Below are 72,089 nucleotides of genomic sequence, written 5' to 3' on the forward strand. Positions count from 1 at the left end.
AATCTCTGTCACTGTTTTATTACTTATTATACCAGTGAAAGTCACATAGATCTTGGGGAGCTACCCTCCTTTACTATAAACTTGATATTGATAATGATTATAACTTTACTCTTGTTGAAATTCTGATACCTACCTAGTTTTCTTTATTGTTTTATATTAAATGCATGTACTTGTAACTAATGCGATAGAGTGGAAATATTGCCTTATTCAAATGAAAAGTGTTTTCTATAAACTACCATGGAAGAAGCCAGCCAGATTGAAGCAGTGAGCATTGAAAAAAAAAAAAAAAGAAAATCAAAAGTAAAAGGTCCTTTGGCCCATTTTGGACAAAGAACACACACACATTCATTGATTCATTTATTTAAAAAGTGTTGAGTACCTATTATATACAAGGCAAAAGTCGGCAGGTTAACAATGTCTATTAAATATGATAATAAATTATTACTCTAAACATGACCAGTCCATTCATTCGTTTACGTCCCAATGGCTGGTGAAGTTAAGTGATGGGTGTGGTCCATTTAAGGCTCTGAAGCCACCCGAAATCCTGGTAAATAATATGCACTGCAGTTGGAGTTATACTTCTGTTTCCAAGGCTAGTAGATAATAAACCCCCACTGAGGTGATAAGAACCCCAACTAGTCATAACTATGGGTGGAGAAGGAAGCTGGAGAATAAGCCAGATGTAATTTTAACCTGTAAGGGTGAACATTTGACATGGTAATATAACTACATTAAGTACCTAGCAGATATGCATATCCAAATGCCATAGTAAGTACATATGCATTATTAATAATAAAAAGGAATAAAAGTCAGTGTGGAAATTTCATTAAGGAAATATTAGTAGCCAACATTATCTGTATATAGCTTTCTTACTACTTATTAAACTGAAATATTCATCACTTTTGCTTCACGTATATATTTTACAATATGGAAATTTTCATGTAAAATGGAGTACAATTTATTTGGCGATGAAATTTGGAACTGCAGCAGAATCTCGGCTTTGTTCTATTTTATTTCCAAAAAAATTTAAAGCCATGAATAATGGTAAAATTTTAAAAATAGAACTAGATAAACACATGAAATCACAATTATTAATATTATTATCACAATTATTTTAAACTCTTCTACTGTGTAACTAGAAAACCCCTTTCTTATAGGATTCCTTACTAGTGTCTTTTGTTAATTGAATTCAGTCTAGAAAATTTAGATATTCACTAGGTATGCTCAAATCTTTTCTGTACAAGATTGAAGATAAAAGTCAAATGGTTTTAAGAATTATGGTTAGGTAAAAATATTTTTTGTGTGTGATCTCCACATGAAAACTCTGGAGCGATTTCCTCTCAATTAAAAAAATAATAATATCTTCCGTGGGGTTATTATGTAGCAGAGATTTTTTTGAAAGGAGTTGATGTATGTTAATGAGAAGAGAATATTTTCACGCTAATCAGTGTCAGGAGTCCACATATTAAAATGATTTTTTTTCATGGACGATGACCTTTATTTACCTAGATGTTTGTGTTAACAGTAGAAAGATTAGTACTATGTGGTACCAATCAAGGGTCTTGATACATTCAGGTTTTAATGGACAGAACTGTCATTCAATTAGCCCCTGGCCTCTGCAGCCGGGAACCTCTTGTTTTCAGTGTCTTAACTGAAGGACAGTAAAGCTCTAAGAACAAGCTATGAAAAAAGAAGCATCTTAAAAGCCAGAGTCTTCTCTGATCATTCTGGTTTTGTTTCCTTTATTGAACACAGACCTGAATGCTTCTGTGCCTCTGAAGGTTTAGAACACAGCCATCGGGCAGGTACAAGAGTCACAAAGGTAGGTGAAGAACGGCTGTTGCTTTAACCACACAATCGTTGGCCACCAACACCTCGAGAGACCTCCACGAGTTCCCTGGGCTCCTCCTGTGTCTCTGAGGGGCAGAGCTTCCTGGGGCGACGGCTGTTCCTATCCCCACACGTTTCCAGGCAAGACAATATCACTGCTTTCCATCGGGAGCCCAAGAGTGACAAAGGTATCCTGTCCCATATCCCGCCTGCCCTGACCCACTACGTAAGTCTGCTTCCTTGAACTGTTGGGTTGGGGACTGGAGGAGACTGGTGAGAAGAGGTCATCTCTCATCTCTTCAATATTCTGCTGAGTCTCTTCTTATACAAAAAAAAAGTGGACTCAGGGTGGGGTGGGAAGAGTTGTACATAAAGGGGACAGAGGCGTTTGGAATTTTTAAAGACCACCAAGGCACTGGTAGTTAAGTGGGCTAGCAGTGGCCAAAATTTTAAAACTGTTGTCAACTCACAAGACAAAGATTCATGACTGCCCTTTTCAGTTCCCAGAGCGTTTATTGACGGGTTGATTGCCAGTTTGGTCTATTTAATGGAAAGAGGCACTCTTGTGTTCTCAGGAATTAAGTCGAGAAGGACTGGGGCTATGAGCACTGGTGGTGGGTTCCTGTTTGGTCATGCTTTCTGATCCCTACCTACAGAGCTGGATAAGAAAGTGCATCAGTTAGATGTGAAAAAAGCATGTGCTGCCTCTTCAGAGTCCGGAAGTGCTTAAAAACGGTGATGTATATAATTCGGAACAATAAATTACGTGCACAAAAGGAGTTTTATCATAACATAAAATTAAAAAGTGACAATTTCATCACACGGTTACACTGCTGTTTTCCTGGGGGCGGGGGTTTGTCTTTTTTTTTTTTTTTTTGATTTTGTCCTTTTTTGTTTTCATTTTTCATTTCCATTTTTGTTTTTTTATGGAGGGTTAGTTGGGGAGGGTAGAGATTTGGTCCACTGAAGATTAATCACCCTCAATGACATATATATTAGCAAAAATATCAGCAGCAAGACTCTCTGGAAATAGATTCTGTTTGATGTAGCTAGTCTGTCTTTTCCGTTTTGCCCTCTTTCACGGCAGCCTCTGAAGTTTTCCGCAGGGGGGCTTTCTCCGAGGTGCCATGTCCTTGGCCAGAATCCGCCGCTCCGCCGTTTTTGTGAGTCGTGTGTTTTTCCAAGTAGTTCAGCATTTCACTGAGGACTGTTTGGAAAGTGCTTAGAGCTGCACATATTGCCGGGGTCCCAAAGCCATGAGTGATCAAACTGGAAATGAGAAACGGTAGGAAAAAGCGATGAGCAGTTTGCAGTATGATACGGGACAACACCACCCCCAACCCCCATTTCATTCAGAACTTTCCATGAAACAGGCATCTGTTGTGTCCCTCGACAGTGCCATGCATTGCGGAAGGCAGCTGCAAGTCAATGGACTGCTCTGAACCGTAAGAAATCCAGGGCGCCTCTGGAAGAAGACTTGGTAGGTAGACTTGGAAGAAGACGTCACTGGTAGACTTGACAGGCACTAATGATTAGTGAGCCTGAGTGTTTTACACGTGACTTAACTCTGAGTTGCTGCCCCTCAAGAAAGCCAGAAAATACAACTTTCTATGGGTGAGAATCATCTCGTTTTTAAGAACAGCACATACACTTGTACAGGCGTAGCTCACCCAGGAAGAGATCAAAACTGGCCGAGTGTGCCTCATGGTTACCTGCTCCTCTAACTTCAATCTTCTCTTCTTCAGAGTCTGGAGACCGACCTGGGCACAGGGCCATCCCACTGGAGACTACAGTCCCAAGCTTCCCTTGCAGCTAAGTTGGGACGTGGGACTAACCCTTCCACAACAGACCGCAAGAGGAATGATGCGTGCTGCTCCCCCCTGCTTAAAAGTAAAGGGACCCCTTCTCTTTCCCCTCAAAATAGCTCTGCAGTTGTGCAGATGAGGGCAGGGGCCTTGGTGGTGGGGACAGAACAGGACGGCAGGAATCTACTCACCTCCGGCCTCCCAAGTGAGAGAAAAATCAAATTCTACCCAATGGAAGCCACTCTCTTCTGGGTTTCAGCAGCTAACTAATTCACTAATAATCATAACTCCTGAGCCGGCGTAGGGAGTGTTGTGGCCATCTCAGCATAGGCGAGCCTCCCAAACTTAACACACAGCATCTCTAGTTGAACAAATGACTAAGCGTAGATCCAACTCTTCCTGTGAACCGAACCCACCCCGGTTGTTCATTTGTGCCAATTGTTTCGGAAGTGACACTCCCAGGTTGCTCCCCATCGCTCCTACTTTGCAAAATATGGAAAAATATACTTGACATATATCCTGCATACACTACTATCTCTATCTATCTATCTATCTATCTATCTATCTATCTATCTATCTATCTATCTATCTATCTACCTATCTATCCATCCATCCATCCATCCATCCTGTCTATCTATCTGTCTATCTATCTACCTATCTATCCATCCATCCATCCATCCATCCTGTCTGTCTATCTATCTATCCATCTATCTACCTATCTATCCATCCATCCATCCATCCTGTCTGTCTGTCTATCCATCTATCTACCTATCTATCCATCCATCCATCCATCCTGTCTGTCTATCTATCCATCCATCCATCCATCCTGTCTTTCTTTCTATCTATCTATCTATCTATCTATCTATCTATCTATCTATCTATAAAGAACATGGCATATAAATTGTATATTCAATAAATGATGCAATCAACTGCTTAGAAGCCCTAGGTTGTCACAGTTGTTGGGACACTAGCAGTTTTAAAATCAGACAGTACCATTCACAGTATGTTAACTCACTAGTTATCCCTCTTAGGGCGTGTTTTTATCATCAGGGGCAAAAATTACGAGATTTTTTAAAAATGCAAATGAGGGATTTAGGCTCTAAGGTAGCCTACTGATATGCCTCTGTGGTGATAATGATAAAATCCAGCACATGGAATTGTTGTTTCTCTTAATACACGCACAGAACTCAGGTTGATCAGACTTTTAGGAAGTGCTCCAGTAAGTGGCAGACACCGTTGGCTGCGGGCTGCTCACGGTGAGGGTAAAATCTTGCATGTGTCCATTATACTCTGTGGGTTGCCACCACCTTTCACCCAAACATTTTACAAACCCTGCCCTATGCTTAAGTCATAAGCAACATACATTAAAAAGAGAGAGAGAGAGAAAAAAAGACTTCAGTCTACAGTTATTGAGAAAACAAGAATGGTCAATGCCTGGGCAGCTAAGCACATCGAAACTCGTAATATAAGGCATCTTTGTAGTTCAAGCTTATGCACGTCTTGCATTGCTGAGCAGGAAAACTGACTTCGATTGCGTTTCTCTGATGATATAACTAGCAGGGAATCAAAGTGTTTTAGGATCTATCAGGGAGACAGGACACCAGTGGAACTGACTGCAGTGGGTGATGAAAGCCTCGTGGCGGCACCCATGAAAAGAACTAAATGAAGCCATCGATTAATGTCCAAATGCTTGGCTCTGGGCACAAACTGCCTCTTTTCTCATGCTTGCTTCCTGTTCAGGGCTCCTTGTACCATTAGATGAATTTTATTTTCCTCTATAATGCCACGTCCTCTTGGTTAGGATTCCCCTTTTTGCCTGGGCTGAATACACAGAATTTAGTTTTACTAGGGTAGATTTTAAAGTTAAGAGTCAATATTTGAGTTCTGACCCTACGCCAGTCCCAGCTCTAAGTGCTTTATTCTGTATCCCCTTGTATAATCCTGGCAACAACACAATGAAAGAAGTATTACTTCTCCCATTTTGCAGATGAAGAACTGATACCCAGAGAAGGTAAGTCATTTGTCTGAGATATCTGATATTCTGAACTACCTCCGTGGCTCATGTTCCTCTCAGCCTGTGGGAGTGTTTTATGCCTTCACCTTGAGAAATCACATTCTGTGGGCAGTTATAACTCAGCTTCTCCAACTTAACTTTGCTCTGGGGACAGACTTGTAGGCCTGGGAGATGATTTCCCTATTTAAGACAAGAGCTCTAAAAGGTTGAGACCAAAGTAGATGGGTCTATGTAAATGCTTTACTTCTCCAGGTTGACAGGAGTAGTTCCCTAAGGAAAGTCTCAGCTGGCATCCCCTCTCGGCTGGCGGCCTCCCTTGCTTCTAACATAGGTATCTGGTCTTTAGTAGGTGGATTGTGAACCAGGTGTACAGAGCCTCACACCGGCTTTGACCTTAGGCATTTCTGTGATTCGCAGGAAGTTATTCAGCCTTGTAAACAGTCTGACTAGAACAGCTGCAAGGCTCTTTCCAGCTCTAAGCTTCAATTCACTGGTTTAACACTTATGGTGCACTTCTTAAAACCAAGGACGTGGATGGAAGGTTATGAAAGTTGAAAAACCACTTAACGCAACAGAGAAGTCAAAAAATGTGACATACTCAACCTAAGAAAACTAACGACTTGGAGTGTTATCTTTCTTTCTCCCCCCCCCCCCATTAAGTGCAGGCACTGGGGATTGAACCCAGGACCTCATGCACGCTGGGCACACACTCTGCCTCTGAGCTGTACACCCCACCCCCACCCCCACCTCCACCTTGAAGTGTTATCTTTCAACATAAAAAACATTATGCAAATGTTGTTAATTTCCTTGATTTAACATTATCTGCATATCAAAAAATATGCACAGTACACCACGAAAGATGATGCTAAATGCAAGGTATAGAGTCTGTTCTAGCAGTTTTCAGTGAGGTTTATGAACCCAAATAATTAAAGTAATCTAATATTGTATGAGCCTAACACAGAAGAAAGTGTGAAATCACAGGAGGATTAAAAGAATTTCTGGGAACATGTTTTCCTGTTAGTGCCATCCATTCCAGAAAAATAGGTGTATATCTCATTCACAGCAATATACAAAAGGAGAAAAGGGACAATGTAGAGTTTACAAAAACATCAGAGAAAACCAGAAAAAATGAAGCTGGCTTTCAGTCCTAGACAGAAAATAAATTAAAGCAATCTGTCAGGTAACACACTAGAGTCAAATCTCCAAAATCTTTGATAAGGGTGATCTTTTTTTTTTGCCCTCAGAAAATATTTTTTAGCCACAGGTTTCACTTTAAGTTCTCTTTGCATACATTTCCATCAGGTTAATATCAGAGAGCATTTCACAAGCAAATATTACCTGGGCTAAGTAGCAGTCATGATGGTTTGAAGTAGGCTGTCAAAATAGAGAAGTAAGTCCTTCTAAGTTCAATTTATCTAAAAGTTTGTCCTCAAGCAGACAAGTGAGAGGGGGCAACGAGCATCGTGCTAGGTGTATCCTTCCTGCCACGTGTACAACATTTTGCTGAACAGTGGCAGACAATACGAACGTTGAATCGTATTTCTTAATGTATTGGCACGTTCCAGCTCACCTTCCTTCACCTTTTATAACCAAGTGTTCCATCACTTTGTTTTTGAAAGGCTTACCTTTTCAACCCTCCAACCAATGATGGTCATTCCTACTTGTATACTTTTGTGTGTCCTCCCTCTTCTTTTTTTTTCAGCCAATCTAAAGTCCAATCGCCCTTCAGAGCTCCTTGGATGATACTGAGAAAAAGGTGTTAGCTTCCTGGTCCCTTGATTACAATATTGAAAAGTATGTGCTCCTGCCAAAGGGTAGAAACTTGCCCCAGTGACGATGGAGCTTAAATAGAATTCTGAGGAGAAAGGAGCAACATCCCCACCCCCAACAAAAAATGTAAACCTCGAGCCCAGACAAGACAAGGGGCGGGATCTCAGGCATCGAAGTGGGAGCCAAACGAAGCCATGTGACCATCAGAGTGCACTAGATTTTACGGTAAGTGGCAAAGAAGATGTTCTAGGTCTCCCCGACAGTTTGTGGCTTGAGCTCTTAGCATAAATTGGTCATCAAAAGTTAGGGTCTAATCTTAAAAAAGAAATACAAAGGGTTGTTAAAACCAAACCAAACCACAAGCCAACAGAATCAGCAACTAAAATAAGCAGGACTGAGATGGGGCACGAATATTGTCAACCTACAGCCTACCTGACCTTGTCTGCTGCCAGCACCTAGGCGCCGGGCGCCTCCGGGAGGCAGCAGCCCCGGTGGAGAAGATTCCCATGTATGCAATAATTGAGCGAACAAAGGCTAAAGGGTCTGAGTTTCACCTGGGAGCCTCCGATGCCAGGCCTGTAGGATGTAAAGTTACGTTCCAAGAATAAAGAAGAGGAATAATACAGAGGTAGGCTTGGGGGAGACAGTGCTACGTTAGCAAAGTGAAAGATTAAATGGTAATTAAGATACTTTGCTTTCTTTTCACAGAGTTTAATCTTTAAAACTGACAATGGTATTAATGGAATTGCACCTTTTTTTTTAAGCTGTTACTTCAACGACTTGTTCAGTTTTTCTGTTTGTTCCTACGGTAGTTTCAGTAGTTTTTTGTCTTCTTTTTTTTTTTTTTTTGGCAGGAGGAGGTAATTAGGTTTACCTATTTATTTTTAGAGTAAGTGCCAGGGATCGAACCCAGGACCTCAGGCATGCTAGGCAAGCGCTCTACCACTGAGCTATACCCTCCCCCCACAACATTTTTTTAAGTATAGGAAACTCCTATTTCAGGAGAAAGAAAACACAAGAAAGTGCTTCCGAGACTCTGGAGTTGTTAGGTAATCGTTGAAAAATCATGGGAAGTGGTAGAGGAAGTAATGAAATGGAACAGAGTAAATAACTTAATCATCAAAGCAGGGGGAAAAGGGACATTTAGGTTGTTGAGTTACATTTAACTAATCCCTTAACAAATTTCTTGTAATGGCTTATTTAAAAAAATCAGGTATATCGAGTCTGAATTTCCAGATGGTAATACTAATCCTTTTTAAGCATACGGCTTGTTGAATTTTGACAAACCCATGCAGTTGCATAATGACCACCGTCACCCAAAAAACATTTCCCCCGAACCCTTTCCCAGCCCCAGGTATTGGGAATCAGTGCTCTAACTTCTATCTCTATAGTTCTTACTTTTTCCCCAAATGTCCTATAAACTGAGTTGTAAACTCTATAAACTTTTATGACTGGCTCTTTTCACCTTGCATAATTTTGAGATGCATCCATGGTGTTTATAGGTAGATTATTTCTCTTTATAGTTAGTAAAGGATTCTGCTGAATGGATTAATTGCAACTTGTTCGTGTCGTGGGTTATTACAAATCTAAACTGCTAATATTCAAAAAACCAGAAGTGATCACGGAAGTGGTGTGTGGGTTCAGTAATCATAACTGAGTGAACAAAGGCTGAAGCTTCCTGAATTTGCAGGGGAGTGTTGCGGGACCTTCCCATTAATCCTATTCTGGCCCCACCTCTTAACTGACAAGGTGATTGACAGTGTCGTGGATTTGTAACTTAATGGCTGGCATTAAAACAGAAAAATTCCTGCATTGGAGAGCAGAACCAAATTTATGAAATACCTTAACATGGTCAAAAGCTTAGTTGGTGGGCTAAACCAACGATGTGAAATTTAAGGGAGATTAAGTAACACATATCCACTTGCAGTATCTTGAGAGAGGAAGAGAGAGCTGACTCAAGAGCAGTTCTTAGGGAGAAAGCTCACCAAATCAGTAAATCTAAGCTAAAAAGCGAGGGTCAAGATGTGACGTTTGTATCTGCTGATGCACCAGAAACTAACACAACATGATCAATCAACTGCACCTCAATTGAAAAAAAAAAAAGTGAGGCTTGAATCATAGCTACTCAGGCTTAGAAGCCATATTTCCTTGAACTATTTTCTGTCTAACTGGATTCCAGCTCATTGATTTCATTTTCCTATCACTAATTTCACACTGAGGAGTAGGAAGATTTTGACAGTCACCTGCTGAGAAAATCCAGACTGTTGCAGTTGACGGCACCTGGTGTTCGAGAAAATGTAACTTATATTTAACAGTCATCTTAGTTTTATTCATGGCTTTAAAAACTCCTGTTTTGCTAGACCTCCTAATTAACGTGTTTTTAGCGCATCTTTCTGCAACATAAACCATCTCTTCAAACTGGCTCAGTTCGGGAAGGTAGTAACTGTTTGCTGGATTCAGGGGTGCAGCTCAACTTTTGACTTCCCCCTTAGTGTTAAAGTGTGTTCACATTTCAGCAATTGGAGGGACACCACAGGGCAGAACCATCCTTTCTAGGGAGATTGTGTGTGTGTGCGCGTCTGTGCACAGCTATGGACTTACGACCATTTTTCTCTTTTTATAAGGTAGCATCTCTTCTTGGCCAGTGGACTTGGCCTGAATAAATTCTATGAATACAGACTTTAATTTTTTAAAGGAAAATATGTTGCAACAGTGCAAACTGTATTCTCTCTCAGTGGGATTAAAAGTGAAAAACTCAGAAATGAAAGCGGTAACAGAAGATAATAGAGATTGTTATTTGAAAAAGAATAAATTATAATTTCTTCTTTTTCCCTGTGATATTTCGCTAAAGATGTTATTAACAACCCATCTTTAATTCAAACAGTGTTTATACTTATAAACTACTTGACATGAATGATGAGGACCTAGCAGGAGGCTGCCATGTGATAGAAATTTCACCAACTTCTCTTCTTAACTTTGTGATCTCTGGTTAAATAATTTTTTTTTTCGCTTATGGCCAAGGCCTTACATGTTTAAAATCTTGAAAGCATCAGTGCTTACTTGGAATATAAGTTAATAAAGGATTCTGGATGAACACCTGCCAGAGGAACAAGAGCTATTTAACTTTCCTTAATCTGAGTTAATATGGTTTACCTTTCACTGGCTTTGCTGCATGTAGGAGAAACGTCACAAAGCTTTTCCCATATTTCTCTCATTGTCCTTCAATATGAAATGCTTTATCATTCCTTTCATTGATTTGCCTAAACTAATTTAAATTAAGACACTAAGGCCATTTTCTAAAACATAGCCTACAGCAAACTCCTATGGAATCTTCCCCTGAATCCTTCCTTTCTTGGCAAGAGCTGGGCCTGGCACAAGAAAAGATGCTCAACATTGCTGATTATTAGAGAAATGCACATCAAAACAACGAGACATCACCTCGCACCTGTCAGGATGGCGGCCATCAAAAAGTCTACAAATAACAAATGTTGGTGAGGATGTGGAGACAAGGAAACCCTTGTACACTGTCGGTGTGAGTATAAACTGATGGAAAAGAACAGGGAGGTTTCTCCAGAAACTAAAAACAGAGCAACCAATTGATACAGCAATTCCCCTCCTGGATAGATATCCAGAAAAAAACAAAAATAATGCAAAGAGATACATGAACCCCAATGTTCGTAGCAGCACTAGTTACAATAGCCAACATATGGGAGCAACCCAAGTGTCTATCAACAGACAAATGGATAAAGAAGACACAGTATGTATTATTCAGCCACATACACAAAACGAAATTCTGCCTTTTGCAGCAATGTGGATGGGCCTAGAGAATACTATGCTTAGTGAAACAAGTCAGACAGACAAATACCTTATGATACCACTTCTATGTGGCGTCTAAACAAATAATACAAATGAATTCATGTAACAAAATAGAAACAGACTTACGCATAGAAAACAAACTAGTAGTTACTAGAGAGCAGAGGGAAGAGGTGGGGGCAGGTTGGGAGTCTGGGATTAACATATGTATGACACAGAGAAGCAACAAGGATATACCGTCTACCACAGGGAGTTACAGCCATTATCTTGTAATAAGATTTAATAAAGTGTAATCCATAAAAAATACTGAGTCACTGTGCTGTACACCTGAAACTAATATAATATTGTAAGTCAATTATACTTCAATTAAAAAGAAAAAGTTGGGCCTGGGAATCCAACCCATCCTTTCCACTACTAAGCAAACACTGATTTAACGGTACAGAAAATCGCATTAGTATTTGCCACTGAAGACTGCCTCACTCAGCTGCATCTGACGACCACAGGAGGATTTTTCCAGCTTTCTTTCAAGATGCAAAAAGCTGGAAGTAGTAGATGCTACCCTGCTACGAACTAGAAGACTGAAAGTCGAGAGAAAAATACCCCGCTGTTGTCGTTTAGATCATCAAAGGAAACGCTAATTTTATTTTGTCAAATTTCAACTTTCTGCCTGGAAAATGTTTGACAAGCAAACTTCTCTTCCCCCACTTCCCTTGGTGTCCGTGAAGGCTGAGATCATCTGGGCTATTTTTCCTGTTATTTTGTTAGGCTGCATCACTCCCATGGATGTTTGCGCTCACGTATCTTTGATTTCCCGAACAGCACATAGATGCCACTGTCACCAACCTCAGTTCTGCTTGTTGGCCCCCAGGAGGCATGCAGGCGGCAAGATTTAAAGGGAAGACAAGCCCCCTTTTCCTTCTCTCCTGGATTATTTAGCAGCTGCAGGTTTAGGTCCAACTCTAGCCTGAGGCTTAGCCGGTACTCCCCGCGACAGTTGTAGGTGGCAGCCAGAGAAACGCCTTCTTGCACTCGGGAGGCTGGGAAACAGACCCTGGAGAACGCCCGCAAAGGATCGTGGGGCTTCTCTGCAGAACTTTAGTTCTTTTCCGAGCTATGCATCTCTCTGAAACAGCACAACCCCTGAATCTAGACCATGGAGAGGGACCTCAGCTGGGGCTTCTGCTCCCAGAACTTGGTGGCATCTGTCCTTTGTAGCCTAATTAGTTGAGGAAGTAGAGACAAGGGACACTGGCTGATTTTCTACCTAGGTTAGATTATCCCATTGCCCCCGGGGCTTTTAAAATGGAGTTTCATCAAGGTGCTTCATTAAGGTGTAGAGTTCTCTGGTGGTGGGGACTCCTTGCGATCCACTCATTAGCAAGTCCCTGTCAGCACTCACCAATGTTCTGTGGTTCCTTCAGCGGGTGGTTCTCAACCCTAGCTGCAGGCAAGAATCACCCAGGGAGCTTATTTAAGAACACAAGCCAACGTGTGGGTCCCACCCCAGAGATCCTGATTTGATGGGCTTGGCGTAGGTCCAAAACATCAGGATTTTTAATACTGTTTAAAGGTAGCTAGGGAGTTGGGCGTGTTCCCTTAGAACCAAGAAATGACACCTAAAATACCAGGTCGGCGACCCTCCCTGGGGGAGAGAAAGTGACGCACTTCTGCATTTCCCCCAAGAACTTCTGCAGGACCTTAGTTCCATGGACTGTCAGTAGGTACCCTGAGACAAAAAACAGTTTCTGGGATCAAGTTTTGGAGACAGGAGGCTAAGCATCCTTCCATTCAGAAACAGTTTTGGGAGTTTGTTGTTTGTTTGTTCGGTTGGTGGTTGCTGTTTTTTTTAAGTTCTTGGTTTTTGTTTGTTTTTTTAATGGAAGTACTGGGGATTGAACTCAGGACCTCATGCATGCTAAGCATGCACTCTACCACTGAGCTATTACTCTGCCCGCTGGGAGCTTTTAACATGCTAATCGCATTGGCATACTTGAAGAGGAGTGTAGTAGTCAGGGTTTCTTGAGCCAAAAAACACTTAATCCGTGACCCACGTTTGAGGAGCAGCTCGTGGGGACTAGCTCATGGGACCCTGAAACTCACTTTGGAGAAGTGTATTTGTGACTGTCCTGAACCTCCCTCTGCCGGACTGGGAGGACTGTTGCCCATCCACCACCTGAGGGTCACATTTCTCCTGTTCTTTGCAGCCACATTTAGGTCCCAAAGAAGACTGGGTCCTTGGGATTCCACTTTACCTCACTCCAGCTCATCAGTAAAGGAAGCTAAGGATATAATTACTGCACACACATTGGGAGAGACCAAAATCAATCACATCCAACTTAACTTTTCAAAGATTGAGACTTTTTTTTGACATCTACACCCTATTTTTTTACACATGGGGATAGAGCTTTTAGAGATATATTAACCATCTCTTTATATTTCTCCCTGTCAGACAATTCGTATTTTTCGTTTAGAACAGAGGAATGAAAATGGTCAGCCGAGGATGCTTGTGGTTTCTTAGATGAATTTTATTCAACTGTTAACTTTGGGGGGAATTTTTTTTAATTGATGTAACATTGGCTTATAACCTTATGGAAGTTTCAGATGTACATTATATTTCTACTTCTGTGTACACAGCTGTGTCCTCACCACCACAAGTTGAGTTTCCATCAACTGCTGACTTTTTTAAATGAACTGTTGCTAAACCATAAAGAGAAGGAATGAGATCACATGGAAACACAGCATAAATGATGATTTAGCAATAAATGGAGAATGGAGCAAATTATCATTGCTTTAGAAGGAGCCTCAGAGATCATCCAGATTAACGGTCAATTTATAGATAAGCCTGCAGAGGCCAGACTGGTAAATGTCTACTCTGAACCTCCACTCCCAGCTGGTAACCAAGAGATTGCGTGAGACCCCCTGACATCCATCCTGAGGACTCCCCACAACCCTACAGACTCTCCCTCAATCCACAGGTCAACAAAGATAGAGATCATCTAAAAATAAAATTTACCAAATTATTCACACCTATAGTTGCTGTGGGACAATGTTTGCAAATTGTTAATTGGAAACAGTTGCCTCTGGTTTCCCTTGTTTGAACTACCAGCCTCCCATGTGCTGAATCTAAAATTCCATTTAAAATGTCATCAAGTGACCTGCAATAGATGCTTTTTTTGTACGTGTCTCCTGCAGTATTTGGTTTGGGGCCACACACCTTGTGAAGTACAGTAAACACTGGCCACTGATTTAACTCTTTAATTTCCTGCTTCATGTTAAACAAACACAAGTAACAATGTAGATTCAGACAAGAAGGGCATCGTGGTTCCACTTGTCTGCTAAGGAACTGAAAACTGTTGCCTGCTTTATTTTCTGGTCTACACTTTTGCTATTGAAAATTTTACTTCAAGGGAAACTGATTATTAACTCTTTTGTAAATATAGACGTCATTCTAACTGAAGTAAGCCAGAAAGAGAAAGAAAAATACCATAGCATATCACTCATATGTGGAATCTCAGAAAAGGAAAAAAAGAAGACACTAATGAACTCATCTACACAACAGAAACAGACTTGCAGACATAGTAAACAATCTTACGGTTACTGGGGGGAAAAGGGGTGGGAAGGGATAAATTTGGAAGTTCGAGATTTGCAAACGTTAACCACTATATATAAAAATAGGCAAAAAAATAAATTTCTTCTGTAGAGCACAGGGAACCATATTCAGTATCTTGTAATAACCTTTAATGAAAAAGAATATGAAAACAAATATATGTATGCATATACATAACTGGGACGCTGTGCTGTACACCAGAAACTGACACATTGTAACTGACCATATAGACTTCCATTGGAAAAAAAACCAGACATACACTGTCATTTTTTATTTAACTATGAGTAAGACCTGACCACTTACACATATGTTTTTCTTTGCAGTTGGGAATGCCAAGTGCACTTTTGGAGTTTAGGTTAAAGTTTAATTTCAACCTAACATAGGAGCTTAAGTCTGGGAAACACAGGATTTTCTTGTTCCTTCACAATTCAGGCCTATTATTTCCAATATTCTTAAATAAAATGGTCATAGAAGTCCCCTTGAGCTGGTGGAACAGTTGTGGAACGCTTAATGATTCCATTTTTTAACTGCTAAGCCTCGTTATGTCATTTATTTTATGATGTTTTCCTTTGGGATTAGAGATTTAATTGAAATTTCTTCATTTCTCTTCTGTCACATTCTGAAGTGTTCAAAAACGCCTTCACAGAATTAATAAAATCATCCGTTCTTGATTACCTGTCCCACCATGCTCCTATGCCAAGAAAAGGAAAAAAAAAAAGAAAAAGAAAAAACGATACAGATCTTCGGCGCCCTGGAAAGAAGCCCAAAGGTGTTCCCATTTAACTGGAGACACACATCCTGTGTTCAGCGTGTTGCCGAGCACAGGGCACTCGGAAGACCCTTGATGAGATGACTGGGGTGCCTGCCATATGTGGAACACAAAGAAAAGGGGGACGGACAGCCCAGGAAGAGAAAACTCAGAGACCCGAGAGCTGCCTTTAGACACTCGGAAGGAAACAGGATTCAGTTGACTCAGTAAGGCCCCCAAGAAGACAGACGTTGCCTCAGTGGAAGGAAGGCATTTCTAGTAGAGTTGTCAGAGGGAGAAGGGATGCCGAGGCCAGAAGAGAGTCGTCTATCGTGGGAAGTTTCCAAGCCTTGAGTGGGTGACACCTTGACAGGGATACTGAAGGGACAATCCCAATGCTGAAGGAGAGGGGGAAATGCAAGGGGCCTTCCAACACGGAGAACCAGTGCTGGGAGTTAATCACCAGCAAACACAGGTATCTGGGACAGCCTGTGTGCTTCTTATTTCCAAAGTGTTATGGGAGTCTTAGGAGGGTCTATTTCTAGGAAGATGTGATGTCGGTAGACTTTTGGGCTCAAATAGAAGAATGCAAGCACATTGATCCATTCACCTCTGCAGCCTGTGGTCCAATTAAAACTCCATGGCCCTGGGAATGAGCCAGAAGAAAATACAGCCAAGGTCTAATAGAGTTAGTATCACAAGCCACGTTTAGTAACAGGTACTAAGTACTGTGGGTAGAAAGATGAAAGCATTTCCTAATTTCCCCAGATGATCACCTGTACTCAGCTCAATCCTTTACTATAAAATCTCTCTCTTATATTTTAAATCTGTGTATGTAACTGTCCTCACACTAGACATTCTTAAAGAGAGGGACAATCCTTTAGTCACCCTTGCACTACCTGCCACTGGCTCAGTAAAAGAGAAGAAAAAATAAAATTTCACTCTCCCAAGGTGGGTATCAAGAAAGAAAACTTCCTCATTTTTCTCATAGGCTGTTTTCTCTGAACTGAGCAATAAAAACAGTCTAACTTCCTCCCCTCATTTATGTTGTTAGATGTGCTTTGGCGTGATTTCAGATTCAAGGATATTATGAGAACCAAAGAGGCGAAAAAGGGAAAAGTTGTTAAGATTTCTCAAGATCTCAACAGAAAGAATCCCTACCATTTCAGAAATCTAGGGCTCTGGTTTCTATCTGAGCTGAGTCTGTTCTGCCCACGGAGCCCCGGGCTACCTCGGTCGAAATGCCATCACCATTCCTGGGAACCGTGTCCGTGGGATCTTCTGCAGATTCCGATCAACTGTCTCCCCCTTTCCAGGAGATGCTGTGGTGTCTGCTGCGTTCTCTAAAGCAATACACACTTTGGATAGTACTCGGTAAATTATAAATAATGAAGAAACCTGCCTCCTGTCATTCTGATGGAAACGAGCAGCTTTCCAGGCTGTGAATCAGTCGTGAGAATGGTCCCTGCTATGCACACAGGTTCCCAGAGCACGCTGATATGTCAGCTAGCACGGAAAACTGCAGGGAGTCATCCGGGCTTTGCGAGGGCCAGATCATTCCCTAGCTCTACCTGGACATATGCAATCTGCTGAAAGTTAGCCGCAGTTCTCCAGGTACCAAACCAGCCACCCTTGAAGGTGCCATTCGAATGGTTTGAATTGGGAAGGAGATTTTGACCAAATAAAAGAGCAGTGCAAGCTGACGTTACTAATGAGAGTTCTCTCCATGTCTAGCAATCATCCTCTCTCCCAGCCAGCACTCAGCAAAAACAGGGGGAAATCAGACTCTGTCAGTGGACTGTTTTCAATGTCAGATGTGATTTGCTTCCTTTGTAGCTGATTTTTCTCCTGAGCTTATGCTTCTGTCAAAATTAAAGTTACCACTGTCAGTGGGAAATTATGAAAGATACACCCTCTATGCTAACACACTGTTACCCAGATTATTAACAGAATAATAGATGTAGAATCTTTTTAATTCGTTAGTGTCCGAGACAGAACATTACATAATTCTCAGTGTCACTTTAAAAACAAATCAGAATTGTTTTTCTTCAAAAGGGGAAAATAGCAAATAATCTAGAAACATGCTAGTTCTTAAAGTGGTCTAACTAGCAGAATCAACTTCAGATTTTGCAGATAATACAGACGCCTGAGACCAACCCCAGACCTGACCCATCAAATCAGATCTTTAAAAGTGTACTCTAGTCCTCAAGATTTTTAAAAAGCTCCAAGGGAGATTCCACTGTGAAGCCAGGTTTAAAGGTTATACTTGTAAAGAGAAAAGTGAGTTTTTCAAGGTCAGGTAACAAGCTGACTTTTATAGTCCTATTAAGATATTTTATTGAGGCCATTTTTTAATAAATGCACAGTAAAACCCAAAATACACACATTTAAATTCGGTCTACATTAGGAGACTTTAATTTGAGTTTTAATGGGAAGTGTCAGGCATGTTTAAACCTTTTGTTTAAAAGAATATAGTTTAAGACGTGCAAAAAAAACGAAGTTGGACATTTATGTTATACCATACACAAAAATTAACTCTAGATGGATCAAAGACCTAAACACAAGACCTGAAACTATAAAACTATTAGAAGAAAACACAGTAGGGGGAAAAATTCATGACACTGGATATGATAAGGATTTCCTGGATATGACACAAAAAACAGGGAACAAAAGTCAAAATGGGCAAAGTGAACTATGTCAAAAACTTCTGCGCATCAAAGAACACAATCAACAAAATAAAAAGGCAACCTACAGATGGGAGAAAATATTTACAAACCACATGTCTCATACAGGGAGTATAATATCCAGAATATATAAAGAACTCCTACAACTCAACAGCAAAAAGCAAATAACCAGATTTTTTAAATGGCAAAGGATGTGAATAGACAGCCCTCCAAAGATGACATAGAAATGGCCATCAAGCATATTAAAAGGTGCTTAATATGATCATTAAGGAAATGCAAATCAAAACTACAATAAGATATCACCTCACACTCACAGGATAAAAAAAAATCACAACAGTTTATAACAAGCGGTGACGAGGAGGTGGGGGTGTTAGAACCCTTGTGCACTGTTGGTGGGAATGTGAAAGGGTGCAGCCACACGGGAAAACAATATGACAGTTTCTCAAAAATTAAAAACAGAACTACATACAAAATATGACATTGTGATTCTACTTCTGAGTAGACATTGAAAAAAATTGAGAGTAGGATCTCCAAAAGATAGTTGCACACCCATGTTCAGAGTTGCACTATTCACAATGGCCAGAGGTGGAAGCGATCCAAGCGCACACTACTGGATGAATGGATAAGCAAAATGTGGGATATGCATACAATAGAATATCACTCAGTCCTGAAGGAAAGGAAATTTAATATGTGCTACCACATAGATGAACTTTGAGGAAATTATGCTAAGCGAATTAAACCAGTTACAAAAAAAAATACTGTATGAGCCTTCTTCTGTGAAGTATCTAAAGTCGTCACATTCATAGGGACAGAAAGTAGAATGGTGGTTGCCAAGGGCTGGGGGGAAGTGGAAATTTATTGTCGAATGACTACAGAGTTTCAGATTTGCAAAGCGAAAAAAATCCTGGAGATTGATTGCCCAACAATGTGAATATACTTGACGCTACTGAACTGTACATTTAGAAATGGTTAAGATGATAAATTTTATGTTATGTGTTTCTTTTTAATCACAATTTTAGAAAGATAAAATTTAGGAAGTTTGCTATAAAGTGAATTTTGGTTAAATGATTTCTATCATCATAATACCTTCCATTATGAAATCCAGATTTCATCTACATAAACAATCTCTACTGTAGCTAGAGCAAAATTAAAGGGAAAAAAGTGGCAAATATTAAAAAGCACAATAAACTACTCAACATCTAAACTACTCAACATATAAATAATATTACCAAAATTTTATACATGATACTTTTATAAGTAGATACACCATGTAGTGTTCAATGTCTTAAGGTATAGCTGTATTTTCCAAATTGTTGTGACTGAGAATCTGAAGCCATATATGATCTTGAGAGTTTTATACTCAAAGTATAATCTCTCTTGATTTGCCAACAAGGGACAGGGACAATTTACCATATATTTAGCTCTTCTCTGGGAAACAGTAGACTAGCCTCTCTGGGTGATTCCAGACTAGCTTGGTAACATAGTCTACATGAGGAGGTACCTAAGAACATATGAAGCAAACGTAGGGAACATTCAGCTCAAGTTTAGAAATGGAAGTTTTCTCTAAAGAGTTCTATGGCATTCAGTTGGCCAGTGACTAAAGTATCAGCCAATCAGCAGATGGCTCCTACACCGAGCAAACAATGGTTTGCCTATGTATTTGACACTGCAGTTAATAACCAATTTACATCCTGATGCTGTAGTCTGCTTTGAGCCTGGCAAAGGAGAGCTCGCTGTCCAATAAAGGTTGGTTCATCTGTGATTACAACGACCCAGTAGACATGACACAGTCCCAGTTCTCTGTCTTCGAACAGTGATTTCCTTCTTAGAGTAAATTTGTAACTCAACAAACTTCCTTAAATCCAGAATGAGCCTGTATAAAAATTACTAAGTTCTGAATTGAACTTCTCTAAAAATTATAAATCTCTTTAGTGTGTAGAGAAATGAAAATATGGAAAATACTTGTACAGATGTGATCGTGGAACCACCCACACTTTTAAAACTTGGATCAGTGATGCAGTAAACAATACATCACTTATTGACTGTTGAGTCATTGTTCTCATTTTAGCTCACTACCACTGAATAATAAATGGGTTCCTATTCCATTTAAAGCTGGGAAATAGAAGCTTAACCAGAATGCACACATTACCAGCAAACAACCCAGCTCAGTTGTTTAAAGGGTCTGGATTTGAAGACGGTTCTCCAAAGCCCTTTGCTCTTAACTTCTGGGCTCTAAGTTTTCTCCCAGTCTTAATACACTCACCTTCCCTAACCCAGTTGAATGGTAGGAGGAAAGTCCTGGAAACACCTCCTACCTTTGGTACATTTCGAGAAAACAAATCCTAAGTTTAATATTCAGAGCTGTGTCTCTCACACCCTGAGGAGAACTGTGACATTATGAAAAATTAAATATTCTATTTAAAAGTCTCTGATGTTGCAGATAAAGCTCCAAGTTCCTCAAATACCCATTATTTTATATAAGGGAATGCCCTCCACAAAAGCACTATAAACATTGAGAGGTACTGAAAACAACTTAAAATTTAATGCATATTAGTCTTTCCTTAGCATTGTTTTTTAAACTAAATGATAATAGTAAAAAGAGAATAAATATTTTTATTGATGAGAAACGTCATGTAGGTGTTAGAATTCTAGAGTTTTAAAACTGAAAGTCACCTGAAAATTATTGTGTTCTTTTCCACATTGTATCCAGGGCATAAATTAACCAGGGAAGCTAGTCTATCCTTTCCTAAAGCATCTCAGAAAAAGAAATTTAAGATATGTTTTCAATAATACCCCCTGAGTTCTTTAAAATATACTTCTGTGATCCAACTTAAGAACCATGTGCAGTTTCTAACTGCACAGAAATTAACATACTTCTGGAAAATCAGTCTATGATAGCCCATTAATTTCTATCCTATTATCTGTCCATTCAACAATTTACCCAACCAAGATAAAGAACTGCTGAAAGGATTTCAGAATCCCGGTCTGAAAGTGCTATTACTTGAAAGAAGAGCACTCACTTTAAGTCACAAATTCTCGATCATTACACAAAGATAGTAAATTTTCTGGTCCAAAGTGCTTCATGCATTAGTAATTTTTTTCACAATTGATCTTAAATGCCTGGCAGTCACCATACAGACATAAATGTGTTATCTCTAAATGGAACTGTGATGAGAATATAAAAATGTCCAAATTAACAAAGGCAGTTTCCACAATTTTAAAGAGAGTCCGAACAAATTGGAAAAGCGGTCTTACCTGAAATGTGTTAAGTGTCTCTGGATGTCAAGGTCCAGGATCGGAGTGGGTCTGGAGGAGCCCAGCGGCGATCTATCTTGGCTCAAGAGGTCTTGGAATTCTTTACAAATTTGTCTAAAATAAAAGATTCAAGATTAAAGCTGAGCTCTTGAAACAGGGCTTTAGTTTTATCCAAGGATATTTTACCACAGGTTTGTTTCCTCTTTTAAAAGAGGACTAGATAAAATTTCATAAAGCAACCTCCAAAGTTCCATCTGCAACGTACAGGTGACATTCACGGTGGCAACTTTGCTCTCGAGTACCACAGGATGACTGTGAAATGTTTCAAGGGGATAACAGTCCGTCAGCATTGACAAAGCCAGTGTGCATTTTTAAGGTGAATATTCACAGATTAACCTGAGTATAAGGGAAAATCTGTATGAGAGGATTGCAACTAAGAATTCCTTTTTAAAAAAATTAAAATGTGATTTTTTTGGGGGGGATAGATCATATCTGTATACAAGTTTTAGTCAAGTTACAGGCTTATTTCAGAACCATGATTCAAGTAGCCTTTGGGAAATCCCTTTTCCCAATATTTCATTATAATCAGACTAAATTTGACCTTTAGTATTTGAGGTAGATAACCACTTACCCACAATTTAATCACCACAAAAACAACTCTGCTCCATGTAAAAGAGTTTCTTGCAAAAAAAAAAAAAAAGTACCACTGAGTTAGACTCAGTTGGCTGACTTTCAGGCATGTTCCTATGTTTGATTAAAGAGCAGCAACTTAAACTAAACGTTGATGCCATTTGGTGACATCAAATGGTATTTGGTGGGGCATCGTAATCTATTGCACTTGACACTATTCAATAGAGTTAGACATACTGCTATCTTTGTTTTTAGAAAATGTCTCATTAGATTGTAAAATGCAGGCTCTTGCTTTCAGTTTTCAGATTAGCAAGATGAATTACTATGTGGTGGTCGTGAATGTGATTACAATTCAGTCATCAGTATGAATACAATATTATTACAAAGAAATACTGGAGGTGTTTAAAGACTAGTCTTTTGATTTTCTATCAGATTAAAATGTATTAGTATCTGCAAATCTCAAACTCCCAATTTATCCCTTCCTACCCTCTTCGCCACCTGGGTAACCATAAGTTTGTTTTCTATGTCTGTGAGTCTGTTTCTGTTCTGTAAATAAGTTTGTTTGTTTGTTTTTTTAAGATTCCACATGTAAGTGATATCATATGGTATTTTTCTTTCTCTTTCTGGCTTACTTCACTTAGAATGACAATCTCCAGGTTCACAGATACTGACTAATATATATAAAATAGATAAACAACAAGTTTTTACTGTATAGCCTAGGGAACTATATTCAATATCTTGTAGTAACCTATGGTGAAGAAAAATATGAGAACAAATGTAGGTATGTTCCTGTGTGACTGAAGTATTGTGCTGTACACCAGAAATTGATACAGCATTGTAAACTGACTGTACTTCAGTAAAAATATATTAAAGTGATAAAGAAAATAAAGTAACAAAAATAAATTAATAGACTACATTAAAATTAAAATGAAGGTTGAAGCATTGCTTTAGTTCTTGCACTGTGATACAGGAATGATTCAGATAATTGAACAAACGAATCTGTACATTGGCAAATCAACTTGCTTCCTGTACAAACAAAAGAGCAAGTTACAAGAGACTTAAAGTTGAGGAAGAAATGAGGACAAGGCAAAGTGTGGAAAAATTTCATTTAAACGAAGCAATTCAACACACCACACAGGGCTGGGAGAAGTTGCAGAATTTTCAACCTTTGATATTTGATTCTTCTGCGTAACTCACTGACTTAGGACAGGCTCCAGACTTAAAAACAGATGACAATTCTGTCGATTTCCCTTAGGCAGTCATCAGCATCATCTCATTATGACAGATACGGAGTTGTTATCTTCATGCTCACTTTCCTTCTTATTTAAATTTTTATTTTCGAAGCTACCATGAGAAACACTCTTTATTTCTCCACACAAAATGTCACATTATGAATTATGTAACACAAGATGATCTTTGATGAATCATAGATTCTAACTTTATCACTTACGTCATTGTCCTTGGGGACAATTTTTTAGCTGATGTCTGAATTTAAAGTTCTATTTCTCCCTCTGACAATGAATGTTACGGTAATAATTAAAACTCGTTGACTATTCTGTTTTACCCTCATGGAGATCAAACGTTAATTACATTTAGTTCCAACTTCAAGGAAGAAGTTTAAATGTGTTTTTCATAAATCAAATAAATGTTTTGTCTGGTACCTTTTTAGATTTCAAAAACTGACTCAGTTTGTATCCCTCTTCAAAGTAACTGTCTAATTACACCAAAATATTTGGTTAATCAACAAAGAACTCAAGTTAAAGAGCAATTAGGAGGCTACCAGCCCTTAGTCAATGAGCCCTTCATATAACTGTATACTTGATAATATAATTCAACTGAATCTATTGTCCATAGAGATAAAAAAGAAATATGTTAAGGCAATCTGCTGATGCAGATCAGCATCTGGGTCTCTCATGCAAAGAATTTTGGGTTTCCTATATATTTTTGATAACAACTGTCACAGTCTTAAGAACAAAGGTGAGCTGATTAGAATGTAATGAATATCCACATAGGCTACTTGGTTTCAACTCTGAGCATTTTAATTGAAAATTGCCAGTGTTTTACCATTGGAAAAATTAGAAATATTCAGAATATGTGTTGGATCCGTTAATATGTTGCAGAAAGTCATGTTATTCCCACACACCCCTTAATTTATCTACCTATATTGATGACCGTGTGTACGGAGTGGGTTTGCCATGACTGCACAGCATCTGGTTCCTCAATTCTGCTTGTCTACTGTAAAGATGGGGTGGACATATATAACCACAAAGACAAAACATTTCGCCTTTCCCAATTTCTGTATGTTTATGGCCTATTTACTCATACATAAAATAAGGTAATTGGAGTTAGTGATTTCTTGTTTGCCATTTAATGATCTGCAAATATCCGGCTGGGGACAGCAGGATCAAAGATAATCACATGTTCTGGAACTATTTTATGAAATGAAAGCTCAGAATATCACCTAAAATAATCTGCATTCGTGAGGTCCCAGGTAAAAGGGAAATACCACTCCCTAGTTGAATCCACTGCTACAAAAGAGACGTCTCAGGATGACTCTGACCAATGCGGAAGTACTTCTCTTACTTCCCCCGAGGTCTTCAATGAAAACAAAATCTCTCCATCAGCGTGAATGCACGGACTCCCAGACAGGGATGGAAGCTCCCCCCACCCCCAAAATGGGAACTTGTGTTTGGAACATGAATGGTGGCACTGCGGTGGGTGGTGGGGGTGAAGAGTCACACAGTCATCCCTGGAGGAGGGAGGACAAGGAGGAGGTCCGTTCTCTGGAGCAGGAGGTGAAAGTCTTAGAGCATTCATAATGAGACCACAGCCAAGTAATCTGGAGGCAGAAGACACGAAGGGGTTTTCTCCTGGATCATTTGTATTTGGGGGTAACAGTGTCATTCAGAGGCACTGCATGGGTGTGCCTATTGGGCAATCGTATGATCCTGCGGGCTTGAATGATACTTTGGGAACACCTGGGAGATTCTACCTAACCCCAGCCCTGTGCTTGTCTCTCAATCTATAACAAGTCCTTCTAGTCTCCTGAGATTATGTTAAGGATACAAACTAACAAACTGTGTGAACTCTAAGTTCCTTCTGGAAAAACTGAAATATGGTGGGTGAAGACTGTTCTGGGTCAAAAGCTATTTGGAAGAGGGAAAAAGTAGAAGCAACGTAGAAGTGGAGATTCCCCCCCCCCACCCTGATCCCAGGGGAGAGACTGCGCAAAAAACTCAGGTTTAAATCTTTCCACTAGCAAATCCCCAGCAGCTTTCCCAGCATAAAGTTCATCTCAGTATTTTAAATCCAAGTGTTATCTCTGTCTTGTCGTGCTCTTTCTCTAACTCTTGGTCTTAATTCTCTCTGCTATTCCTTTCCCTTCATCTCCTTATTTTGTCTTTCTCTTCTCCTTTTGCCACCACCTTTTGCTTTTCTTGTGTTTAGGGGCACGATGAAAGAATTATCTATTACTCTCAGAAGGGCAACATATAAATATATCCAAAACCCAAACAGTGACAGCCGCAGGCAGCACAAACCCCAAGTAAGGGACTCACGTGCCTGCTGGGTGGCAGATGTCCCATATGAAACCTTAAACTTGTAAAAAAAAACAAAACAATAACAGAAACAAAAAAACCTCTGTTACATTAGATGTGGTAGAAAAGAGGAATATTTACTTTTGGTTTTATGCATTTTGAGATGATTTACACTTTAGCCAACACACGGTAAGGTCATTTTTTTTCATCAGTTTCTAAGAAGCAATGTTTCTAACACTCTCTACCTTGTACTTTCTCTTTTAAAAGTTTATCTCAAATAAGAAATTAACGTATAAATGACAATTTAATCACCTGGGACTATGAGCTCCAAAAATCTGAATACAGAGTTAGGAAATTCAACAGGGTTATTAATGGTCTATGTGTAGCAATAACTAATTTTGGTAAAGAGAGCAAGAATTAGCTACCCCCTGAAAGATTTTCATCTAAAGCTTTGAGCGTGACTTGCAGCAGTACTTCTGGTCCCGCTGGGTTTTCATACAGTATATGGTAGCTCTTCCAGAATTATCAAAGGACTTCCAAGTCGGAGGGGCTCTGAAGGCCTCTGATGCAAGCTTCCCCTTTCCAGCATCATTTTCCTCATTATTTTAATTCACATTTTCATGGAACTTCTTACAATTTTCAAAAGCTTTCTCATACATTCTACCTTTTTCTTTTTGACAATATCACCACAGGGTGTGGGGCAGCCCAGGGCTTCTTTGCTTACTTCTATACAAGAAAAAATGGTGGCACCGATGACAATCCTTGATCCCAGAGGTCTCCCTCTTACCTCTCATGCATCTGGGGCCGTCAGTTTTTGCCACATTCCCCCAAACACTCACAGTATTTTAAGATCTTAGACCAAATTACACAGCAGCCAACCAGCCTGTTTGCCTAGAATCTACATCTCCCAGAAGTTCCTGCTATTCTGAACAGGTTTTCTAAGAACTTTCCTCAGTGTCCATGGCAGCTCCACCACTAACACAGTCTGCAGATCTTGCTGCGGCCCAGTGTTGAGGGTGGTCCTTGTTTAACACAGCTAGCTGCCGGGGTGTGAGTCCCCTTGCTTTAAAGAAAGGATGCTTTCTAGACTGTTTCCCTCATTCAAAGAAAATGGAAGACCTGAAGGACGAAGGCACAGAGAGGCCTCCCCGTTTGGCTTACTTGGTTGCGAGGATCATCTTTTTTCTCGCTGTCTGTTCTTTCTGTTCCATGTGTTGTCTGGCAAGATGTTCTCCTACCGCTTTGGCTGGAAACTCTGTTTCACAAGTGTAGCCAAAATCCCGAGCCAGATGTAGCGCCTCCCCTGTCGACAGACAATGAAAGTCAGTCTCTCACGAACGTCCAGACTCAACAAGAGGAACGTCTTCTACTTCCTCCAGCCTTATTCCTGGTTGTGGTTGGATGGGTCATTTTTCCTATTCATTCTAAACAATTCAAGCAAAGGAAAGGAGCTTTGGGGGTAGGGTAGGGTGGGGTGGGGTGGGATGAGGAAATACGCAGAAACAGAAGCTACTTACCAGGCAGGGAGGGTGTGGAAAATTGAGAGGGAAAAACCAGAACCACAGGCTACTTGTTTTGACTCCCTCCATGGCTCTGACCATGAGACTAGACTGACACCTGAGATCCTACACATAGATGCCCTGGGGAGGCAGCTCCGTGGGCAGGTCATTGGGTTTGTCAACCTACAACCTATTCTCCGTGTATCTCAAATAGTCAGATAACTTTTCCATGAGACCTATCAAAACAGTGGCAAAAGGTATGTATACCAAATACTTTTTCAAAGCCTTTCAAATCCTTTGGAATGGGAGATAGTTGAATGGTATCAATTTCACAACGTTATGTAGCCAAAGAGACTACAGTACAGAATCATAGTGCCAGCATTATCTGCCTTTATGGTGGGTGTCCACCTTCAGCACCACGTACAATGCTTCTCGGGTTCATTATTAAAAAACACAATGCTTCTTACATTCTCTGAGATGATAGATAACTTTTGCTCTTTCACAAAATCTGAAACCTGAGTAAACTTTTAAGAAAGGGGGTAAAAATGACCTGTTGGCAAAGTAAGATTTGGCCACGGACTTCAGTTTGGAAAACAACAGTGTTTTTAAAGCTCAATCAAGCCAAATCTTACTTGACCATTAAAACTTTGAGAAAGTAAGTTCTCACTAGATATATATTGAGCACAGGCTGTGTTCGAGGTGCAGAGCTGGGTAGGAGTAAAGGGGGCTGTGAAAGGACACCAAGGATCGTCCTTGTTTCTAGGAAGACGACAACCATCTCAGTAATGGTAGCAACAAGAGCAACGAACCCAGAAACACCTTAGGAGCACTTTATAGTTTATACCGCATCCATGTAAGTATTATCTACAATCTGTACATGTTCATTGACATTATATTAATATTACATAATGCAAGCCTTGTATTACAAGTATCAAATGAATGTTAGAGATAAAATGTTTCCAAGGAGGAAAAGGTGGTACTCATGGAGAAGGGATCCAACAGTGCCATGGTCAGTCAGATTTTGCCATGAAGGAGTTTAAAAACTAGGAGTGATGACCAGACCATAGGACACTTGTTTGGTGATGGCCAAAGTAATGGATTTAATCTGGCTTTATACTCACAGAAAAACAGAGTAGCTGATGAATTAATACCAGGAAGATATAAAAATGGTTACTGTTACTCTGGAGAAGGAGGAAAAGTTTATGGATAAATATATAAAATAGGCTCGTTATTATCAGTGAAATGTTCCTTGGTTCCTTAGTTTCCTTTTTTTGCTAGAAACAAAAATTAATCATTCAGATCAGGAAAGTCATATTTATTTTTTAAAAAAATGTCCCCAAATTACCAACCATAGAAAACAGGATAACATTTTAAGATGGTACAGAGTTGAAAAAACAAAAATTCTGAGAGTAATTTTGCTTTAAATTTTTCTTGAATACCTTGTCTTTCTTACAACTAAAAATTCTAAGGAAAACATGTAAATAATGGGGGTTCAATATTTGTTTATACTTTCCTTTTCCTAAAAGCTTTTATTTTCAAAGTTCTCCTTAATATGTATTAAGGATCAAAACTAAGACTTTTAAATTATGATTTATTTATGGGACTTATGCTCGCTGAGCTATAGGAACTGGTGGGGTTTTCGCCCTTGTTCAGAAAGGCACACTGAGGCTAGGAAATCTCCTCTGTGACTATGCCGATATTAGTTAATAACCTGATTTGAAGTTTCAATATGTACAAATACTAACCAAGCATCAAAATTAGACTCTGGTATCTACACCAGTCAGTGTGTTTCATTTTTATTTATGTTACTAGGAGACACTAACATTGTAACTCATCTTTTTTTTTTTTATCCATTTCCTGAGTCTTTTTTTTTTCTTTTAAGTCTTTAACAACTTTTTTCATTTCCAAAATGTGAGAAGCCCTGTTCTAGGCCTTGGAAGGGTCTAGTTTAATACAAAAATATTGCAATGACAAAACTGGGTGAAAAGGGTCTCTATTCATTAGTCTGGGTAGTGCTAGCTGTTGGAGGGTCATAGTTTTGAATAAAGCTGCAACGTACAAGCGATATTTTTTAAGTGCTTATTACCAGCAGTTTATTGACCTAAACAATTAGGAAAGAAAATGTATGCTTATCTGGCAGAAGAAATGGCACCAAGATTTTTTTTTTTTAAGGGACATTGTAACATACAGGATGGTCACTTCTGCTACAAAAGTGACAGAAAGGAGAGAATTCAAGAAATTTCAAATTCGAGGTAAAAAGTCTTAAAGCTTAACCCATCAAAGAGCGGCTACAGTCCCTGACCAGAGGATAAACACGTGTGATCTTAGGGTTCAGAAATATCTTGCGACTAACACAATAACACTGTTCATAATGCCATCTTTGTACAGCAAGTCGAGTTATGTATACTGGTATATCTTTCTATTGCAATATTATTCATGCAGAAATAGATATTTAAGTAAAATTTTAAGAGACTATTAATAGGATATACACACACATATGTATGTACATATATATGGCTTTTCCTCACTGTTTGCACTAGAGTAGGATGGCAGCATGCCTCTTAAATTTTGTGCTAAAACCTGATCCTTGAGGATCTGGCCCATTTTATGCAAAGCTCTCACCGTGGGGTAGTTTTAAAAACACTTTGAATGGAACAGCTGCTATTTACACTTACACTGACAGCCAGATCCTTCCTTCCCTTCGCTCTGTTTACTGCTTTCTCCTGCTTGCGATGTAACATTGTTACTGGATGTATAGCGATGCTACATCAAAAGAAGTGGCAAGTGAAGACACTCTGATATGTAGTTAAAATGTGTATACCGGGCCACAAAAGCATCCTGTATGAGGACCCAAGAATGAATGAACAAATGGAGTCATGAATTCAAAGAACACACGGTATTCAGGAACAATGACAAATCTACAGTTAAATCTGGGACAGCAAATATCTTAGCGTCAACAGGTTTAAGAAAAATAGGAATTTTTGGATCAGAACACGTATGAATCAGACTCTGGGATTTGACTGATTTGTGAAAATAAATCTCTGTCTCTGTTGGGGGCGGGGAGCCAAGTGCTCACGTGAACAGCAGCAGGTGCAGTAACGTGCGATGATGGATGAGTGACCCAGGAAGGGCTGGACCACGTCTGGCAAACATGGCTGCTGTCCCCTCCCCTCTGCCCACGATGAGGTAGGATGCCCTGGGCTGGTGGTTGTTTTCCAGGATGGATTTAAGCTCTTCCTTTATTTCAATGCATTGTGCCACCTGACAAACCAGTACCACCCCCCTCCCCCGCCCCGCTTTTTCAGACAACACGCCAACTTTGGCAAGTCCGTCCATTGTATTTCATATCATTTCTAGAATTAATATTTTAGAAGTAGATTCATGAATGTTCGGGGGACAGTGTGAGTGCTTGGACAGAGAATTCTAAGTGCAAGGCTTCAGGCTCCCTGGGCCAAGTGGTGCCGCCCACACCCCCGCCCCCTTCCAAAGAAGGGCAAACCACTAAGGGATGTTCCGATTTTCCACAGTAACAGCAGCAGTTGTCTCATACTGAGTAACCCTCTCAAAAAGTCGGCACAAGCAAATACTGACACTTTGTTCTTCAAGGCGATCGTTTTGTCCCCAATTCCATACCCTGTACTTCGTACAACACCTGATTCGTAACAGGTACTCAGAAAACATTTGTCAAATGGAAACACTTTAGAATATGTCATTGGCTGATTATAACAATAGTCTTGGGAGGCACCCCTTCCAAAGAGTATAGTGAAAAACTAGAACAAACGAGCATCACTAGAAAGAATGAACTATGTACAAAACCCGTAGGGTATATCATTAGATTAATGGAGCCAGTTAATAAAATAGGTTATACTTGAAGGCAGTGTTTCTCAACGCCTTGCTCTTCCCATAATCTGGGAGATACACACACACACACACACACACACACACATGCACACATCAGGGTTTCATCCTGTGTCAATTAATCGCTGGCATTTTTTGAAAGCGCCACAAGTAATCTCAAGTTGGGATTGAGAACCACTGTCTTAAGGTGAAGGGAAAGCAGTAAGTGGGGATGAGATACGCATCTTCCCCCCAGACAAGGACTCTGTGGCTCTACAAAGGCAAGCAGCCACTAAGAGTTAAGATGCAACTGCAAAGACCTCTGCCTGTCTGGGTTCTTGTGTAATGAGTTCTGCCTTGTTTGGCTGAAGCAGTGTACACTCGAGAAAAAACAATGGCTATGTGGTGGTGGAAGAAGGGAAGCATTGTTAGGGAATAGTCATCAGTCTATTAAAAAAATATATTTGACAACAAGGTCCTACTGTATAGCAAAGGGGACTATATTCTATAATTCAATACCTTGCGATGGCCTATAATGAAAAAGAATCTGAAAAGGAATATATATATGTATAACTGAATCACTATGCTGTACACCAGAAACTAACACAACATTGTAAATTGACTATACGTCAATTAAAAAATTTTCTAGAAAGTATATTTCTATAAGGAGATTTAGCATAAGAGGCAATTTGCTTTTTATACTAGTAGGGGAAAATGGATTAACAATAAAAGGTGTTGGGACAACTGGCTGGCCATCCGAAAAAAAAAAAAAACAAATAAAATTGGATCTATACCATACATCCAACAACAAAAATTGTCCAGATGGAGCAAAGTCTTACACATAAAATATAGATCCACAAAGTAATTAGAAGACAACATGGGAGAAATATTTCATAATCTTGGAATAAAAACAGAACTTTTAAAGTATTAGAATAAAAATCTAAAAATCATGAAATAAAATATACAAGAAATATGATTATATCAATGTGGAAAAGTTCTACATGACATAGATCTGAACAAATAAGAAACCAAACAAAAAACTCATAATGGCAAACAGACAAACCAAAGCCAGGGGTGGAGAGGCTTTGCAACTCAGACCAGAGACATACAACCTGTTTTCCTTATATACAATGAGCACTTACCAATCAATGAGAAAAATGTCAAAAATTACCCCATCAGTACAAAGTAGTGAAGAGACAGAAGAGCTCATAGAATTTTCCTAAGAATATACTCAACTCCTTCATAATAGAGGTAGTCTTTTTTTTTTCCCAATCAAATTAGCAAAGATCAAAAAGTTGATAGCACCCTGGCTTGGGCTAGAGCATAGGGAAGTACTCTCATATTAAACCTCACTACTGATAGAATCAAACATTTACAACCATTACGGGGAACAATTTCCAAATGTCTTTTGACCCTGCAGCGCATTCTTAGGAGTGTATTGAATGGATGTACGTGCATATCTGCAGAATTATCTGTGGACGTGTGCAGTTGCTCATTGAAGCTCTATTTGTAACTGCCAAAGATTAAAAACTCCTATACGATATTTAGGAGGGCACTGGTTAAATGAATTATGATGCACTCAAACAATGGAATACTGTGAGCATTTTAAAGGGTGAGCAGGGGGAGGGTAGAGTGCATGCTTAGCATGCACCAGGTCCTGGGTTCAATCCCCGGTACCTCCCTTAAAATAAATAAGTAAGTAAATAAATAAACCTAATTACCTACTCCCTGCAAATAAATAAATAAATAAATAAATAAATAAATAAATAAATAGATGAACAACTTGTAAGAACTGAAAATAAAAAGAACGCTAAGATAAGGTGTGAAAAAAGCCTGTAGAAGAATGTGTGCAGTACGCTATAACTTTAAAATGAAAACAAAAACTATGCACCCAAATATGTACCCTTGGAAGGAACCAGAGGAACCAGTAACATTCATTTCTTCCAAGAGGGGAACTGAGTGGGAAGTAAAGTGGAAAGGAGGCATTTCACTGTATACCCTTTTGTAACTTTTGAATTTCTACCGTCTATATAGATTATTTAAAATTATATTAATTAAAAAGCAAAACTACTCTCTGACCTAGTTCTCAGGAAGATTCTATTCTAAACTCAAATATTTGCTGTAAATTAAAATCTGGGGGATTCCCAAACTTCCACGGCTGTTCAGTAGGGGTTAGGCACCACCAGGACTGACTACACTCTACAGTTTTATTAGAATGCTGATGAATTTTGACAAATGTAAACCATGGAAAAAAGCAGAAATTGAGTGTTTGAAAAGCCCATGAGTTGGCGTGAACTTGGAACTTGGAAAGACAGCATGATAGAAAAAAAGAAAAACCCCAGGAAAGTCATGCAGAGACATGCTTTCAAGGGAGCAACGAGATTTGCGAGAGTGAGTAACGGGCTGGATCAAAGGGGCAAGGGCCAGGCTGAGCCAAACGGGCTTGGGTACACCGGCCTTTGGGGGCCAGAATAGGAGCAGGAATGTAAGGCTGCCGCCAGCACACAGTCAGACACTAAGGCATGTGAGCCGGAGCCCGCCTCCTCCACCCCTCTAAGCAAACACCTTTCCGCCTGGACATGAAAGAAATCACAAGATGCAGGCCAGAGGAGGACTAGTAGGAAGCAAGCAAATGATTTAATACGATGTCCTCTGAGATGGTGCCTACTTGTCCAGAATATTGTAAGATACAACCTCAGGTTCACTGAGACCAATTATTGAAAATTCTGATAAACATTCATTGTCAGATATTAGACAAGAATATCGAATCATTATCTAATGATCAATGATCAAAGCAGAGTCTCTCAGATAGAAACTATTTCATGACTTAGAATGAGAAATTTACAGATAAGACAAGACCTATGAGTCTGTAAAAAAAAAAAAAAAAGGCTATTTTCCAAAAGAGACCTTAAAGTGACTGACTGACATGGACTGCACTAGCATTTGCTTACGGAGTCCAATTGCACTGCAGCTCTGAGATGCAAACTGTGCCTGAGAAGACATTGTCAGTGCTGGAGTATTTGTGTGCAAAAGGGAACCCCAGGGTCCCCGAGTAATTGGCCTCTTCCAGATGATCGAGTGAGCACCAATTAGAACTATTATGACAAGGGGTCAATTTATGACCCTTTTTATATCATACAGGTTCACAAAGGAGAGACTAATGTGGAAATGGGACGTCTGGAATGGCCAGAGGAGGAGTGATGCTAGGATGATGCCATGAGTCCCTGGAGGTTAACCTTAAGCTCTCCCTGCCCACTGAAACCCAGTGTGGTACCTGTGTGAACACAGTGGGAATATCAGCTTTGTCCTAAATTCCATGAGAAGAGCAAATAAGGCAGAGCATGTCCTGGGCGTGTAACATCACTGACACTTGGCAAAAGGATTTTGGTGTTTGAATCCTACAGTCCTCAAGCGGTGAACAACCCCTCTTCCTAAATGAAAAAGCCATGGACTGATCACATCCTGGAAACTTGCTCCCCATATCTCATGTATAGGAAGGAGTTTGCTGTCAAGCTGGTTGATCTTTTCCCTTGTTCCCTGAAAATGCAATCATGTAGGCTCAGGACTAAAGACAAAGGGGAAACAGTATCAGGGGAGAGCATTCCTTTCTCCTGCCTTTGGTTGGTTTGGCTGAAGTGGAAAGAAATGGCTGTAGGAGAGTCTTACAACTAACTAACTAACCAACTAACTAACTAACTAACATGGCACCTTTTTGAAAGTACTAGAAACACTACCAATAGTTATTGCACACCAAAAAAAAAAAAAAAAAGAAAGAACCAAGATTTAATGTCATCTTAACTTTGGGGGATTAAGTGACAGCAGAGGGTGTATCAGGATGTTCATAACCTTGTACTAAAGGATGCAAAAAAGTTCAACAAACTTGCCCAGGATTCCAAGCAGCAAGAATACGCAATCCATGGTGAAAAGCAGCAGTATTGGTCACTTCCTTCTATTCCTCAGTTATCTTGTTGTAACTATAACCCTGAATATATAGTTAAATTCAGAAACAGTTTCAATGCAGCTGTTCATGGTCCAAGCCACTAACATAAATCAGAGTGGAAAATACACAGTGGTGCTGCAAACCGGAAGACCTGGCTTCTCCTCCTTGCTGCTCCCAATTTTATGACCCTGTGCAAAATGGTTAATCTCACTGCACCTTAGTTTTCTCATTTGAGATTCATGATAACTAAAATCTATTGACATCAACTTTTGTGTCGGGCATCCCATTAAGTGCTTTACAAACATTCTGATTTAACTCCCACAACAACCTTACTAGGAGGGTACTATTATTAACACTCCTTCACAGAGAAGGACGCTGATGCTCAGAGAGGTTGTGCATCTTTCCCTATAGCACACAGCCAGCAAGTGATGGAAGACGGTTCAAACAAGACCATCTGACTCCAGAATCACCCTCTTCTATGTGCGCTATGACCTAGTGCCTCAGACAACTCAGTCTTCCACTGCCCTCTAGGGAAATGGAGTAATTACTCAGTGATTCTGAGTAAATTCTGCTATTAAGTAACACTTGTTTAGGGAGAAAGAAACTGGAGGACAGATACTAATTTTTATGAAGTGCATCTGTGCCACATGGTGCCAAGTGCTTAATTGAGAGAATGCATTTAGTTCTGTGTCTTTTGTAGAATTTCAGTTTTTCAGAATTTAGGTGAGATGTGCAGGAGAGAATCTGGGAGCTAACATTAAAAAAAAAAACTAGAAAAGGAAGCAATAGTGGCAAAGGATTTAGACTTGAAGAGAGTGAACGGAGATCTACACAATATGGGTGGATGGTCCCCTTTCTTTCGCTAAGGTTTATTTCCACCCTTCAGTGCCCCACACTGTTTTTTAAATATACGTATAAACAGAGTTTGACCTCCGGTCATGACAAACTAAAAGCCGAGGCATTCATGTTTAAGGACTTAAACTGTGCTTTTAGAACGCCTGGTGTTGCCTGAGAATGCTATCGGAGCTTTTGCAAATTCAGCAGAATGGTCTCAGGAAAGCCCCCCCACCTAAGTGAACTAAACTTCCCTCTGGCTATACCCTGCAGCTCTGGCCATCTTGGAAAACCTCAAGTGAGGTGGGAGGGATAGGCAAGAATGACTACAGACTTGACGTCTCATATTTGTTTTAACAGTCACCAACTCTGCAAAGATTGTTCTGGAGTAAAACAGAGGGGAGGTAGCTAACTGGTGTCTCGTAAATAATAAATACGTAGCAATAGTATGAGGACCAGAACCATCATACTGGCCAGGTTCTTGGACGTTTTTCCAGAGAGAGAATTTGTCCCACTCTAGAAGCGTCTGGGATTATCCCAAGATCTCAGGAAGGTCAGTGGGATGGGCGAAGCAATTCTAATGTACTGAATTTTCTAGAGAATGACAGCTCTCTGATATTATAGGTACCAGAGTGGGCAAAGGAGAAGTCGTAGCAATGAGATTAACAAGGGGAAATAAAAAGAACTCCAGGCTTATGATAAAGTGGGTACAAGCAGTTGTGCTAACCATTAGGCACATATTTAAACCCCATTAAACGAAGACATATGGGTAGAAGGGGGCTGTGACCTAATATTACATTCAGGGAATCTGGATTCAAATAACATATTTTATATATATTTTATATACATATATATATATGTATATACACACACATGTAACAATAATAAATTCAATATTGCATTCTAGGTCAAATATATCTATGCTAGGTGGACCAAAAAATATCCCCAATCTAAATGTGCACCTTACTAAAATGTTCACTTTTCAAACAGCTTTGTCAGATGGAAAGAAGTTATGCAGCCTGAGTTGTTCGTTCCATTGGTTTCTCAGTGCAATGACATTTGTAACAGAAATGCTGTGAATCACTTAAACGTATTATAAATTTGCAAGAAATAGCCCTCTCTTATAAATTCCTAAAAAAAAAAATCCCTGAAATAGTAACTCGAATATGTTGACTTGAGAATGACGCTGTGGTAAAGCAATTAGCAGAGTGACTCCACTTAAAAGAAATACAGGGAGAAATGATTATAAAATAATCAAAAACAAAATGGTTGAAAACCCAAGCCTAGCAAGGCCCCCTACACGCTACTGTTTGGGATTTTGTGTCAAAATAGGGACAATGGCAAGGCTGTATTCAAATCATCCCCAGAAAGCGGCAGAGACAAGTACCGTAAAGTCCTAGAAGGTTGACTTTCATGAAATTTACTTCCAAGTGTGGTCAATGAGGAATACAGCCAATCAGGTATTATTTATCTTGCTCTCGAGCACTGCACCAAAATGGGAAGGGGGTGTGGCTGAACCCCAGCAGTGTACTGGGCCATCAGAAAAATAAAAACATTTTTAAATGGTGAAAAAAAATAGTATTCTTTCTCACAAAACGATAGGTTTATAAGAAAGTGGATGGACCACTTTTGATGATTAGAAATCTAGTTTCTGGGAAAAAGTCAATCTAAAATGTCGCTGAATCTTACTAAAAAAAAATTTGATGGAGAGGCAAAAATATAACCTAAAGTCAGGCTTGATTCGAGGTCTATGAACACAAACTGGCAAATATGATAAAGTTTTAGTTTACCATTAAAATTGTATAAGCAAAGTAAAATAACTGAATCAAACTCATATTAGCACAAAAAGGACCAAGGTCACGGAAGTGCTGAAGAGAAGCATCACCTGTTTTAATCTCCCAAGAAGGTGATAAGGCAGAGTTGGTCTATTATTCAGTTGTGTGCAGAATAATAATCTGTTTGCAGCCAGCATCATCCACAAGACGCCAAGGGGCCTAATGCAGTACATGGCATCTTGCTGGCTGGAAAGGAGTCATCCATTGTTGCCACCAACTCACATGAAGTGTGGGAATAAAAATAAATATTCCACTACTGCCCAGATTCAGTGATAGTTTATGAAGCAATACTTAAGCCTTATATTATGTCTAATGTAATCGTCATCGTCACGATCAACTGGGAAATTCACCTGTAACTGTCTTAGCAGTAGAGACAAAAATGACACGGCGTAATCTAACAAAGCCAAATTTCAAAGACTAGCTAACCTTCCATCATTACTTTGCCGAGCTGAAAAGTCCTACCTTCGACTAGTGACGTGAGGAGGGTCACGTTGGCTGCTTTCCGTCTTCCCGCGGGCAAGTTCAGGCCCAGCCGATCCAGCTTCTCCCTCAGGCAGCGGCCCCCATTCTTCGATTTTGCTCTGTCCAAAAACAAGCAAAAGCTCGGTTCTGAAAGTTCACATTCTGAGGAAGACGATGGGGGCAGAAGACACAGGGCTGAGTTGAGGGCGGAGGGGCGTGGCAGCAGGGCAGTGAGAGGACCCACTGTGCCGGGAAACACCTTCATCTTACCTTCGCAGGATGCCTCCCAGGAGCGATGCGTTGAGGCATTCCGGTGGCGAGAGGCGCCTCTTCACCTCAGCGATGGTCACCTTGTATTTGGAAGTGGAACTGAGGAGGGACAAACGACCGGGGACAGAGCAAAACAAGTCTGTGGGGTTGACCACACAGGTGCCACCTTTGGAGGGAAAAGTGTATTATTACGTGTCAGTGACCGGAGAGATGCTAACTTCATGAAACACAGTTACTATTGCAACACGTCTCAGGACTGAGAAACACGTGGTGCGATGGTCCTTACACATACATCACCCGGATCACCTCGGAGAGCTGCTCTGAGGATGTCCTTTCAAATAACACCCAAGGTTTTGTCTTCCAGATATCGTACAGAAAATTTTTAGGAGGGGATGATTTTAATTTTAGTGAAAATTAGCATCTGATGGAGTGTTGGCTGACCCACCAGTGTTCACTTTGACATCATCTACACCAAGAAACACTTCAATTAGGTAAAAACTTCAAATTCTATCAGTTAACCCCACAAAGGGTAGGTATTATTCATCCACAGCTCTGTGTGTGTGTGTGTGTGTGCATGCATGCACAGATACGCAATGAGTAGATATTTTTTATCTACAGCTTACTATATAGACAGAAGCTTTGAAAGCTCTTTTCTAAAGTATTTGAGAACTGCCATCTCCTTTCTCTCATCCATCTACCAAGTCTAGGCACCAGAGTCATTCAGTCCCCAGGTACCATTAAAAATCATGTGCTCGTGGGCAGAAACTTCCAACCCGTGTGGATGGTTAAGAGATTAAATCTCTCTCCATATGTCAGCCCTCCTCATGCGCTGAGAAATCTGTGGGCAGAGAGAAGTTCAGTGGCACGTTCAAATTCAAAGTGTGCTTTTCTGAGCATACATTTGATCTGTTCAGTTATGGGCAATCTTATGACCCACCTCCAAAAGAGGGTAAAGTTCTATGAAGGAAATGGAAAAAAAAAAAGAAAAAAAGATAGGTGGAGGAATGAAAACAGGCAGGAGAATGTTGTCTTTTTTTCTTTCTTTCTTTTTTTTTTTTTACACTCAAAGGGTGGTTCTCAACTGGCAGCACTGGCATCTCCTGGGAGCCTGTTAGAAATGCAGAATCTCAGGCCCAACCTCAGACCTTCTGAGTCAGAAATCTGCATTTTAACAGTTGGTTCATGTGTTCATTAAATTTTGAGAAGCCCTGGTTTGGGACTCACCACTCGCCTCCCACGTAGCTCCTCCCCTTCCTTTACTAAGTAGCTTAGATGCGATGTTACTACTTCTGGGAAGTCTCTGGCATTCAGATTCATGTGTATTTTCTGGACACAGTGGCTAAGAAATCTGGGAGGAGGTGTAAAAAGGCAAAGGGGCCCTGGATCTGAGTGAAGAGAACAGGCTAACCTTGCCCCCTCTCAAAGCATCTCTACCCCTGTGCCGCCTGGAATTCATCCTGCTGGCCTGCGGTTATCCCAGAGTCTCTGCAAAGTGCTGGACCAAGATCTTTCTCCCTCGGCATTCTGAGGCTGAAGATCACCCTACATGCCCTCGACAAAAAACATCTGAGGAGCCAGGTCCTGTACACTTGGCTGAATTCCCCCAGGCAGAGCCAGGAAACTTGCCCTCCCTTCAAACTCTGAGCGGTCATGGTCTCAATTATCAAATTGAAATATTTTTCTTGGCAGTTAAACTTGTAGCCAACATAGTAAAGAAACATAATGCCTGTCCCAGGAGGCAGAATCACAAATTCAACTGGGCTTCCCCACTTGACATCCTCAGAGAGAACTTTAAAACAAATAATAATAACAACAACAACAAAAATAATAATACTTTCTCCAGATTTCTGGTTTCAAAACTACCATCATACTTTCACCAATGCTCTCACTTTGTACCTGTAGATGCAAAATGTATTTTAAAAGTCACCTCAATGGACATTTCAGAAGTGGAGATGAACAAGGAGAATAAACTAGATACCAGTAAATCTGGGTTTCACTGTGTTGTGAGAATCGCGCCCTGGAGAGCTTTAGGATTTAGTCATAGTGAGGTCATCCAAAGCCAAAATATTAAGAAAATAAATTGTAATGTTTTTATTCAAAATTCACACAGCCCTCTCCTGAAAATGGCCCTTCACCCACAGTCACTATGAATCATAAGCAAGTTTATATTCTTCCATAAACCCCCTTCCCTTGCATGACAGCCAGTACACAATGGAAGACACAACGAATCTCACCCAGCCCCTCTCCAGTTTACCACGAGTGGGAGGGGCCTTTGTGCGTGTGTTGTCTTCCAGGAAAGGGAAGATCACAATTTTGGAACTTTCCTATCTTTACTCATCTAATGTAGGTTAGAAATCAAATTTAGGGAGATGTAGAAGATTATAATTTTTGTAAAAGAAGCAGTTAAATTGGGTTTTCTCCAGTTAGAAAACTGCCCCTTTTTGGCAAAGTCAGCCCCATGTGTGGAAAGCCAGCTGCTTTCAGGGAAGTCACCAGGTCTGCTACCTGGCCAAGGGCCAACTCCCTGGGCCCTGGGACTTCTCTCCTGCATCCAGGTTGGCCTCTGGCTCATGCTCAAATAAGCATTTATTAGGTAAGTTACTCAGGCTGCATATTAAGAATATGCTTTATGCACACACAAATTGCCTGGAGGATTTATTTTGTATTCAGGATTAGCCATCAACTCTTAGAGTCTTTTATTTTTTATGTCACAGCATCTTAAAAGGGAATTTCTGTTGCTTTGATACTTGGCATTGCTGCAGCCTTGGGGAACTCTCTTGTCCTGGCTAAAGATTTGGCAACTTGTAGAGTTTACAGTCGCGTGGGGAACCTGCTATCTTTCTGCCCTGTGGTTTATTTTTTAAGGAGGAAGGAAAGAGTAATAGGTCAACAGAACCAGAGTTTTGCATTTGGAATGAAGGTTTTGAGAAGGTGCGACCTCTCCAAGGGGATCCAGACTGCAGATGGCAAGGATGAGATTTCAAAGAAGGAAAGCCTTGAAAGGGTCAACTATGCCAAGCCATTTACAATGTTCCTTCCCAGTGTCACTAGCTGAAGTTCCTCATGGTGTCTGTGCTGCCTGTCAGCTCTTATTGGAATCATACAATATTCATTCTAGATCCAGCACTCTGGTGTGGGGTGGGGGTGGTCTCTGGTGCCACATCCAGGGTCCTCAGACTGAACTTCTCCAGAGTATATCTCTTTCCATTCGTAGTGCACAGAGTTCCATAGAGGTCACTTTTTAAAATTGAAATTTGGAGAGAGAACTTCCTACTTCTAGTGATACTGCAAACTCAGATGGTAGCTACAGTAACAGCATAAGAAGTCATCGACTTAAGGTCACTGGTCTAGGACACGGCTAACGTAAAAGGGATAACTTTGCCATAGCTACCGTGAAAAGTCAACCAAAGGCAGTGTAGAGGACAAAACAAGCCCAAAATACAAAGACGCAGATCCCAGGCTGCTGAAAGAAGCACGAGGATGGAGCTGCGCCCTCTGCGCGTGGCTGCAAACGGTGTGGAAAATGGAAAGAGTACTGCAAGAAAGAGGCCGGCCAACGAGTAGTTCTGGGCCTCAGTCTGTCCATCTGAACAATGGGGATGCTCACACCTACTTATTTCCGCAGCTTGTGAGGAGGTAAAACTAGAAATGGGCACAGGCGAGCTCAGCAACACGAGTTAAGGCCGCTCAAGGCCAGCACTGTGTTGAGTCGCTAAACCGCGACGTCCGATGCAGGGTGCGGAGCGCGACGAGACCCCGCCTACTTTTTTGCGCAGCCACGGAATCGGAAAGCCAGGCGCCGAGGCCTGGGCGCGCTTTGCCTCTTCTCCTCCCAGACAATTAGGGCAGAGGAAACAGCCCGGACTGTCTCCCAGGAACTGCGGCTCCCCTGGCGCCCCCAAAGCTGCCTCCAAAGCTAGTCGCTCCGTCTGGGTGCCCTCCCCTCCCGGAACAGAGCGCGTAATGGCTGGAGGCCCCGCGCGCTCCGCGGGGGCGATCGATACTCCCCGGCGGGCTTCCGGGCGCGGGCCCGTGCGCGCAGCCTCTCCAAAGCCGCAGCGCCGCCCCGCTCGCCGCCGCTCCGCTGTTGACATAATTAGACCAAATCTTGAGAGCAAAATAAATGTTCTGTTCGCCTTACAGCCAAACAGATGTTTACAATTCAAATGAAAGAAATACAAACGGCAGGGATTTTTTTTTTCCTCCCCTTCTTCATCTCCAGTGATCGCTTTTTTTTTTTTTTCTGACACGTTAAAAATGTGTAAGCGATTACAGGAGTTTCCTGTCCCCGTTTGTTCTACGGCTGCATTTCTGCGACGTGCGCGTGTAAACAGCGTAGGATCATTCTCGGCAGCTTCCTCTCTAGCCTCTCGGCCTTCTCAATCCCAGTCCAAGTCATCCCCCACCTCCTTAAAGCAGGTGTGAACCGTAATGAAACAGTAAAGGAAAAGGGATGAGGGCTTAACTGCGATCAAGCAGGCCTCAGATGCTATAGCCGCAGCGAGTTGCTCCGTTTGGGGGATATGTCGTTACCGGTATGACTGGCTTACCAGGTCCGAATGCGCTTCTCTAGGTGCAGATTCCAAGCACAACATAAGAAAGGGAGGTCTGCACAGGGAGACCTACTGGTTTAAGATGGCTGTGGATATGTAATAGTGTATGGGGGTTGAAGTGAATCCCCATTTCCCGGTGCAGAGTGTGCTTTGGCTTTTGGAGATGTTTAAAGCAATTAAGAAGTAGAGGGCAGGCAGTAGGCTATGGAAAATATCTCCCTCTCTCCTGAAAAAAAACAAAAAGATTTCTAACCAGCCATGCCTCTAGATCCTTGGGCACGTGAATTTTAAACTTCATATAAAGGAGACTGAAGTCTGGATCTGCAGCATCTGTATTGGGGGACTAACGAGGCAGGCGACGCTCCAGGTGTATTTCTGACAATATTTTCACAATGGATGAGCCACAGAGACGAGTTTTGGCGGTTTAAGGAAAGAGGAACAAGGCTTCTCACCCCGCTTCAATCTTACTCCTTCCAGGAGCTGCTGAAAGAGCCAAATGCTCTCTCTAACTGCGGTTCCAAAGCTCTCGGCTCTCGTGAAACCCAAAAAAAGCACAGGAGAGCTCACCCTCCTGCCTGAGCTGCCTGTGGGCAGCCGTGAGGGCTGCAGAGGAAGAGGTCCATCCACCCTGTTATTGGCAGACCGGGAGACTGATGCTAAGCTTCATTTCACGGGAGCTTTTTTTTTTTTTTTGAAATTAAATCAGATCTGACAATGTTTGTACCGCAGCGTAAATGCCTTCGCTGGCGTGCCAGTCACCTCTAAGCGATCTGACAAACTCCAGCTCTCTTAAAACGTGCAGAGTTCAGATCATATTAATTCCCCAAAAATGTTTTGATTCAAAGTAGTTTGTATTTTGTGTAGCCACGGGCAATCCGGTAAGTGCTCCTGCCTGCCCGTGGCCGGGTCCGCTCCCTCTCCGCGTGGCCCAGAGGCTATGGCGGTATTTAAGCTTCTGAAATTAGCCTGGGGCTGCAAGGCAGAGTGATCACAAAGCGAAACAAGGGCGCTTCCCCTCTTCACTTTTTTCATTTTTTTCTTTCTTCCTTTTTTTTTTTTTGAGTTTGCCATCCCGATTTCACAAAGAAAAAAAAAAAAAAAAGACCAGGGCCAAAATGTCACTTCCCACCCAAATATGGAAGAGCTGGGTCTTCTCATGTCATCTCCACCCTCTTCTGAAGGCCACGGGCCCCTACCCAATTGAACCCCTACCCCTGCGGTTCCAATCTGGATTCACCCATTATTAGCTTCATTAGCGTCATCGTCATCAACATTGTTCTCCTACTATTAAATTCTCAGAGCAAGAAATGAAAGGGACCAGCATCTGACAAAGGGGAGGGGGCCGTGAGGGAGCCTTAGAAGATTCATGGGGAAAAGAAGAGTGAGTTTTCCTTTCTTTCTTTCCTTTTTTTTTTAATGATTAAAAACACAGACGACTCCTGTAAATAGAAGCCTCATTTCTTCAAGAGATGCCTTTTGAAACCCAGTATCTGAATATTCAACGAAGGCAAAGCTCCACTCTGTACGTACAACATTAATATGATCTCTGCAGAATTTGCTACTCAGAAATATTAACATATCAAAGCCGATGCCGGAGGCGAGAGAAGCTATCGATACGCAAGCACAGGGTAAAGTAAAGATTATTGGTTCTGATGGTTGGAGTGGCGGAGCTGCGGGCAAAATCGCGCACACCATTAACCGAGAGTGAGCGCGCGGGGAGCCGCACCTCCGAGGCGGTGGCAAATATTTTATCTAGGTGGTAATTACCTCGCCTCTGCCCCTCTTCCGCTGTCTTTGGCTACCGGGCTTCATTATAGGCAAAAACAATGTAACTGCCACTTACCAAAGTGAGTCAGGGAAATGGCATTTTGTTCTTTGCAAACAGAAATGCCCAAATTTAATGAACTGAGGCCTCCCCCCAGCACCCACCCCGCCCCGGCCCCAACACACAAACACCACTACAAATAGGATAGCCTCTCCCTAGTGAACTCGGGTAGGGCACTTAGGGGTCTGTCTTCCTTCTAGAAAAGCATTCAGGAGTCTTTGGAAGTGAAATCTATTGTTTCCCTCCCACAGTCAATTCTGGAAATCATTAGAAATGTAAGTTTATCCGAGAGCTCAGCAGGAGAGAAAAATGGCGAAAGGGTTTGCCTTTCAAGAAATCACATTTCATATGGAGAGTCACTTGTAAAGCCTGAATGAGAAGAGAAACAGACCTCCCCGTCTGAACACAATTCGGTGGTATGGAAGAGAGCTTGAGTTAAAGTCCTCTCAATTTTTGATGAACAAAGGTGACTTGAGCTGTTGATATGACTGAAAGTCCTGTGAGCTACCGCGACAATAGAGAGAGGGGGCTTCCTTAGCGTTTCTTCGAAAACGAGGAGTCCTGAGGCGAGGGAGCAGGGTGGGTAGCTAGGATATAGACTACCTTTTAAGGCAAGACTTCCTTGCTATCCATTTGGAAATTGTCATGAACATTGATCGTTTCAGAGTAAACAGACACACACCCTGGTCTCTGGGGCTCAACCAAGTTAATTGGCCTTTCTCTAAGACACATGGAAATGAAACAACCTCAGCAGCTAAACTCTGAATTCCTTCGCAGAGGAGAGGGGAAGGATTAGGGTTTAGTCAAACAACACAAACGTAAATCTCAAGTTACCTCCCCTCTCTCCTTGGAGCCTCGCCGTTCTTCTAAAAGATCAATATTTAGTTTAAAATAAATTCGGCTCGATTTTTAGGTGAAAGGAAGTGTCACCGAATTCCCTGAGCAATCAAACACCACCTAAGGAAGACCATTTCCGTGACTCGGAGAGGATAGAAACGCAGTTCCCATCTTGTAGTTACCGGAGAGTTTTAGCCTTTCTCGGGAGGCTGTCCCCTAAATCTCTTTTGGGAAATTCAGCTGATTTGCACAGCAGCCTCCCTTCCAGCTCCCGCCCTCGGCCTCGAATAATTCTCACCTCCGCCCCCGGCAGCTATTGTACGATATGATGCAATTTCCAAGCATTTGAGAAGGTGGTCTTGGGGCAAATGCGGAACTGAACGCAAAGAGCGCAGTAGCGCAAGCCGGGCTCTGGGAGCAGCCGGCTCCGGGCGCTACTTAGTGGCGCTGTCCTTCAGCACCACCGACATCTCCGTGCGCCCTGAGCGCATGGCCTCACCTAAGGTGTGACCGCCCCAGTAGACTGGGATCAGCAAGTCTCACCTGGTCCCTCTTTCACTGTGTATTTTAAACCCTCTCCCCAACAAAATGTATATTTTATTTCAGTTTTCACTAGTCTCGGGCCTATTTCGTGTCATTTCATTATGGCTGTGCATTGGCCTGGCTGACAAGCTTAATATGGCTCATTGTAAAAATTTTTTGTCGAGCAACAGTAACAGTTAAAAAAATGTTTTTTCAAATCATCATGGGGTGAAACTACAGGGCTGAATAGTCATTCTATACTTAATGGAGTTTCCAAATATAATATTGACTCAGACAATATATGGTTTCCCAAAGGAGAACATTCTGTTTTCCTCTTGTCTCAATTCAAACGGAGTTTAAATTGGACATCAGGTTGTAAAGCCTGCAGTTTAAACATAAAAGAATCCACTGCTTTCTATCCATGCATTTCTTTCTTTGGAAAAGCATTGAAATCTATCAACAAACCTTGAAAGGGATAAGGAGAAACTCAAGGACCTTTATTTGGTGCCATACGAAGTGACTCAGTTTCAGTGGTTCAGTTACTAGAGACAACTGCGGCCCTGGAGCTGGAATTAGTCCTGGTGAATAGGCCACATCTTATTAATTCGTATGAAGTTGGGATAACAGCTGGTCCCCCTTGCCTTGTGTGCTCCTCGGGTTACTCAGCTTGCTAGGAAAATAAGCTTCAGAGGCTCTGGGTACAGTTAAATGGGGAGGCCAGCAAAATCGGCACTGCCTTGAGGCCCCGAAAATGTCATAGTTCAAAACCTTTTGTCAAAAATGGAGCATTTGAGATGCAGCCCCCTTCAGTGTCTGAGCTGAAATCAACAGCTCGCCATTCTGGCCTTCCCCCCACCTTCCAGTTCCATGGGTAGCTCTGGATTCAGATGTTTTCCTCAACAGATGGGAACAAGAAAGCTTTATCCAGTACAGTTAACACCGCCTCCTCCTCCCAACATCCCTTAAAGAAAGAAATGTTCTGGACACTTGGAAAAATAAGGGCCGCTATGGTATTGGTGTTTCATTAGCCTTCCTTGAAGCCCAGTGAATTTAGCCTTTCACAGAATCCTTCAAAGCCTCAAGCTAACACCATCACCTCAATCACCCAGGCTGTGGCTGGCACATTTAGGGCTAAAAGAAACTAGAAATTCTGCTCGAGGATGTGGTGATGGGGGAAGGGAGTGTGAGAAGGTTTTTTGTTTTTTTTTTAATCTTTTTCCTTTCTTTTTTGGCTCTAACTTTGATTGTGCCACTGTTCTATTGAGGAACAGCAAATCTTTTCTATCACAGTCTTTTGGACACAATCTGTGTTCAAGCCTCAGTGGAAGAAGGGAGGTTTTTAATGTGGGTATGCCTGTGTGGGACAAGAGTGATTGACCAAGAAATTGTTTTCTTTATCATCAGATGGGGGAATCTGACGTTTAGAAACATCACCAGACCTTCAGAACAAAGTAACAGGTGAGAGAAGAATGTTTAGCTTTAACGTGTTTTACTTACCTCTTCTTATCACTCCACCTTGGCCATTGAGAACAAGCCCACACTGGGCTTCCACTGAGCCCTTAAGAAAAGAGAAAGAAATAAAATCACACATATAGATACTAACAGGTGTGACAACAGTCTCAACCTGCGCCAACCCTGAACCCTATATCCTCGTAACCCCACAGTAGCCATTTAAATGCAACCATTGAGCTGGAGCTAGTTTGGTAGCACGCACAATTCTGAGGGGAAAAAAAAATTGCCAGAAAAACCACAATCTGAAAGTTGTATAAATCTTAAGGTATGCATTTTACAGCACCATACAATATTACACTTCAAAGCGCCTGAGTGCCTTTTATCTTGGCATAAGAGAATGAGAAGCCCTTTGAGTCCCCATCAAGGCACATAGCATATATATAGACAGTTTCCACGGCACTTTCTGCGTGGAGCAAATTACACCAGAAGTGTCAAGTCTGGCACTGTGGGTTTCTTGGGAGCTCAGAGGAGCTATTTCAAGTGCAGAATTCAAGATATCTTATGAGGGTTCTGTTTTACCCCAGATGTAGGTGCATCCTATAATGCTCTCCAAAATGTGTCTTAGAGAGGAAGCACCTTCAGCATCACTCACAGTAGATCTTCAGGCTCTTAATGGCTGGAGGGGTCATTTCAGCTGGCAAGGAGGAAAAGGTCTACTGATTTTTGATTAAGAAAAATAAAAATTTCTCTCTCTGTGTCTTTTTTTTTTTTCCTGAGTCGAAATGTGTTAAAGGCTCATTTTCCTTTACAAACAAACGAGGTATTGGACATGAAAGAGGCCTTGAAGGGTGTTAACCTATCCAACAGCCCGTGAAGAGTTAAGTAAATGCGGAGAGAGTCGGTGCATAATAAAAACCCACTTTACAAAACAACCTTTACAGCCCAGGCTTCCTTTCGCTTCCCCATTTTCACCATATTGAGGCAGGCCTGTAAGACCCCCCTTTTCAACCTACTCACGGGCTCTTTCTTATTTTAAATGTTCTGCCTTAAAGTGATTATCAAATCAATATGAAAAAAAAAACTTGGAGACTGAGCATAAATTAAAGCAGTGATGGGAAAAGGTGTGACAGTTTTCTTTGTTGGCCATAGCAAATCTTTTTAGGGGACTCAAAGATGGAACTGAAGCCACAAGACTGTTTGCATCTGTTAGGCAGACTTAGACCGCCCTCCAAACCATTGGACTTTCACTTAAAATTCTGTGCAGGGAAAAGTATATTTACATTTGTTGCATTTGAAATGAGGCAGATGCTGATGAATGTTTTAAAAAGGAAGAAATAAAAGGAGAGAGACGGGTTGCTCCCACACATCCCCTCCCCATTTCTCTTTTTAAAAGTCTCTATGACTTTTTTTCTTTTTCTTTTCCCTTCTGACAACTAAGTCCAGGAGGAGTGGGAGAAAATAACTTGCCAGACTTCCAACTTGCTTCATTTATCTATATCTGTGGGTACATGTATATACTCACACACATCTCTAGACACAGATAAATGAATATATCATACACCATTCTCCTCTGTTTCTTCTAGTTTCTTGGAGTGTTGCTCCCAGTATGAACATTCTCTCAGTATGAGTAATAAACGGGGAAAGGAGATTAAGACTATCGAAAAGACAGAGGGTGAAAATAAAGGCTTCAAAATATCTGAAATGGAGAAGGTAAAAGGCCCAGAAGCTCTCCAAGGGAGGGAACCACTTTCCCTCCCAGCCTCTGGCGCACCGTTTAAGATGTTTATTTTCTTGGAAGAAACGAATCTTGCTCTCTTCACTTAACAAACTTCTCCCCCTCCTAAGTAAAACATGTTGTTTGGTCGGATGACATTGCATAAATGACCAGTTGAATGGCACTAAGTCGAAAATTGGATAAACTACGGTGTTCTTTTGCACGGGATTCGCTCTTTGTCTGGTGCTTGCAAATGTTCTAATCCCCTCTTTTGAAAAATACCCGGCTTTGTGCCTAGCACAGAAAAAAAATTTGTACAGATACAAAAAAATCAGCAGCAGACGTGGCTATTAAAAGGAGTAAATAGGTTTTAGTTGAGCTAAGCATTGAATGGCAGATTTTTTTTCCTCTTGAGACATACGGGGATCCTTGTGAAAAATGAAAAACTTGCCTTGAGCGTATAAAATTATTTCGTGCATATGAATGTAGAAAGTCAAGGTTTAGAGAGCCGAATCTTTTTTCTTGTGAGCCGATCTTGTGGCTGTGGCTCTTTGTTGGCACTGTAAGGGCTTTCACTTTAATTTTAAAATAATCCCTTGCTCAGAGGTAAATGAGGGGGAAAGATTTTCTGTGCGCAACAAGGGGCCTCGTATGTCTCCAACTTGTGCTCTTCCAGCATCTCCCCTTTGGTTTTGAAGCCGGTGGAGGAGATGGCCAGCTTTGTGGGGACTCGCAGGTAGAGCCGCACTCTCAACTGAAGGAAGACACAAATTCATGTCTTCTGGGCTCAGTTTGGGACATTTGTGGACTTCTGTGTTTGAAATGTGGCTATGACAGTATGTTTGCATGATTATAAATTCTATTGTTGGCAAACAATGTGCAAAAATACATGAAGAGAGAGAGTGGGAGAGAGCTATCTGTCTGATTGAATGATGGCCTTCACAGTATGTGAATTCCTTCCTTCTTCCTTCCTTCCTTCCATTTCTCTCTTTCTCCCTTTATTTTTTCTCTCTCCCTCTCCCCCCTTTCTCCTTTCTTCCTCCCTGTTTCTTTTCTCTCCCCCCTCCCTTTCTTTATTTCTTCATTTCCTTCTTTTTAAAAATTTTCTTCTTTTTAAAGAGTTGCATATGATGTAAAAGTTACTGGCTTGGAGAGAAAAACTAAAGTTGTGAATCGTCCAGCTGGGTGACAGGACTGGGCACTCCTCGGGCAGTGACAGTTAAGCGCAAACCCACACCCTGGCCAAGTGCATTATGTGGATCCTTCTCTTGGGGTAAATTTATGAGACTTTTATTTGCGATTCTTTACTTTCCACTGCAATCTAGGATATTCGGTGAAACTTTTGCTAGAGCTCAGGGTCCCCTAAGTGTTCCGAGAACAAACAACCTCCCCCCTCCAATCACAGTAAGTCCCCCACAAGCTCAGTCCGGGACAAACACCTGGGACACGCGGGTAGACTCGGCAAAGCGCGTAGACTGAGGGTGCGATTGGTCATCAACTTATCGGGTCTTACTCTGAGTCCAGTTGGCTCAACTCCAGCCTCCTTGATCTCCCTCACTGCATCGCCTCAGGGACAGAAACCTGGGTTCACAAAAGACCTCAGAACAAACCAACCGAAAGTAGAGGACCCGCAGCTAGCCGGACCCCTGAGCGTCCAGGTGAAAGGCCCCATCCAGTGAGAGGGACAGCGTGGCACACGCCTCCTCTAATTGTTTTGATAACTTTCCATAAGTGGGGTGTGTGTGTGTGTGTGTGTGAGAGAGAGAGAGAGAGAGAGAGAGAGAGAGAAGGAGACAGAAAGAGAGAGAGAGAGAGAGAGAGAGAAGGAGAGAGAGGGAGAGAGTGGAGACGGCTCGCAGTCGGAGTAGTAACGGCGCGGGAGGGGGAGGGCGAAGGGGGGAGGGCGCAAATTCGCTGCATGCTTATTTACCTGCAAGTCGTCGGCTCCCGCGGCGGCCAGCCCCAGGCTGGGCCCTGGCAGGAGTCTTTGATCTGGGTGCATTCCATACTGAGAGCCATGGCTCATGAGGGACAGGTCGTGGCGGCGGTAGGCATCGAGGCAGCCCAGCTCCCGCCTCTGCTCGTCCAGGCAGGACGACTTGAGCGCCCGCGCATTGTGCAGGTTAATAAAGTCGGTGGGCTCCCCGTGGTGGATCTGCTGGTAGTACTGTTGCGAGTGGTGGAGCGAGTTCAGAGAGTAGGCGTCGGGAGTGACGGCCGGGTGGCTGTGCTGAAACTCGTAATGGAAGGACTGGTGGTGGAGCGGGGTGTACTGGTGGTTAGTGGAGAAGTAGGGGGATGCAAACTCGGTGCCGGTGGTGGAGTAAGTTAAAGGGGAGGAGGAGGAATAGGCGACAGTGGAATTGGCTACGGACTCCAGACAGCCAAGCTGCATCAAACGGTAGCTGTTTGATCCGTCGTGACGTATCTGGAAGGAAGAGGGGGAAAAGGGAGAGCAGAAAAACTTGAGGTTTGTCATTTTGCCACCGAGGCGCGGCTCTCGCGGAGCCAGGAGCGTCCTCCGGCTTTCCAAGGGGCGCGAGCGCGCAGGGCTCGGGCCGAGCCGTAGCCGGGCTCCGAGCCTCCGCCGGGGAGCCTCTGCGAGCAGGCAGGCTGGGGGTGGGCGGCCTCGTCCTCACAGTCGAGAGCGCGGAAAAAAATCCCCCACCCTATATAGGTGCGGGTGACACACACACACACACACACACACACACACACACACATACACGCGCGCGCACACACACACACACACACACGCGCACACACAGCCCCTGCCCAACTTGCGCAGGGAGCCGGGCGCCGGGAGCCAGGTTTGCCACTGACTCCGGGGCTGCGGGGAGCAGAGGCAGACAGTCCACACGCGCAGCGCGCGGGCCCGCTCCTGGCCACTCCAACCCGCTGGCGACACCGAGATGCCGCGGCGGTCCACGCCGGGATGCTCCGCCAGAGCTGCTCAAAATTATCATCCAAATATTAAAAAAAAAATCCAGTCTGTGCAAATAGTCCAACTCGCTCATTTTCTTAGCCATTTGGGGCAAAGAATCCGACCCCCCCCTTTTCTCCTTCACTTTCCTAGAATAAGCCCATTTCAAAAGGGGTGCGCGTTCCCAACCCGCCCCCCCCCCCGTCCACCTACCGCTCCCCCACCATCAATCTCTTTACTTTGCCTTTCCGAGTATCTTTTTTCCATCTCAATCTCTTTCTCCTCACCCCCTCCTCCCTTTCTTTATTATTAGGATTATGTTTTCCCCCTCATTATGGCAAATGTTTCTTAACGTGGCAGAGAGTTGCCCTTCCTGGCGACAGATGTCATAACGAACTTTCTCCCCTTTCCTTCCTTAACTTCCCCCGAAAGCCAGATTATAATTAAACGTAACGGTCCAATATAGATTAGAGACGGGGGAAGCTGCCACCGCCGCCGCCACCGCCGCCGCCACACACACACACGCGCGCGCTCAAAAAAAAAAAAAAAAAAAGGAATACCTCGGCATCGTGGACTAGTCCCGGAAAGGTAGTTGACATGTTGGGTTTCTCCGAAAGCTTACGATGCAATTTCCCCCTCCAAAAAAAGAATCGGGAAAAAAATCCAAACTTCTTGTATTTTCCAATTTTTTTAAGGAAAAAAAAATGTTCTATAGATAGAGATCTAAATTGTAATGGCTTTGCCCGGATCAGATAGCTCCTTGCCTCATACCCACTTAAAAACCTGTAGGAACAAAATTTTCCCTCTGCACAAAAGCAGCTCCCTGGAACAGATTTTGTACTTGCTGAGTATTTCTTTGGCTGATGTCGTAGGTCCCTTGGTAATATAGAAGTTTTGAAAATTAAGCATCAGCACTGAGAACTGGGAGGACAATAGGCAGAAGAGATTTATCCCAGGAGACAAGGAATAAATATTGTATCTTCGCCTAATAAGGAACTGGAGGTTCTTTCAACATTTTTATCCATTTTTTCCAACCTTTATCATGCTTTTCTATACCGACTGAGGTGAGGACTCATCTCTGCAGAGAGCATTTGCACACATTTTTATTGTGAAGACAAAGCTCTAGCTCCGATGAGTGTGTATTAGAGATAGAAATATATATTAATTAAAGCTTCCTTTTACACAAGTGTTCATTCCTATTGGTTCCACTCCTTGGATGCTGAAAGCTGCTTTTTCCAACAAGCACCCAAATCAATTTTGCCCAGATTGGGGTGTCTGCCTTTGCCCAAGTGGGAACAATACTCCTCTCTCCATATTTACATGAATTTGGGTTCTTTCCCCCTTTTTGAAAGGCAACACCCGGCAGTCGCTTACACTTTCAGCAGCTTTTAAAACAAATAACCATGATGGACAGTCCCAAGTTTCCATCATAAAGAAATGGAGTAACTGGCAATATATTTAAGAGAAATACAAGAAAATAAAGACGTGTGGCAAGATTCTACATTTAGGTAAAATGTTGTCTTCCACTCCTCAAGCCAACCCATTTTCCCCCTCTTTTGTGTTTTCCTTCTTCCTTTTCAGAAACAGTGCTGAAGTGGGGAGGACCATTTAGCAGTGGCACCAGGCATTTGAACACCATTACCTCGGAATAACCCTTAAATGTTTGAAAATAACATTTCACAAAGAGAGGGCAGGAAGGAGGCAGTGCACACCTATGTCTGCCTCTTCGGTGGGTTTCTCGACTTGCAGTGTTTGAGCTGTACTTCGCTGGAAACTAGGCTTCCCGCACCAAGCGGTCTAGCGCCTGGAGCGGGTAGCTGTGGCTACAGGCTCGCAATACTGAGGCTCAGCCAGGTCCGCTCTCCAGCCCTGCCCATCTCCTAACAACTGACTGGCCCCATAGACTCATCTCAGAGATAGAAAGGGTAATTTAGTCTTAATTGCTATTTCATTTGGTTAGCTTTTAAGTGTTTAAGCTGAGAAGGTGTCTTAATAATAAGCCGCAGGCAAACAGGCATGTGGCTTTTTTTTTTTTTTTTTAGGTTGGGGTTTGGGAGGGTTTATTAGGATCTGCTCATGCAGGCTAACTGGGGCTGTCACTCAGCGCTCTTTGCTTTATATAAATGGACAAAGGCACACGACCAGAATTGAAATGCACTGTCTGAAATGGAGATCCGTGATGCTTCAGTCCTGCACGAGGGTCAGCAGCCAACACTTGCTCCCCTTTTCAAGGTGCGCAAGGGTCCCGTTCCCTCCCCCCACCCCACTTCTTGAAATTCCGTATGTTGGTGTAATGAAGTCAGGAGTCTGAGAGCCCAAAGGAGATGAAAAGGAAGAACGCCCAAACTAATCTTTAAGTAGGAGGGGTAAGATGAGTGCCTTTGACACTGAGGGGCTGACTCCCCAAATGCTTGCAGTGGGGTCTTTTGTTTGCCAGGACTCAGAGAGGCTTCTATATTCCACCCACGATGAAACATGCATCCGTGGGAGTGGGGGCCTGCCCCCACGACCTTACCCCAAGGACCCCCAACTCCTGCAAAGGTGCAAACCTCCTCCCCCCAGAAGAATGGTTATCTGGGGAATGGCCAGACCCTCTTTTCCTGGTAGCTGATGTGGGTTTCCCAGTAAGTCCCAGCTCAAAAGAGGAAGCACGGCCCATTCTCAGACAAGCTGCAAACCCCTCCCCCAACTCCCGTACTGTCAGATACATCTTCATTGAAGGCGAAGGGACCTTCGTCCCCCGGCTTAGGTCCAGGCAGCAGACACAAAACCCTCTCCCTCGGGAACAACCAGGAGGCCCAGGACGTCGTGGCCGCCTGCTCTGCCTGCTGTCCCGGCTCGTTTGGCCCCTGTGTGTGGCCCTTTTGGGGAGAAGGGCCACACGCAGCCCCTGCACTTCTGACGCGCTCTCGGTAGTGAGCTCTGGCCTCGAGCTGAGTGCATCCACAGAATGACCTCTGGTTGTCTCGGCCTTCTGAATCCTTCAGGACAGCACTGAAGAACTGGCAGACGGACTCCTTCTTTCCGCTCCCTAACCCCACCCGGTTTTCCCGAGTGACTTCTAGGTACCCAGACAAAAGGCGTCCAGAGCTTCATCTACTGAGCTTCTTGGCCGCCGCTGCCCCGCCCCCGCGGTACTAAAGGAAACTAAAGATCACGCAAGATGAGAAAAAAACTTGTGTTCAAAGGAGATGAAGCGGGAAGGGTAAAGTGTATCTCTTTCAGCTTGGGGGTCTCCTTTGGAAAGCGTTCCTCCCACCCCAGTGCCCAGCTTCCCACACCAGCGTCTAAACTGTAGGGAAACCCCATTTGGCCAACTGCTCCCTCTCGCCTCATCCCAACATAAAAAAAAAAAAAAAGCTGTTTGTCCCTGAAAGAGAAGTTTGGGAAATCATCCGCGCCATATGCACATACTGGTCAGCAGCTCCCTTCCATCTGCTCTGGGGTTGCTCGGCGCGCCCCTTTTCTAAAGAAACTCATCGAGGCAGGTGTGTGGTGTGCTTGGTGTCTGTGCGTGTGTGATATGCGCGCGCGCGATTTGTTTCTGTCAGACAGTTCCCCCCCCTCCACCGTCCTCCCTTCCCATCCAATTAATAGTCTTGAGCAATTAATAAGTGCCATCCTGCTTGACCCAAAGGCTGGGCGTTTCAGCAAAGCTAATTTCTCTTTCTCTGCTTTGGCCCTTTCCGGGAGAGCGATTGGCCACACATTTTCCAGCGGGCGGTGTAATTGAATTAACTGGCCAAGGCGAGTTGGAGACACAGCGACAATCGCCTGAGGCTCCCTCCCTCGGGAAACCGGTAGTGAGCATCCCAGCCTGAGCCCGAGGCCCGCCTGGCTCCCGCCCACTCGAGACAGCTCATAAAAGCACGGAGCAGCCCTGCCAGCCCAGACCCCTAGAAGCTGGAGAGGGTGTCTCTTAGCACCCAGCTCTTCTGTTCTGCCTTCTGATTCCAGGCTCCACACTCCAGGAAGGATTGTTCCATCGCAGTTGATTTAAGGATCTGCAGAGAAGTCTTTATATCTGTCGTGATTGTTTTGGTTAAGATCCAGAGCTAGAGAAGAGAATTTCTGAATTAGTTCTTTCCTATAGTTAAGACTCTGGTGTGGGAAGCTCAGGTCCCTTCCTGGGTTTCTAGGCTGGTACCATTCCAATCACCCCAGTTTTCTTCCAAACCCAAGCATCTCCACTGAAAGGGTCTTGCCACCCACTGCGTGTGTTTGAGGTTGGTGGACAATTAGCAGCAAGCAACTGCCTATCCCTAGTTTATTAAGCACGTATTTCTCTTCCTCCTTCTTAGTCCTACTTGGGATTTCCTTTGCTTCTCCACATGAACTTTATTTGTTTTTTTATTCTGTTTTCCTGTTTCTGAACAGACCTTTCCTACAAAATTGCTTGCATAATACTTAGTGAAGTAGAGTAGTTAAGGACTGTAATTATTTGGGCATTTTCAACCAAAACATATTTCCTTGGATACACACGTGAATCAACCAGAGTATCTTCCTTTCTCTGTTTTTCCTCCTTTCTCTTCTTCCTTCCTCCCTCTTTAAGGAAAGGTAGAGATGAGACCGAATCTATTAAACCTATGCCTTAAAAGAGCAGTGTGGACATTGTCTAAGAATGAAACTTGGTGGGTTCTTGTCCAACGGGGCATGCAGTCCCATAACCCAGAGAGTTTGCACAATGGGAGAGAATTTTCATGATCACAGAGACCCTGGCTTTGGAAGGGTACTTGTACAGGAAAACGGTGGGACCCGGAAGATCCAATATGTTCTTTCCACAAAGTGAACAAGAGGTGTTGATCTGTTCATCAGGACCGCTTCTAACCCTTCCAGGCCTCAAAGTGCCTTTCCTTTCACTTTTATTTTGGATGCACAGAAACAGCTGAGGTGCCTTTGGGGAATTCAAAAAACAAACAAAAAAAAGAGCTAAGGACTGCTGTGTCCTATGTTAGTGGTGTTCTGGTACTATCTGCCCTCACTTCTTTGTGGATCTCCTGCATTCTAAGCATTTCCACCCTGGAAAGTCTTCCAAGACAAGCTCAGCCTGGGCTCTCCAAGAGTCAACCTCTCAGGCCCCGAGTTTCACAGTCACTCAGGATTTTAGGGACCTGGAAACATCTTCTTATCCAAAGACCTGTTCTCCTAACATCTCCCACTAGGAACTGTGGGTGAGCGGGTGGCTGGGGGCAAACCGTCAGTGGGTGGAAAGGCAAACGTGTTGGGCCCACCAGGCAGCATCCTAACCCCTGGTTCATTGAGTTTTCTTAATGAGGCAAGGGGAAGAGAGAACAGTGCTCCGAATATCAGGAAAATTCTGGGCGGGAGCCAGGAATCTAAAACTTGACCCAGTTTCAGGACCAGATATTTGGGGAGAAGAGGCATGGGGGCAGCCTGGGTATGGGTCAGACCCCCCCCAACTCCATGCCCTACCCCCAACCCCCAGCCAAAAATAAATTACTTGCCTGTTAGCCTGAGCTGACGCCGACTCTCGGTCTTTCTAAAGGTCCCTCCCCTCTCCTTTCCAGTTAGGATTTGATAACTCTTCTTCCTCCTCTTGTTAGTCCATACCCTTACCCCATTCCCCTTTCAACAACTGAAGGGCCAATTTTTGGAAAACGTACCTTAATTGCAAACTGCATTTTAAATAAGAACTGTGGGATATTTGGGGGAAATTAACACTTCTGCCAAGCTCTCCAGTCATTTCAATTTAAGGGTTGTCACTGACTTCTTTAAACTTCGGGGTTTTTTTCTTTTCCTTCTCTTTAGTAAAACTTTCTCTTGCAGGACCCCTACCACCCCGCGCTCTGAGCTGTATGTCAGAAGCCTAAAGCGGATCTGTCTTCCGCCTTAGCCTTGCAGCCGACAGGCAACACGGTTCCACAATCGTACAGAGGAAAAATGCATTGGCCAGCAATTAAAAAGCCTGGGGAACGCATTAGTCGAAAATTAAACTCCGAAGTCTTCTCTTTGATAAAAGTGAAACTTGGGGCTCAATCCCTCCTCTGAGAGGGCGGACTCCTAGCCCTTCTGCGGCAGCTGCCGAGGGGGACCCGGGCGGGCCGCCCACCCTCTCCCCGCAGCGCCTGCGTCGCCAGCCCCGCGGCGTCGGGGGGCGCTCACCCCCAGGCGGCCGGGCGAGCCCGGGAGGGCGCGGCGCCTGCAGGCCCCGGGGGGCTGGCTGCGCTCTTTGTGGCAGGAAGCTGAGGCCTTGCTCTCCCAAGGGACACTTGACTCTTGCAGCTGAGAAACGGCATGAGCTCGGGGCGGACCGCGCTGCGCCCTCGCTCCCCGGCTGCGCTGTTGAACCTTGCAGCGCAATAGCGGTTTCGGAAAGTCCGCCGGCCAGCATTCCCGTCTACGGAGACTTCGTTTACTAAGCACTTTTACAAGTGTTGAGTCATCGGATCCTGAGAACACGCCCTCTCTCCTTTACTGTCTTTTTATGGAGCAAAGAATAACAGAACAGTAACAGCGAACACTTACTCACCACTTAAAGGTGTCAGGCCCTTTCTGAGCCCTTTACAAGCACTGTATCCTCACAACACCCCTGTGAGTTAAGTATTCTGAGGTAGGTAGAGTGTGTATTAGGATCAGTATGAAGTGGGTGTGGGTGCAGACGAGGACCCTGAAGCCCTCGGCGGCGGCTCAAGACCCTCCCTTTCCCCAGCACGTAGGCCAGCGGTGGAAGTGAGGCTCAGAGAGGTTATCAGTCATCGCCAAGGTCACACGGGGCTTTGAACTAGGATTTTGGCTTCAAATACAGATTTTTTTTTTCTACATCGTCTGGCTTCTACTGCTGCATCTAAACTTTTCCAGGTTTTGAATTTCCAACCTTTACTCCACGTCTCCATTCCTTTCTAAAATGCCTAACAGAGCATAACCACATTGAGGCCCGGTCCAGGTTTCTTTCGTAGTAAGGGAGGGTCATCTTGACGCCTGTGGCGCAAATCCAGCCTCTCTGTTCTTGCCCCTCCCTTTCCTGGTGACGGACTGGATGTGGGGCTTCCAGAGCCCGTCCCCTCCCCTGGCAGGTTGAGCTCCGTCTCCATCCCCGGGAAGGCAGTGGCTCCCAATGCCCGGCTTGGATGCTCTGAGGCTGCGGTGCGCGCGCACCCGGAGCCAGGCCGCAGGGGCGGCGGGTGGTACCCGCCAGGCTCCTCTTACACCCGCTCCCCAGTCCCGCTGTGGCTGAGGCTTTGTGGATCCACCGGGGTCCTCAGGATCCCCTCGTAACCGAGATAGCTGATTGTGCTGCAGTAGGAGGGCTGGGTCTGGAACCATGGGACCTGGTCTTCAATCCTTGATTCTGCTTCTAATTGAGCAAGTTACTTAATTTTCTGACTTGTAAAATGGAGAAAAACAAAAAACAAAAAACTGACACTTAGCTAGTCTGGCTATTATGCGGTTTAAGTGAAAAAAATTGTCTGTCTATTTATCCATCCTTTTGACCAGCCTAGGCAGAGGGAAGCATTTAGTAAATCCTGGGTATTATTATTTGGAAGGAGGGGATTATTAAGAAGGCAAGGAAAGAGAGGCTTTATTAGAAGGGCATCTTTGCTTCTCTAGGGTCCATTTCTGCGGCCCTTTAACAGATGGCACTAAAGAAAATCCGGCTGGGAGGGATTGCAGAGGCCACAAGATCCTACCCTTTGCTGAAGTATAAAGTCCCACAACTAAGCAAGCAGCAATGCCTGTTTTTGGGCCAGAGCTGGAAGTCAGATGCTTGCATCCACTCAGCCCAAAGCCTCTCATCCAGGATCCAGGGAACGGATAGCTCAGTCCCACACCGACCCCCCACCTTTTTTTATGGCTAATATTTCCTTCTGACCTAACATTTTGGTCTTTACAAAATTTGATTTTCATTTCTTCTCTCTCTGTCTTCTCACTTGCTGTCTCCTCACTTCTCCATCCTCCTCTTCCTCCTCCTTCCCCCCCCCACCCGCCCCCATTTTTGCCCCAGGGTCCCCATATGTATTCCTGGGATTCTGCTGATTTAGCTCCCTCCCTTCGAATCTCCAAAGGTTTCTGTCTACCTTTGGCTCAGTATCCTGGGTATCATCTCAATGGCATGATCTGGGGTGGGGGGGGTCTGGGCCGGGAGGGTGGGGAGGGTGTGTGTTTCTCCATCTGCCGTACTTCAAGTTCTGGTCACCCTAGTACCAATCTCATCCCCTACCTTCTAACCAACCCCTGTGGATCTGTCTGGTTGCTGACCCCAAGCCCCTGCCTCTGCCTCTTCTCCCTTCTACTAACTAGCCTGGCCTTGGGGAGCTTTGAGGCAACCAAGACCTCACTCTCTCTCTTTCTCTTTTTTTTTTTTTTTTTTTTTTTTTACTAAAAGAGCTTTGTCTGCCTCTTCTGTCAATTACCCCAGCAGCCTCTCAGAGGCCCCGTTTATTTTTTCCATTGACCTTTTCTTCCTTATGTGCTGGAACAATGCCTTATTATTTTATTTATCTTAATCTCTGGTGCAATCGCCCTTTTATTCTTCAACTTGGCTGTGCTAGTGTTTGCCTTTACACTTCCTTGACTTCATTATGTAATCTTGCCGAATCGCATGCTGTTTAGACCTCACGTCTGTCTTTTACTTACCCTTGAATAGTTTTGTTTTGAAACTCCTGGTCCATCCATATTTACCTTATTCCTTTGTTTCCTACTCTCTGTCTGCTGTCTGGAATGCCCAGGAATAGTGTCCAGAAATTTGTACCACTTCTGCTTTATTGCACATCTTAGCCAACAGGACATCCCACTAAAAAAGGATTTTTTTTTTTTCTGCTTTTGGCCCTGCCATTTTTTGGTGGCTTGTAGTAATGCTCCATCCTTCCAAGTCATTTCTGGTTATAGGCTTCATGTGCTCCTTAGACAATTGCTAAGATAAATTTTTCTCTTTCAATTTCCTTTTGAGCAAGTGGAGGATGATGAGGAAGGCATGGATTCTGTTACGGACTGGCTCTGTCACACAAGTTACTAAAGTGTTCTGCTCTCACTCACAGCTAGGTTACACTAACTAGGGGTAAATATAGATGAAACAACGTTGTAATGGGTGATGTGCTTTAAAACGATTAGGTCTGATTTATTTCTGCAAATCTCCTTCTTGCTGCAGACCAACCCTCCTTCTTGGGTTTGTATCAACCCTACTAGTGGTGAGGAGTATTATTTCTCTTCCACAACTCATCCTTTCCAACACAAAACTCTGGCTTGTCTGTCTTTATAGAAGTGGCTGCATTTCTACTAATTTTCATGTCAGAGAACTGTGTTCTAGAAGTCTAGAATCAGAAGGGGATACTTTTTGCTCAGGTGTCTTCTCCATTGTGGAATCATAAAAAAACCTTGAGGGAACCTACATCCTAAATCCTGCACCCCCTCCCCACCCACCTCCATCTCTTAATGTTCTTTGCAAAGATTGGAGATAGCAGACCCAGAACCAGCCTCTGCTGCCCTTTGGTAATACTCTCTCCACCAGTTTCCTCTCCCTGCTCTCAACCACTCACTTCCTTTCTCTCTCTTGTCTTCAGATAAAGAGTCTTGACTGAAAAAATTACCATGGAAGAGAAGACAACCCGCTCCGTTGATTCTTGGGGCTTCTTCCCCTCAGGAGCACCCTGCCACTCTGGCTGGGAGTAGAGCATGTCGTGCAATGTCCTTTTTAAGAAGTTCAGTGAAGTGGGGCAGTAGGGGTTAATGTTTTGCCATCTTCACATGTGAAGATGACACCTCTCACGCCCTCCCTTTTGGAGGAATTAGAGATTAAACCTAGCACTGAGATTTCTCTCTGGTACAAGACCCTAGAAACACGTATAGACTGTGATGTATTAAATATGTACTATATATTAGAACTGTCTGTAATGAATGCAGACATTCTGATAAATAATACAGTGTAAGGTTCTTTGTATGATTGAACACTATCTACTTCTCATATATTTATGTGCCAGCAGTTAAAGAGAACAGGTTTCTTTCCCTAGTTAAATACGTTGAAACAGCATTAGTCTTTCAGGAGTGTGTTCCAATTTGAATGCTAAGATTTAGATGGTGACAAAGCTAAGCACATGGAGGTGCCCTGCCCTGCAACATTCAGTTTTGAACCAGAGAAGGAAGCTCTTCCATTCATTATCTGGACTCTGGTGGTGGAGGAAGCACAGTAATGCAGAATTTTAGAGAGACATCATTTTAATGTACTTTTCATTGACAAGGTCAAGTGTGTCTCAGATACAGTTGGCAGAAAAATTCAAAATCCTTGGGATGTAGAAATCCTCAATCCTTGACAATGTGCCTATTTGCCATCATTGTATAGTTTATGGTGGCCAAAAGAACCCAGGCTTTAAAGAGGTCTAGGATTTCTAATTGTTCATGCTAACATTTTTTCCCTCCCTTTACAAAATCAGCAAAAAAAAAGGTAACTCCAAAAATCTGTTTTTTTCAGAGAATGTTTAACCTAACTCATATATCCACAGATAAATAAGACTGCTGGCTTAGAAGAAAGTAAGTGTAGAAAGTTCAGCCTATCTCTTCCCAAGATGGTACAGCCAGCATGAGACCAAGGCTATGTTATGACTCTTACTTGGCTGGGAAAAATGTCAGTAGTGTGACTTGGGATGACGGAGTCAGAGTCTTATGACACCATAAAATCTATTTTGAAGAAGTGGTTCATTGACTCGGCATCAAGAAATGCTAAAAAGTAGGGAGATGTTTCACCCATTTTATTTAACTGCTCATGCAACTCTACGCCAATGCAGAAAACTGGGCCATTTTCACATCTAATTACAGAACTTTTTACCATGAAGTCAGCCCACTACGTCATAGGGAAGAAAGATGATGGAGAAGAAAGACCAAAGAAAATCCAGAGCTCCATTATGAGCCGTGGCATTTGCAAAAATCTTTTTGATTTTCCTAGGAAATATCTCCGGTCAGCGTGAGTCTCTAGCAAACAGACGCGATCGATTTCAGATTGTCTGAAATAACTGTGCTGTCTCGGGCAGTGACGACTAGTCACATGTGGCTATTGAGCACTGTTACGGACTGAGTTGTGTCCCCTTCAAAATTCTTATATTGAAGCCCTTTTCTCCAATGTGACTATATTTAAAGATAGGGCCTTTAAGGAGGAAATTAAGGAAATAATGAGGGCATAAGAATGGAGCCCTAATCCAATATGACTCAGGTCCTTATCTGAAGAGGGAGAGGCACTAGAAAGATAAGAATACAGCCATCTGCACGGCACGGAGAGAAACCAAACCTGCTGACACCTTGGACTTCCAGCCTCCAGGACTGTAAGAAAACAAATTTCTGTTGTTTAAGCCCCCCAGTCTTGGTTATTTTGTTATGGCAGCCTTGGCAGACTAATACAGGCACTTTGAGAAAAAGCAAAACAAAACAAAAATGGCCCCCAATGTCCAAGAGTTAGACTAATATTGTCAGTTAGGCCCTGGTGGCGCTCGCTGCAGGCTGGCCTGACACTCACAGTCCAGCCTTGGTGTTCTGTTGAACACAAACTGTCTCACAGGTTATCAGCATCAGACAGGGCAGCTCTGTGACCATAATGGATGAAGATGGAAACAAGACTACTCTGTAAACATGTCTGAATACCAAACACAAAAGCACACGACATACACCTCTGTTGGCTAAGATGGGTGACTGTGCCTTCTTCACCAATTACAGCTCTAGCTTTAGTTTTCTCTATCAAAAACCGTAAATTTCTCCCTCTTTCTGAGAGCACTTAATCCAATGTGAACCCCTGCTTCCTTGTGTCAACTGAAATGAACGCACAGCCTAACAGTGGAGAGTTATGTTTTATTTGGTGGGAGGACTCGAGCCGGGATGCCAGCCTCTCAGATTGCTCTGAGGGACTGCTCCGAAGAGGTAGAGGAGGAGCCAGGATATATAGGAGCTTTACCACAAAGACCAGGTAGCTGGAACAATAAAAGATTGCTTGTTATCTAAAGCACACCAGACACCTCAAGTTAAAGAATATAGTGCTTTTCTGTGTATGGGAGGAAGCAAACATTTGGGTTCATTGAATTCATCCCTTTGACAAGCACCTAGCTATCTAGGGCCAGTGTCTTGTCCTTTCTTATTCTGAGTCCCCTCAGGGTGCACCATTGTGAGTGGCTGCAGAGGCCGGGCTGCAGGCTTGTCTTCACTGGGGGGTACAGGCAGACACTGATGACTTGATGGTCTCAGCGTTCTTTATTTATTAATACGGTTTGCAATATTTTTCGTTCACACTTGGATCTCCTTGAAACCACCCAACCAAGACCCAATTCTGACACCCTTTGATACAGGAAAAAAAAAGAATGTGGGGTGAGAGGAGGCCATGTGCCAGGTCTCGGTTGAGTCCCTGGGATGTGTGGGTCCTTGGCTTCGGGCAGGAAAAAATTCAAGAGTGAGCCATATTTGAGTAAAGATAGATGTATTTAGAGAGATACTTACTACACAGAGTGTAGGCCATTTCAGAAGCTGAGAGAAAGGCCATTAGGTGGGGGGATCGGGTGGTCAGGCTAAAGTAAAAGGAGATGCACACTCCATAGACAGAGTGCGGACCATCTCCGAAGACAAGGGAGCGAGAGAGAGCAGAGAGCAAGAGTGGCTGCCATGAGGCACTGTGTTGCCAGTTTTTATGGGCTTAGTAGCTTCATATGCTAACACGCAGGAGGACCGTTCCAACTACCCTGGGAAAGGGGCTGGGATTCCCAGGAATTGGGCCACCACCCACTCTTTGACTTTTTATGGGTAGCCTCGAAGCTGTCATGGCGCCTGTGGGAGTGTCATTTACCATGTTAATATGTTACAATGAGCATATGAAGCTCCAGGTCTATTGAGAGTCAAGCCTCCCACAACCTTGGGCTTCAAGGTCTACTGGGAGTTGAATCTTCCACCAGTTTGGTGTTGACTGCTGTGTTATTCCTTGAATGGCTGTGCCCTGTTCCCTTCCGTCCTGTCTCACCTTTACTGAGTGTTCTATGATTCCTCATGATGTGTGTCCTCCCTGGCTATGACAAGTTATAAACCCAAATTCAAAAACTATGGATGTGTGTTTGGTGGTCTTTGACCAGAAGGGATTAGCAATTTGAAATAAAGCTAGTCCAAGTTGAAATGCATTGTCAGTATAAAATATACATCTGATTTTCCAATGCTTAGTATGAAAAAGATAATGTAAAATATCTCATAATTTTTGTACTGATTATGATAATATTTTGGATATATTGATAATTGTATTATTAAAAATAAATCTATTTGTTTCTTTCTTCTTTTTTAAAACACAGCTGCTTAATATTTAAACTTACTTATGTGGCTTGCATTTTATTTCTTTTGAACAGCATTGGTTTACAGTGTCCCAAGAAAGGTCAATCATTGACAGTTCTGACCATGTGCATCTTACTATCTATACATATATATATTTAAGGGAGTTTAATAGTCTAATTACAACATGTTGCAATTTGGTAACAGAGAACTCCAAAGTCTCTGTGGTTTAACACAACAAAATTTATTTCTCTCAAACATGTAATCCATTGTGGGTGTGGCCACCTCACCAGGGCTGCTACCCTCTGTTTCCTTAGCCTCAGGGATCTAGTGAGATCTTTATCTCTCTTGTATTATCACAAGGTGGAGGTTGGGGAGGGCTCTGGAGAGCCTGGCACATGTCAACAATCCTTTGTTCCCGAAATACCTTGGCCAGAGCTAGTCACATGTCTCTGGTTAAATATAGGGCCAGGAAAGTGTAATCTTCCCACATGCCCAGACAAAGGGGAGAACTGAAAATGAGGAACAATAGTAATATCTACTGTAAGGGGAGAAATGTAAATAGAAATGCAAGTTTTAGGTCTTAGTTTAACATGAAACTGTGACAGATTTGATATACGCCTTAAGTATTTTATTTAGGAAACCTAGACTCAGAGGACATCAGCAGTGATGTTGAACACACAGTCACACAGATTGGGATTTCAAAATTTGTAGATACTGACAGGCATATACAGAACAGATAAATCAGATTATATTGTATTGTGCAGGGAAATATATACAAGATCTTGTGGTAGCTCACAGTGAAAAAAATATGACAATGAATGAATATATGTTCATGTATAACAGAAAAATTGTGCTGTACACTGGAATTTGACACAACATTGTAAAATGACTATAACACAATAAAAAATGAAAAAAATTCCTTGTAATATACAATGGAGTACTACTCAGCCATCAAAAGGACTAAAGTAATGCCATTTGTAGGAACATGGATGGACCGGGAGATCATCATACTAAGTCAAGTTAAGCCAGAAAGAGAAAGACAAATACCATATGATATCACTTACATGTGGAATCTTAAAGAAAGACACGAATGAACATATTTACAAAATAGAGACATACTCATGGACATGAAAAACAAACTTATGGTTACCGGGGGGGAAGAGGATGGGGAGGGATAAAGTGGGAGTTTGGGATTAGCAGATACACATGTCTATATATAAAATAAACAACAAGGTCCTACTGTACAGCACAGGGAACTACATTCAATACCTTGTAATAGTCTATAATGAAAAAGAACATAAAAAGGAATATAATTATATAGATGTATAACTGAGTCACTATGCTGTACATGAGACATTAACACAACATTGTAAATCAACAATATCTCAATTAAAAAATATCCTCCCTTTTTCCAGCTCACATTTCTATAATGTTTTAATGTTTCAAGGTACTTAAATGTGTGGTTACCAATAGCTCACATTTCCTTACATCTTTTTCTCATATCTAGAACATTAAAATAAAGTTCAAACTTAGTTTGAAAGTGGTATATAACTGAATTAAATCAAAAAGGAGAAGCTTTTCAAGATTGTTGATATTTTTAAGTTGGTTGATCAGATTCTATCTGTATCTATCTCCATCTGTCTCTATTCTATTTCCATGTCTCTCCTTATATATATATACACACACACACTAGTGTATATACATGTGTACACACATACACAACAGAGAAACACACACTCCACTTGCATGTATTACTTTATTCAACAAGGTTTTGTAACATTAAAAACAAATGTGATCCTGGAGATTTCATTAGTTAAGAATCCTTGCATCTGCAGGAGGGATTCCTAAAATGCAGGCGAACTTGCCTTTCTTATCTTCAAAGGTCTCCTCCTAGCATCAAAAAAGTTGTTTGTAGTAAGCCCAGGGGAGGGAGGAGGGTCTGACAAGCTTTCTCCTCCCCTTTTGTGGCTGAACTGAGCAGTCTTCTAGTATGACTAATTTTACCAATATAGATCAGTAGGTTAATTTCTGGAGGAGGAAAGCCTATGGCTGTGGGGGGCATAAGAAGGAGGAGGGGAGGAGAGTCAGCACTTGATCTCACTCTCCCGCCCCCTGTCTCTTCTCTCTCCAGGGTCGGCCACTGCCCTCATAGACTGCTAGCCCCCAGCACACAGGCTAAGAGAAAGGCGCTGTCCGTTCAGTACCAGGGCCACGTGCAACCTGCCCGCCAAAACACAAAGAACTGAAATATTAATTAAAAAAAGCCAATCTGCTCAATCCTCCGCCCGCAGGCAGGCTCTAACGGAAAACCGCATATGCTTTCCCTTTCTCCTCAATAAATCTTCATCTGGGCATTAAAATACCTAAAAGGATTAGTCATTAAATGCTTGTACATTTGGCTTAATTCGCAAGAAACTGTATGTCACAGGGTTATATCAGAACCGCAGTTTAATCTAATTTGCAGTATTTGCGTAAATGCCTTATTTCTTCTACTGATTGTTACAGAGGATAATATTAATATCCCAAGTGTCCAGAGGGAGAAGGTTAACCCATCAGCACGGAAATGAGCTGGATGCTGACTGATGTGTAAAAATATCAAAGCTTCTTTTAAGGTAAAACACAAAAAAGAATAAATGGGAGTGTGGCTTTTCCTCCTCAATCTGCATTTATCATTATTATTTATTATTTGATCCTAAGGTAATAAGGAAAATGCGTTTTTTGAACAGGAGTTTTGCACTTCAGTTGGGTATGCTGTCCTACACATCACATTCAAAAGCCGTCTATATGGAAACAGTGAAACAAATCTTCAAAGGATTTAATTGCAGAATCAGTCTTATTTTCTTCTGAAGAGTTTGTTGTAGCAACAACATTCAGTCCAGTTACGTGAGCCAAACCTTCTTCCCACCCTACCTCACCCCACCCCCTGCCAAGCATTTCTCCTTCCACTGAACTACTGGAGGGTCTATTGTCTGTATTATGCATCTATATCAGGCCCTAATCATTTACTTTTTAGTGCCCCTACTTATTTTTATACAAGGTTTTAATAATGGGAGCAGGGAATTAGATTTGTTTATTTATTTATTTTCAGAGGAAGTAGAGGGGACTGGATCCAGGCCCTTGTGCGTGCTAGGCAGGCGCTCTACCACTTGAGCTATACCCTCCCCTTCAAGGTTTTAATAATTTTACTGGACAGTAACTCCCCAGGCAAAAAAGGATCAAAGCTCTAGCACTCTCTAGAAAAATGGTTTTCTGTATTAAACACGTATTTATTGATTACCTACTCTGTGAGAGCCCTTTGCTGAGTTTGACTCATGGTATATTTTCTAAAATTATTTTTGTTTACATATTTTGGACACATCTTAAATTAATGAAAGAAGCCCTTAATTTGGGTCAATTGTGTGCTTTCTTTTTGCCAGAATGGTCATGGAATACAAGCTAATGCATTTATTGAAATGTGCATTTAAAAATCAAAGTTTGCATTAATTCTCGTTTTTAAGAAAATAATGAGATATTTGAATATGAAGTTAACACGTGATTGCCTAACCTTTACCTATTGGTAATACGGGGCTTAAGGCTGGTAAAGAGTCCATTGCAAGCCAGGTATTTTCTCTGCCCACGATGAACTGGTTAATGTGAACAACTATGTCTCCTCTACCAACTGGGAAGGTTAGCGGTAAATGCTCTATTGACATATCCTGCAGGTGGTGGGAAAAGATGGTAAGTGGACAATTTGAGACATTCCTTGGAAAAGAAGGCATTTTGGGGGAACTCAAATTAACAGCATGTATGATTGGGTTAATGCACATTATTATTCACGGCAAATGAGTGAATATCTGTATATTGTGGTAAAAGGGGGACTAATAGAGAGATAACAGTTTTTTCTGTTCTTGGTTTGGTCACTAATTTTTATATCTAGAGCAAATCTGTTGGTCTCTGGATGCCTCATCTCTGTTGTCAGTCTGGCGTTTTGAACATTTCTTCATCCTTTGATCTTTTATGAGTCTAACTGAACATCTTCAGCTACTGAAGCTTTCATTCCATGTCCCATCATGACATTCTTATCTAAGTTAAAAGTTGTCTTGAGTCACTCTTTTCAGTTTATTTTTAATAAAGAGATAACTAAATGGAAGTTTAAGTTCACAAAGTTGAAGCCACCAGAATTATTTCAGCTTTTACTTATTACTTTCTGATAATTCACTGTTTACTTGCTACTTTTTACTCTTATCTCATTTACCTTGTATTATTGCTAAATAATTAATTCTTTGCCAAAATATAAATGATTATTATTGATTTCTTAATTGTCAATCTGGGTCATGACTTGAAGTATTTTTATCATAAAAGATTTAACTTGAAGAAATTAGTTATATAAAATTAAATGGATTCTAATACTCAGTGCTGGTTTTTTGCCCTATTTAAATGTAAGTTTAACATTTTACTTCTCAATGATTTAATTAAATTCAAATAAAAATCAACTACACAATTAGTAAGCACCTGTTATACTTATATCAAATACTTTATTAAAAAGTGAAGAAGAGGTGTATAAAAATAGTTTTCAGTGTTTGGGGAATTGACAATCTAGTTGGGGAAACAGTATTCACATAAGAAAAGTTAATTAAGAATGCAAAACCAATTATAATGAAGGGCAACAATGTGGTAACAAAGTATGATGTCATGAAGTGGCATGGAGAGTGGTGTAGGTTAGTTTTCTGGGACTTGCTGGAGAAGCATATTCCAAAACAACATCATAGCCTAGGCATTGATTTATGGCACTGAAAGCCAAGTTTTTAATCATAACAACTTATTCACATTTTTAACCTCTAACTCTTCTTCGACAGAAAAATTTTCTCCCACTTTTATATTAGAACACGGCTATCATTTTGTCCTTTATAGAAAGCCTTTTTTCGCCCCCAAGAAGCTCTCATGTTTCTTTGCTCTAAGGAAGGAAATGATACTCACATTCAAAGCATAAACCTGAACTTCCCATGGGACTGCTTGGATGCTACTTGGATAAGAGAATGACATTAGGGCAGAAGTGCAGGTCATACCATATCAAACCAAAAGCATGAGTCGAGAGTCACGTTTAGTGAATTTTGTTTGTATCTGATCATTTTCAGGCCAGCTGTACAAGGTAAGTCTTCCCTAAATAAGGATAATGTCCTTGTCATTGACTTGAATTTCTTTTAAAGTAATAAACTAGCAAATAGAGTACCAAGGACCCAGAAAAAAGACTTGATCTGATTTGAGATGAGTAATTCCTAATTAAAATAATGACAATTAAAATATGTGAACCATAGAATTGATTTTATGAGCTTTTAAGCTAAGGATATTGCTTTTTAACAAGCACATCATTTCTAATGCACTGGTAACTCGAGGGAGGGAAGTTTGGGGGAAATTTATCTACAAGACAATTTAATATCATCTGTCGTCTACAAAAATACATAGCATTTACATCTAATTTGTATTTTTAACGATTATTTTGAGGAAGTTCTTGCTATGACAAATGCTCTTTTGCTAATATATTCTGCCTGTTGCATTTGATACATATTTACAAAGTCTGAAAAGAGAATTTAGGGTAAAAGATACCACAGTTAAAAATATATATTATGTGCTATAAAAGAGTTTTGTTTAAATAATGTTTGCATTATAGTCTTAAGTTTCAAAATATGTGGTGTGTTCAGTATCCCAGACCCAGAATACATATATAAAAACCTAGGCCCTGAGTCCAGAAATATAATAATACATCATATGGAGATTTTAAAACTTGTTGGCAAAATTTTTTACACTCCATCAAGAAGTGTGTGTGTGTGTGTGTGTGTGTGTATTGCTTATTGTTGAATCTAGGCTAACTTTAGTGAGTCGTTTTAAATAATAGAACGCTGTGAGAGAGAAACTGCATGACTTCCAAAACTGGAAAAGCTTTCACTCTGCGGGCATGTGCTTTGAGACCTCTTATTTTCCTCTCATTCAGCCCAAGAATTCCTTGTATTCCCCCAAAAATACTAAAGTTGGGAAGAATTACTCAATGATTGTTGGAGCTTTAGGATATTCTCCAGGTAAAATTTTAAAGAAGTTCAAAGTGGTCATTTCTCATCTGTTTCTTCCTGTTTTTACTGTCTCTGTCTTTCCTTTCTTGCCCTCCACTAGATAGATGAAAGTCTTTATATCATCCTTGGTCTAGGTGAAGGTGAACAAAAGCAATGACTGTCTATCTTCATGTGGTTTAGCACTACTTTGAAGCTCCTCAGGCCAACGTGATCACGGTGGTGCCTACCATGGTCCACTCCAACCTGTTCTTCTTGGGGAAAAAAAGAGACTGACCTCTGCCTTACTCAGTCCCCACAGAAATGCATTTCCTAATAATGAATGACTTGGCCCACATTATGTCCCAGGTACTCTGCTCACTACTTTATATATATTGTCTTTTATATTTATCACCAAAATTCTATGAAGTACTCACCATTGTTGTCTAGAATTTATACATGAGGAAACTGGATTAAAGAGGTTAGGTCACTTGCCTAAGGTGACCTATGCAGTAAGGGCAGGAGCCGGGATTCAAGCTTAACTGTCTTACTTCTGAGTCTGAAATTGTCTGTGTTTTATTTCACACAGCAACACACACACACACACACACACACACACACATTGGTACAGCCAC

The 72,089-nt window shown here is 42.1% G+C and overlaps 1 protein-coding gene and 1 long non-coding RNA gene across 2 annotated transcripts; one reads left to right on the plus strand and one right to left on the minus strand.

Moving 5' to 3' along the window:
• Positions 1 to 2,706: 2,706 nt before the first annotated feature.
• Positions 2,707 to 53,323, minus strand: TFAP2D (transcription factor AP-2 delta). The gene is made up of 8 exons (XM_006211544.2): positions 52,756 to 53,323; positions 51,203 to 51,700; positions 47,604 to 47,664; positions 38,370 to 38,535; positions 38,100 to 38,218; positions 26,854 to 26,995; positions 21,527 to 21,640; positions 2,707 to 3,099 (listed from the first exon to the last, which is right to left on the minus strand). The coding sequence occupies exons 1-8, from the start codon at positions 52,792 to 52,794 to the stop codon at positions 2,880 to 2,882; spliced, it is 1,359 nt and encodes a 452-aa protein (XP_006211606.1). The 5' UTR covers positions 52,795 to 53,323; the 3' UTR covers positions 2,707 to 2,879.
• LOC140687581 (uncharacterized) lies at positions 44,242 to 48,316 on the plus strand. Its single transcript, XR_012061970.1, has 3 exons — positions 44,242 to 44,550; positions 47,511 to 47,564; positions 48,143 to 48,316. It is a non-coding gene; the product is annotated as an uncharacterized lncRNA (long non-coding RNA).
• Positions 53,324 to 72,089: the final 18,766 nt, after the last annotated feature.

Source organism: Vicugna pacos, chromosome 20, assembly GCF_048564905.1.
Source record: "Vicugna pacos chromosome 20, VicPac4, whole genome shotgun sequence".
NCBI classification, from domain to species: domain Eukaryota; kingdom Metazoa; phylum Chordata; class Mammalia; order Artiodactyla; family Camelidae; genus Vicugna; species Vicugna pacos.

Bases quoted from the DNA above. Each gene is read 5' to 3' on its own strand.
- TFAP2D (XM_006211544.2), bottom strand. From the start codon at position 52,794: ATGTCAACTACCTTTCCGGGACTAGTCCACGATGCCGAG. The intron at 38,219-38,369 runs GTAAGATGAAGG...GTTTTTGGACAG, and splicing joins CTGGGAGGCATCCTGCGAAG to AGCAAAATCGAAGAATGGGG. The intron at 3,100-21,526 runs GTAAGACCGCTT...TCTCATTTCCAG, and splicing joins AGACACTTAACACATTTCAG to TTTGATCACTCATGGCTTTG.